The sequence below is a fragment of the Antechinus flavipes genome, chromosome 3 (assembly GCF_016432865.1).
Source record: "Antechinus flavipes isolate AdamAnt ecotype Samford, QLD, Australia chromosome 3, AdamAnt_v2, whole genome shotgun sequence".
In the NCBI taxonomy this organism is placed as follows: Eukaryota; Metazoa; Chordata; class Mammalia; order Dasyuromorphia; family Dasyuridae; genus Antechinus; species Antechinus flavipes.
The window spans coordinates 623760462-623822455 of NC_067400.1; the positions used below are offsets into that span (position 1 = coordinate 623760462).

The 61994-nt window shown below is 61.3% G+C and overlaps 12 protein-coding genes across 15 annotated transcripts in view; 6 read left to right on the forward strand and 6 right to left on the reverse strand.

The window, feature by feature from the left end:
• LOC127557617 (leukocyte immunoglobulin-like receptor subfamily A member 6) overlaps positions 1-10334 on the forward strand; it is an 18910-nt gene extending 8576 nt beyond the window's left edge. The window contains 13 exon segments of the mRNA XM_051990927.1: positions 295-570; positions 746-901; positions 904-1038; positions 2230-2395; positions 6718-6878; positions 7138-7173; positions 7348-7623; positions 7798-8091; positions 9156-9278; positions 9354-9396; positions 9541-9578; positions 9676-9728; positions 9832-10334. Coding sequence (XP_051846887.1) covers positions 295-570; positions 746-901; positions 904-1038; positions 2230-2395; positions 6718-6878; positions 7138-7173; positions 7348-7623; positions 7798-8091; positions 9156-9278; positions 9354-9396; positions 9541-9578; positions 9676-9728; positions 9832-10020 — 1946 coding nt within the window. The 3' untranslated portion in view covers positions 10021-10334.
• Positions 10335-10700: 366 nt separating this feature from the next.
• On the reverse strand, positions 10701-12250 carry RPS9 (ribosomal protein S9). Its single transcript, XM_051989708.1, has 5 exons — positions 12139-12250; positions 11777-11902; positions 11542-11664; positions 11194-11380; positions 10701-10938 (listed from the first exon to the last, which is right to left on the reverse strand). The coding sequence occupies exons 2-5, from the start codon at positions 11871-11873 to the stop codon at positions 10761-10763; spliced, it is 585 nt and encodes a 194-aa protein (XP_051845668.1). The 5' UTR covers positions 11874-11902; positions 12139-12250; the 3' UTR covers positions 10701-10760.
• A 4295-nt stretch (positions 12251-16545) lies between these two features.
• Positions 16546-19499, reverse strand: TSEN34 (tRNA splicing endonuclease subunit 34). The gene is given in 4 exon segments (XM_051989695.1): positions 16546-17527; positions 18229-18439; positions 18442-18708; positions 19081-19499. Coding segments are annotated over 4 exon segments (909 nt in total). The 5' UTR covers positions 19324-19499; the 3' UTR covers positions 16546-17339.
• Positions 19500-20113: 614 nt separating this feature from the next.
• On the forward strand, positions 20114-23653 carry MBOAT7 (membrane bound O-acyltransferase domain containing 7). 2 transcript variants are annotated; one of them, XM_051989691.1, is made up of 8 exons: positions 20114-20228; positions 20597-20676; positions 20787-20916; positions 21016-21142; positions 21319-21466; positions 21859-22216; positions 22542-22718; positions 22960-23653. In XM_051989691.1, exons 2-8 carry the CDS (start codon positions 20601-20603, stop codon positions 23369-23371), a joined length of 1428 nt encoding a protein of 475 aa, XP_051845651.1. In that variant the 5' UTR covers positions 20114-20228; positions 20597-20600; the 3' UTR covers positions 23372-23653. The 2 variants fall into 2 exon arrangements, with proteins under 2 accessions (XP_051845651.1, XP_051845652.1); XM_051989692.1 differs by lacking the exon at positions 20114-20228 and having other exon boundaries at positions 20448-20676.
• An 87-nt stretch (positions 23654-23740) lies between these two features.
• On the forward strand, positions 23741-29301 carry TMC4 (transmembrane channel like 4). The gene is made up of 15 exons (XM_051989690.1): positions 23741-23969; positions 24535-24748; positions 24889-25034; positions 25117-25349; positions 25706-25842; positions 26256-26403; positions 26680-26847; positions 26955-27118; positions 27226-27352; positions 27567-27664; positions 27882-28065; positions 28177-28307; positions 28553-28708; positions 28779-28857; positions 28950-29301. The coding sequence occupies exons 1-15, from the start codon at positions 23909-23911 to the stop codon at positions 29016-29018; spliced, it is 2115 nt and encodes a 704-aa protein (XP_051845650.1). The 5' UTR covers positions 23741-23908; the 3' UTR covers positions 29019-29301.
• A 92-nt stretch (positions 29302-29393) lies between these two features.
• On the forward strand, positions 29394-31031 carry LENG1 (leukocyte receptor cluster member 1). Its single transcript, XM_051989707.1, has 4 exons — positions 29394-29764; positions 30104-30274; positions 30360-30613; positions 30773-31031. Exons 1-4 carry the CDS (start codon positions 29633-29635, stop codon positions 30963-30965), a joined length of 750 nt encoding a protein of 249 aa, XP_051845667.1. The 5' UTR covers positions 29394-29632; the 3' UTR covers positions 30966-31031.
• CNOT3 (CCR4-NOT transcription complex subunit 3) lies at positions 30989-38639 on the reverse strand. Of its 2 annotated transcripts, XM_051989689.1 has the most exons (18): positions 38376-38637; positions 37372-37444; positions 37229-37296; positions 37021-37095; positions 36697-36786; positions 36473-36601; positions 36286-36381; positions 34573-34792; positions 34348-34481; positions 34098-34154; positions 33714-34014; positions 33506-33626; positions 33062-33260; positions 32813-32912; positions 32530-32728; positions 32235-32367; positions 31991-32116; positions 30989-31248 (listed from the first exon to the last, which is right to left on the reverse strand). In XM_051989689.1, exons 2-18 carry the CDS (start codon positions 37394-37396, stop codon positions 31150-31152), a joined length of 2172 nt encoding a protein of 723 aa, XP_051845649.1. In that variant the 5' UTR covers positions 37397-37444; positions 38376-38637; the 3' UTR covers positions 30989-31149. The 2 variants fall into 2 exon arrangements, with proteins under 2 accessions (XP_051845649.1, XP_051845648.1); XM_051989688.1 differs by having other exon boundaries at positions 33506-34014; positions 38376-38639.
• Positions 37784-39308, forward strand: LOC127557618 (translation initiation factor IF-2-like). Its single transcript, XM_051990928.1, has 2 exons — positions 37784-37890; positions 38339-39308. The coding sequence occupies exons 1-2, from the start codon at positions 37784-37786 to the stop codon at positions 39306-39308; spliced, it is 1077 nt and encodes a 358-aa protein (XP_051846888.1).
• A 278-nt stretch (positions 39309-39586) lies between these two features.
• On the reverse strand, positions 39587-45859 carry PRPF31 (pre-mRNA processing factor 31). The gene is made up of 14 exons (XM_051989694.1): positions 45753-45859; positions 43426-43610; positions 43284-43344; positions 42909-42992; positions 42709-42806; positions 42216-42322; positions 41760-41929; positions 41521-41678; positions 40956-41045; positions 40580-40707; positions 40424-40496; positions 40211-40339; positions 40002-40100; positions 39587-39818 (listed from the first exon to the last, which is right to left on the reverse strand). The coding sequence occupies exons 2-14, from the start codon at positions 43600-43602 to the stop codon at positions 39693-39695; spliced, it is 1500 nt and encodes a 499-aa protein (XP_051845654.1). The 5' UTR covers positions 43603-43610; positions 45753-45859; the 3' UTR covers positions 39587-39692.
• Positions 45860-45924: 65 nt separating this feature from the next.
• TFPT (TCF3 fusion partner) lies at positions 45925-48403 on the forward strand. Of its 2 annotated transcripts, none has more exons than XM_051989704.1 (6): positions 45925-46021; positions 46638-46896; positions 47043-47113; positions 47811-47880; positions 47964-48176; positions 48254-48403. In XM_051989704.1, exons 2-6 carry the CDS (start codon positions 46642-46644, stop codon positions 48383-48385), a joined length of 741 nt encoding a protein of 246 aa, XP_051845664.1. In that variant the 5' UTR covers positions 45925-46021; positions 46638-46641; the 3' UTR covers positions 48386-48403. The 2 variants fall into 2 exon arrangements, with proteins under 2 accessions (XP_051845664.1, XP_051845663.1); XM_051989703.1 differs by lacking the exon at positions 45925-46021 and adding an exon at positions 46242-46388.
• Positions 48404-48435: 32 nt separating this feature from the next.
• Positions 48436-49972, reverse strand: NDUFA3 (NADH:ubiquinone oxidoreductase subunit A3). The gene is made up of 4 exons (XM_051989709.1): positions 49879-49972; positions 49575-49649; positions 48673-48750; positions 48436-48572 (listed from the first exon to the last, which is right to left on the reverse strand). Exons 1-4 carry the CDS (start codon positions 49886-49888, stop codon positions 48481-48483), a joined length of 255 nt encoding a protein of 84 aa, XP_051845669.1. The 5' UTR covers positions 49889-49972; the 3' UTR covers positions 48436-48480.
• Positions 49973-56886: 6914 nt separating this feature from the next.
• LOC127557619 (translation initiation factor IF-2-like) lies at positions 56887-58681 on the reverse strand. Its single transcript, XM_051990930.1, has 4 exons — positions 58648-58681; positions 58058-58469; positions 57615-57896; positions 56887-57403 (listed from the first exon to the last, which is right to left on the reverse strand). The coding sequence occupies exons 1-4, from the start codon at positions 58679-58681 to the stop codon at positions 56887-56889; spliced, it is 1245 nt and encodes a 414-aa protein (XP_051846890.1).
• Positions 58682-61994: the final 3313 nt, after the last annotated feature.

Below are 61994 nucleotides of genomic sequence, written 5' to 3' on the forward strand. Positions count from 1 at the left end.
CTCAGCCCCCCCATCCCTGCCCCTTGGGTGTGGTGACAAACATGTGGCTTCCGGGAGCCGAGGCTAACGAGAGTCTGTCCTACAGGGCTGTGTCTGTGCTGGGAGACCTGGGCACAACAGGGTGAGTCCCTGCCCCAAAGCTTCCTGCCCCTCCTGCCTGCTCAGCACTGAGATCTGGGGGGAAGGAGGAGTAATGGAGGGGATGCAGGGGGGGGTTCTGTGCTGATGGATGATTCTGGGAGGGAGCCTTGGGGGAGGGGCTGAGAGGGGATCTCGGGGCTGATTCTCTTCCAGGTGCATTGCCCAGACCCTCCCTCAGGGCTGAGCCGGGCTCGGTGGTCCCCCAAGGGCAGCCCGTGCACCTCTGGTGTAAAGGGCCCCCTGGGGCTGGGGTGTACTGCCTATGGAAGAAAGAAATCAATAGTATTGTGGAGGATTTTCCAATTGGGCGGGAAGCCCTGTTCATCATCCCTAACATGGCAGCAAGCTCTGCTGGGAGCTACCAGTGTCTCTACCAAAGCCAGTCAGGGTGGTCAGAGCCCAGTGAGCCCCTGGAGCTGACAGTGACAGGTGAGGAGGCTCCGGAGCCCCTGGCACCCCCCCCCAGCGGTCCCTGAGGAAGCCAGGAGAGGGAGAGGGGGGAGGACCGGCTGCTGCTCTGCCCCTGGCCCTGTCCCGGCTCCAGCCTGGGCACAGAGAGGGGAGGCTCCTCCTGTTCTCAGTCCCGGCTCTCCTGCTCCTCCAGGGCTTTTCCTGCCACCCTCCCTCTCGGCCTGGCCCAGCTCCACAGTGGCCGAAGGACAGGCCGTGACCCTCCAGTGCCATTCCCAGCTGTCCCATGACCGGTCTGTCCTGTACAAGGACGGAGCACAGGTCACCCAGGCCCCGGCCCAGACCCATGCAAGGGCTCTCAGGCCAATTTCTCCATCCCTGCCGTGACTTCTGCCCACGGAGGGACGTACCGATGCTACAGCTTTCAGAGTCGCTCCCCCCATCAGTGGTCAGCCCCCAGTGACCCCCTGGAGCTCAGGGTCACAGGTGAGAGACCCCGGCCCTCCCCCTCCCTCCCAGCCCTCTTAAACTCCCTCCCTGGTCCTGGACACCACACTGCCTGCTCAGGGCTCTGCCCCAGGGGTCCCCAGGGGCCAGGGGGCTGGGGGAGGAGGAGGGGGTTCAGAGGGGGAGAGTCTGAGCAATGGGTGGGGCTCAGAGAATGTAGACCCTGGGGCCTCTGCCCCTTGGCCCCTCTAGACTCCCTCGCCATCTGCCACTGCCCAGTTATGCTGGTCCCACATAGGACAATATGTCTCCTAGTTTCCAGGAAAGGGGTTCAGAAGAGAGGAGCAGAACTGGGGTATGGCCAGAGGGTAAATACCCGCAAGCCCCTCACCCTTTCCCTCTCCCTGTACCAGACACTTGCAGCACCCTCACCTCCCACAACACCCTGGGAATCCCCCAGCTCTGACCCCCTCCCCACCCAGTGAGTAACAGGCATCCTCAGCACAGGGACAGTCTCTGTTCCTCTCCTGCTCCTGCAGCCTAAGCCAGGGCTGGGTCCCCCCTGTCTCGGAGCGTGAGGAGGGATGGAGGCCTGGGACACAGGCAGGAGGAACTCCAAGCTGGGAAGGAGGAACATGGCTGCCAGGAAGGGGCTGGGGACGTAAGAGCAGAGATGGAGGAGGCAGCCCCAAGCCTGCTCCCTTCTCTCTCTGCCCCATCAGTCCCCGGGGGCCTCCCCCCCCTCACCCACGCAGCCACAGCAGGAACTATGGGGAGGGGGCTCTGCTTCTGCCATCCCTGGCATGGCCAGGCTCACACAGAGAGGAAGTGGCTGAGGTGGGATCTGAACTCGGCTCTTCCTCCCCACAAGCTTCATGCTCTGCCCACTCCCCGAGCTGGTCCCAACATGGTGGGAGATGAAGAAGGAGGGGGAGGAGAGGAAGTGAGGGCAAGGGGAAGAGGGACCTGGGCCTGACTTGGGGGCCTGCAGAGGAAGCCCTGAGGGGGACGAGGAAGGGGGCAGGCTGCCTCAGCCCCTCCCTCAGGCTTCTCTCTCAGGGCCCCGCCCCCAGCCCCTTCCCCAGCCTCCCAGCCAGGGAGTGACCAGGACTCCCAGCCCAGGGACAGGGGCTGGGACCAGGCCTGGGGTGGGAGGAATCCTGCCCCCCTGATGGGGGCCCGAGATCGGGGGGCATTGTCCCCCTCCCAGTGACTTCTCTCCCCTCCCAGGTCCTGCAGCCCAGGATTACACGGTGGGCAACGTCATCCGCCTCAGTCTGGCCGGGCTGGTGCTCGTCCTCCTGGGGGTCCTGCTGGCTGAAGCCTGGAATAGCTCCAGGGGACGCCCAGGGGGAGCTCCCGCATCTTCTGACAGAAGGGAAGGCGGGGCTGGGGGGCCCTGAAGGCGCGGATCCCAAAGACTCCCGGAGTCCTGCCCACACCCAGACAGAGGCATTGGGGGGGGGGGGTCTACACCAATCTCATCATTGGGTGGCGAGTGTCCACACCATCCCCATCAAGGGTACGGCAGGAGCCATCCACCTGAGCCTCCTCCCGCACGCCTTTGGCCATCATGGCTCTGGGGGCCCTAGGCCCACCCTGACCAGCAGCAGGACCCCTGCTTCCCCCCCCCCCCCCACCTCTCCCAAATCAGATTCCCCACGCCCGGGACAAGCCTGCCCTCCGCTGGCCCCGCCCACAAACGCTCTCTGCCTGAGCTCTCCTCACGTCGCTGCCTGGAGTTGCAGACCCGGCTCCTGACATTCACAAGAAGGCATTTGCACCCTAGGGTTGCCTTAACTGATAAGACCCAAACACAAAAACAGAGGAAACATATTAATTTCACTCAAAAAATTGCCTAACAGACTCCATTTTTAACTAGGTTGATAGTATCCTCAGTATACACTCTGACACCCCCAAGGCCAAATATTTAATGGTTTCAGGAAATACAGTTCAACCTATGCCTTTAAAAAAAATTCCCGGTAGAAATAAAAACATTATTTGGGATTATACATTTTTATATATTTCCTTTTGAATCATGTTAGGAGAGAAAAATCAGAACAAAAAAAAATGGAAGTAAAAGACAAAAAGTGAATATAACATGTGTTGATTCAGACTCCACAGTTCTTTCTCTGTGCCTGAATGGCATTTTCCATCCAAAGTTTACTGGGATTGCCTTAAATGTAACACTGAGAACCAAGTCTTTCATACTTGATCGTCACACAGTTACTGTTATGGTGTACAATGTATTCCTGGTTCTGCTTGTTTTGCTCAGCATCAGTTCATGTAACTCTTTCCAGGCTGTTCTAAAATCAACAATTCATCATTTTTTATAGAACCACAATATTCCATTACATTCACATGCCAAAACTTATTCAGCCATTCCCCAATGAATGGGCATTCCCTCCATTTCCAATTTTTTGCCTCCACAAAAAGAGCTACTACAAATATTTTTACACAGGGGGCTCTTTTTCCCTCCTTTATCATTTCCTTGGGATACAGACCTAGTAATGATACTGCTGGATCAAGGGGATGCAAAGTCAGATAGTCTTTGGGCATAATTCCAAACTGCTCTCCAGAATGGTTGCATCCGTTCACAGTTCCACCAACAATGTATTGCTGTCCCAGTTTTCCCACATCCCCTCCAACATTCTTCCCGATCTCTTCTTGTCATATTAGCCAATCTGAAAAGTGTGAGATTGTAGCTCAGAGGCATTTTGAGTTGCATCTCTCTAATCAATAATGATTTAGAACATTTTTTTCATATGACTATACATGATTTTAATTTCTTCATCTGAAAATTGTCTGTTCATACTTTAACTGTTTATCAACTGGAGAATGACCTAAATTTGATTCAATTCTTTATATATATTTAAAAACAAGGTCTTGATCAGAAACATTGGGTGTAAAATTTTTTCCCAGTTTTCTGCTTCCCTTCTAATCTTGGCTGGATTGGTTTTGTTTGTTCAAAAACTTTCTTAATTTAATGTAATCAGAGTTGTCCATTTTGATTTCATAATGTTCTTTACTACTTCTTTGACCATAAATTCCTCCTTTCTCCAAAGATCTGATAGGTAAATTATCCTTTGCTCTTCTAACTTGTTTATGGTATCATTTTTATGCCCAAATCATGTACACATTTTGACCTTATTTTGGTATAAGATATGAGAAATACCTCTATGCTGAGTTTATGACATTATTTTCCAGTTTTCCCAGCAATTTTTGTAAAATCATGAGTTCCTCTTTCAGAAACTGGAGTTTGGGGTTTATCAAATACTAGATTGCTATAGTCATTGATTACTGTGTCATGTGCATCTCATCTAATTCCGTTGATCCTCCATTCTCTCTTAGCCAATACCAAATGGTTTGGATGATTCCTGCATTATAATAGCGTTATGGATCTGGTACTATTAGGGAACTGTCCCTTAATTCCCTTAGTAATTTTTTTTCTTTTCTTCTTCCAGATGAATTGTTACTATTTTTCCTAGCTCTGTAATTTTTGGGGAGTTTGATTGCTATGGCACTGAACAAGCAGACTAACTTGGGTACAATTGTCATTTTAATTATATTAGTTCAGCCTACCCATGAACAATTTCTATTTTTCCAATTGTTTAGATCTGACTTTATTTGTGTGAAAAGTGTTTTCTGATTGTGTTCATATAGTTCCTAGGTTTCTCCTGGCAGGGAGACACCCAAATTTTTTATTTTGTCTACAGTTATTTTACATGAATTTTCTCTTTCTCTTGATGCTGGAATTTGGTAATAAAATACAGAAATGTTGACGATTTGTGTGGGTTTATTTTATATCCTGCAACTCAACTAAAGCTGTCAATTGTGTTAAGTAGGTTTTTGGATGATTTTCTAGAATTCTTTAAGCATACCATCATATATATGCAAAGAGTGATAGTTTTATCTCCTCATTGTCTACTCTAATTCCTTTAATTTCTTTTTTTTCCTTATTGCTAAAGCAAATATTTCTACTACATTATTGAATAATAGTAATAATGGGCATCCTTGTTTCAGCTCTGATCTTTCTGGGAATACATCTACTTTCTCCCCACTACAAATAATGCTTGTTGGTGGTTGAAGGTAGATGTTGTTATTTTAAGGAGAACTCTATTTATTCTTATACTCTCTAGTGTTTTTAATAGGGTGCTGTATTTTGTCAAAAGCTTTTTCTGAACCTATTGAGATCATCATATGGTTTCTGTTCATTTTCTTATTGATATTGTCTATTACACCAATAAGGAAACCAGCCCTGCATTCCTTGAATAAATCCCCCTTGGTCAGTGAATTATCTTCCTGATAAGTTCTTGTAATCTCTTTGCTAACATTTTATTTAAAATGTTTGCATCAGTATTCATGAGGGAGATTGGTCTGTAATTTTCTTTCTCTGTGCTGGCTCTTCCTGGTTTAGCTACCAGCATTATATTTGTATCATAGAAGGAATTTGGCAATCCTCTTTGACTTTTTTTTTTTTCAAATAGTTTACGCAATAATTGGAATTAGTTCTTCTTTAGATGTTTGAGAAAATTGACTTATAAATCCATCTGGCCCTGGAGTTTTTTCCTTAGGGCGTTCATTAATAGCTTATTTCTTTTTTCTAAAATGGGACTATTTAAGCAATTTATTTCCTCAGCTATTAATCTGGACAATCTATATTTTTGTAAGCATTCATCCATTGCACTTAGATTATAAGATTTGTTAGCATACAATTGGACAAAATAGTTCCTAATTTTTGCTTTAACTTCCTTTTTTGTAAACTTTTCTTAGCAAAGGCTCTTCAGTTGCCCCCACCTCCCAAAGAGAAGCCTAAAGCCCATTTCCAGTGGAAAAGCTTTATATGTATATTTATATTAAAAAAAAAAAAGGAAGCTTTGTTTTCTGCTTGAATGTGTAATTTGTTGGTTATATCAATCACCCCAATTTACAGAAAAGGAAATGGAAGCCCAGAGAAATAACGTTTCTTATCCAGAGTCACACACAAGTACTGCATGGCAAGGGCGAGATCTGAATCCATGTCCTCCCATTCCAAAAACAGCCTCCATTCTGCTGTACCACATGCAGGTCCTCTTCTATCCTGAAACTCTGGGAAACTTCCCAAGACTTCACAGCTCGTCCTTTTGAAGGAAAGGAGAGATTGGAACAAGATATTCCAAAAGGCAAAAGATTGAGGTTTCCAAGCTGCGTGACTGCTGAAGTCTGCTCAAGAGAGCTGAGCCCTGAGATTTAAGGTGCCATGTGAGTGGATGCTTGTATACTTAAATGTATACATATGTGTGTGTATAAAACTATACATTATTAATCCGAAATTAAACACGCAAAAGGGCATCTCGTGATCCTCTGCCTAATCACTACTGAATGACTTTACTTGACACAAGAGGGATAAAAGGCTCCATTCCCCAGACCTTGCTGTTGTGAAGCATGTGATCACTTGCTCATTCTGTGTGTGTCTGCCTTCCTGTCCTGTTTGTCGGCCCTTCCTCCACAACTTCTTCCTCTTCTCTCCTGGGCTTTCAAATGCAGCAGCCCGTGTAGAGATGGGTCCGCGGTGCTGCCCTCCACTCCATCCAGGTCTCCGGAATCATCGCTTTCTTACTGCTACTGGGACCATCCGCTTCCTTGCCCACAGGCCCATGGCCGTGTTCTCCGCCATTCCCCGGGGGACAGCCATCTCCTGAGACCCTGGTGCCTTTGACTCATCCCTGCAGCCCGATGAAGGAGAACGTCTCCTTCCACATTCATCACTGGGCGGGAGCAGGGCATGACCTTGGAGAAGGCCACTCTGACCACATCCTGTGGCAGGGAAGCTCCGCTAAGAGCCCAGCACTGGTCCTCGGGCACAATGGCCCCCACGCTCGCTGCCCTGCTCGGCTTCGGTAAGTCCTGGGAAGTGGGAGAGCCGTGACTTCCAGAGGCAGACTCAAAGCTCCAGGGAGCCTTGAGATCACTGCCTGGACCCTGCAACCCATCCCGCAGAGCAGGAAACACAGGGCCAGTGAGAAGGGGCCCAGCCAGCACACGAGCCGGGGTCCCCTGCTGTCTGGCTGCCCCTCTGCCCCCCCATCCCTGCCCCTTGGGTGTGGTGACAAACATGTGGCTTCCGGGAGCCGAGGCTAACGAGAGTCTGTCCTACAGGGCTTTGTCTGTGCTGGGAGACCTGGGCACAACAGGGTGAGTCCCTGCCCCAAAGCTTCCTCTGCCCCTCCTGCCTGCTCAGCACTGCGATCTGGGGGGAAGGAGGAGTAATGGAGGGGATGAGGGGGGGGTTCTGTGCTGATAGATGATTCTGGGAGGGAGCCTTGGGGGAGGGGCTGAGAGGGGATCTCGGGGCTGATTCTCTTCCAGGTGCGTTGCCCAGACCCTCCCTCAGGGCTGAGCCGGGCTCGGTGGTCCCCCAAGGGCAGCCCGTGCACCTCTGGTGTAAAGGGCCCCCTGGGGCTGGGGTGTACCACCTGTGGAAGAAAGAAATCAATAGTTTTGTGGAGAATTTTCCAACTGGACGGGAAGCCCTGTTCATCATCTATAACATGGCAGCAAGCTCTGCTGGGAGCTACCAGTGTCTCTACCAAAGCCAGTCAGGGTGGTCAGAGCCCAGTGAGCCCCTGGAGCTGACAGTGACAGGTGAGGAGGCTCCGGAGCCCCTGCACCCCCCCCCAGCGGTCCCTGAGGAAGCCAGGAGAGGGAGAGGGGGGAGGACCGGCTGCTGCTCTGCCCCTGGCCCTGTCCCGGCTCCAGCCTGGGCACAGAGAGGGGAGGCTCCTCCTGTTCTCAGTCCCGGCTCTCCTGCTCCTCCAGGGCTTTTCCTGCCACCCTCCCTCTCGGCCTGGCCCAGCTCCCCAGTGGCCGAAGGACAGGCCGTGACCCTCCAGTGCCATTCGCAGCTGTCCCATGACCGGTCTGTCCTGTACAAGGACGGAGCACAGGTCACCCAGGCCCCGGCCCAGCTCCTTGCTCAGGGCTCTCAGGCCAATTTCTCCATCCTTGCTGAGAACTCCACCCACGGAGGGACGTACCGATGCTACAGCTTTCACAGTCACTCCCCCCATGAGTGGTCAGCCCCCAGTGACCCCCTGGAGCTCAGGGTCACAGGTGAGAGGCCCCGGCCCCCTCCTTCCAGCCCTCCCCGGTCCTGAGGCCTCCAGAGCAATGGGTGGGGCTCAGAGAATGCAGACCCTGGCGCCTCTGCTCCCTGGCCCACTCCGCATTCCGCATGTCCAGTGACATTCTCCTGGGCGCAGACCGTTTGCTGGGACCCAGGACACATCCTGGAGGGCCTGGGGCACCGGGAGGACTGAGGGTGGGCTGGGGCTCGGCAGTGCAGAGGGAGGGGGCAGGAGTCTGCTTCCCTCTAACCGTTCCCACCTCGTGTTCATACTCCCATTGTACAGATGGTAAAGTGCGGGCCAGAGCGGGGAGGGACTTGCCCAGCACCCACAGAGGGCGAGCCAGGCAGAGCTGGGGGTCACCCCCTCCTGCTGAGCTTCCCCTGGGAAGGTGATCCTCAGAGGTCACCGAAGGGCTCCCCTGGTAGGGGAGGCTCTGGCTTTTCCCTCTTCCCTGACCTCATTCTTCTCCCCCTTCTCCCCCCTCTGGACCTTTGCCCAAGCTGTGTTCAACACTTGGCACATTTTCCTGATAAAAAATGTCTTTCCTGAAATCCCCTTTAATCCCTCATCATGTGACACAGGCGCTGCTGTTATATCCATTTTACAGATGAGTAAACTGAGGCAAAGGGGGTAGAGGGCCTTGCCAGGGTCCCACAGCTAGCAAGTGTCTGAGGCTGGACTGGACCTGGCTCCAGGTTCAGGGCTCTGTGGGCTGAGCCAGCCCAGTCCTCCCCAAGGCGCCTCCGTTTGGGGAAGGGTCCAGGCTGGGCCTGCGTTCCCCTCCTTGGCCTTCTCGGCTGGCCTTCCCCACGGCCCCCCCACCCTGGGCGCCGGGGGAGCCCTTCAGTGCTCGCCTCCTGTCTGCCGGCCTGCGCGGAGGGGCGGGGAGGGGAGACGCGGAGGGAAAGCCGGCGGGCACGGCAGGCCAGAACTCCTGGGGTTGGGCCCCGCCAGCACCAGGCCAGGCCCTCGAGCCTGCAGGGCTGGGTACCCAGCTCTGAGCCTCCCAGGGACCGCCGGCCTTAACATGGGCCCCACCCCCTCCAGCTTCAGCCCCAGCTTCCTCGGGTCTCACGGCAAACATCCTGCTGGGCGCCTCTGCGCTGCTCATCCTGCTCTTCCTCCTCTTCCTCTTCCTCCTCTGCTACCGCTGTCATCGCGCCAGAATCAGTGAGTTCTTGGGGCTGGGGGCGGCGGGCGCGGGGCCTGAGCCCCAGGGAAGGCTGACCCCGACTCTCCCCACAGGCAGTGGGAGCAGCGGGGCAGAGGGCAAGAAGACCCCCAAGAGGTAGGAGCCCCAGATAGACCCTCCCCCACCGTACCCGCCCCCCTTCCCCGACCCTCCCCCACCGCACCCGCCCCCCTTCCCAGCCCCTCCCCCACCGCACCTTCCCCCCCTACCCCCCTCACTCTGTGCCTTCTGGTTCCCCAGCTCAGACCCAGCTGCAACCCCCATGGAGGAGACGCTGTGTGAGTGAGGGGCGGGGCGGGAGGGGGAGGGGCTGGGAGAGGGAAAGGCCTGGCCCTGGGCAGAGCCGGGTCCTGAGCCCCTGCTTCTCTGCCTCAGACGATGCTGTGGAGGATGGCGGGCAGACAGAGGCGGCGCGGGAGGACACAGCCGTGAGTCTCTGAGCTGGGCGGGGGGAGGAGGTTCACGTGCTCACACCCTGCGGGAGGTGGGCTCAGGGCCCTCCCCCGCTCAGCCCCTCCTCTCCTCCCGCAGGCTCCCCCCGGGGAAGACCCTCAGCAAGTGACGTACGCCCGGCTGAAGCTCAAGGCCGGGGCTCAGGACCTTCCCCGCTCGGGCCCAGGGGCTTCCTGCCTGTACGCCGCCCTGCCCCGAGCCGAGCCCGGGAACCAGGAGGGAGCAGCCTGGGGCGTGCCCAGTGCGGCCCAGCGGCCCGGCATCTAACCGGCCTCCAAGGGCCGCCGGCAAGCCCCGGTCCCCGCTTTCCTTTGTACCCCAGCGCTTAACCAGGGGCTGGGCAGTCAGAGGGATGTAAGGGGGAAGCCCCTTCGCGCCCAGCACTGCACAGATGGGAAGGCCCCCGGGGTCTCCCGGAGGAAATGATCCCAGACCGACTCGGAGCCGGAACCCCGCCGCCCCCCCGGGACTGGAGCGGGAGGAGGCCTCGGAGGCCAGCTGGCGGGACGCTGGACAAGCGCAGCCCAGGGTGAGGGGGGCGCGCTGAGGGGCACCGCATGAATAAACGCGCCTCAGCTCCACGTCTCCCGCGATTGATCCGCAGCGAGGGCGGCCGTTCCCAAGGCTCGGCCGGTCTCCCCGCCTCGGCGCTCCCTCCCCCCGCCCCGCTGAGTGCTCCCCATCCTCCAAGCCGCCACGAGCGCCTCTCCGGCAGCCCCGGCCCCTCCTCACCGCGCGGAGCCCGCCGCCATCCCAATCTTCCCCCGCCCGTTTCCTCGACTGAGGCCCGAGGGTCAATGGGGTCCGGGTGGGGGAGGTGGCAGGAGCGCCCACCCTCCCCAGGAGAGACCACTGCCGGGGTCTCCCGCCAGACTCCTTCCCCCGGGCTCCAGGGGAGTGTGGGGATCTGCCCTGCCCCGCCCTCTGCCCTCCAAGACTGCAGGCGCTTCCTTAATCAAAGAGCTTTATTCCACTCCGAGGTACTTTGGGGAGGGGAGGGATAACACTTAATCTTCCTCTTCGTCGTCCCCGGTGCCCGCCCCTCCCTGGCCCTTCTTGGCGTTCTTCCTCTTGACCCGGCCGGCTCGGCCGCCGCCGTAGGGCGAGCGCAGCGAGAAGTCGATGTGCTTCTGGGAGTCCAGGCGCACGATAAAGGAGGGGATGTTCACCACCTGCTTGCGGACCCTGCCGGGGAAGGAGAGGGAGGCGTTCGGGGGCGGGTCTTGGGCGGGGCGGGGGGAGGGAAGGGGGACGTGCTGCGGCCCCGGGCACCACCCTCGCCCCCACCCCCACGCCCCCTCACCTGCCGGCCCGGCCCGAGAGCGCCTTCACAAGGTGTACGGCGGAGCCGCAGTGAGCCTTGCGCAGGGGGGGAAGGTAAGGCCCCCACGTGATCACCTGCAGGGAGCTGGGGGGGCGGGGGAGGGGGCTCGGCCGCACCTGATGTGCCTCTGGCGGATCAGGACCCGCGCGTGGTGGATGGACTTGGCCAGGCCCAGCTTGAAGACCTGCGTCTGCAGGCGCCGCTCCAGGAAGTCCTCGATCTTCAGGCCCAGGATGTAATCCAGCTTCATCTTGCCCTCGTCCAGGACGCCGATCCGCACCAGCCTCCGCAGGAGAGCATTACCTGGGGGGCGGGTCGGCCAAGTTATTGGACGGGGCCGCCCCTCCCCCGCGGGGGTCAACGGGGCACAGCGCGAGGCGGCCCTTACCCAGCTGCGGAGAGGCCGTCAATTTGGCACCGGGGGCCTCCCCCTCCCCCAGCATGGGCGTCCCCCGCCCGCTCACCCTCAAAGAGGCGCCGCTGGTCCTTCTCGTCCAGCGTGAGCAGCTCCCGCGCAGCCTTGCGGATCTTAGCCAGTGTGAACTTGACCCGCCACACCTCGCGCTTGTTACGGAGCCCGTACTCACCTGGGGGGGAGTGAGTAGAGCACGTGGGTGGAGGAGCCCCGCCGTGCCCCGCGCCCTCCCGGCCGCCGTAGAGCCCCCCTTTCCCCGCCCCCCTCCCCGGCGGGCCGCTGACCGATCAGCTTCAGCTCCTGGTCCAGGCGCGACTTCTCGAAGGGCCGCCGCGGCGTCACGTACGTTTTCCGACATACCCAGCTCCTGGCGACCGGCATCTTGGCCTAGCAGAACGGTCTGACGGCGCCTGTGCGTGGGGAGAGACACGCGGCTCAGCGTAGGCGCTACGGCGCCTGCGCGCGGGGCGGGGGAGGGGAGAACTCGGAGACCCTGACAAGCACTAGCGGACGGGAAGGAGGCCGAAAGTGCGCTCGTCGGGCTTTCGGGGAAGGGGAGGGTGGTGGGGGAACCTCCGCGGGGAGCTCCGAGTGCCGGCTCCCGCGCTCTCCCATGCTCCCGAGTGCCCGGCCACCACGCGCTCACCTACGGCAAGATCCCGAGCCGACCGGGAAAGGACTCGGCCCAAGGGCGTGCGGCCCTTAAAACTCCGGGGGCGGTGCTATTGGCGTCATCGCGCCGGCGCAGTGCTGGCCAACAGGAAGCGAGCGTCCCGCAGAGGCGTGGCCAGACGCGGAGCTGAGTCCAACCCCCTCCTCGGCGCTGCCCCGCCCCTCCCCCCGCCCCCAGGCTCGGTTCTAGGGAATGACCGATGATAACATATGTTTTAGAAATTTATATAAAAATAAATAGGTGATGGGGGAGGGGCCGGGCAGGAGCTGTTGAGTGGACCGAGAAAGGACTCAGGTAGAAAGGAACCTCTGAATTGGTTCAGAAGAACTCCTCCCTCCTCCCGCCCCCCCAGGCAAAGGTGAAGAGGTCGCGCTCTGCAAGCAGGTCAGCACACGCCGGGGACCCCCGCACGCCAAGCCGCCAAAGCTCGCGACGGCGTCCCCCGTGCCTCGCGAGCAGAGCTCAACTTTAAAAGCCGGGAGATGTTGGGGTTCGCGGCGTCATCTGCAGGGGGTCTCAGAATTTGTAGGGCAGAGGTTTTGTCGGGCGGCCAAGAGTGGGCTGAACGGCGCGGGAAGTTGGCGATTGTTGCTTAGCAGGCTGACTGACCCCAAAAGCAGTGCCATGGACTGGGGGGCCGAATTCCTCGAAAAGCTGGGGGGTTGGGGAGGCTCAGATAAATCCTTTTATAAGGGAATAGAGGAGGGGTTTGTGATGGGACACAGGGAAGTGGGAAGAAGAGGCCCCTGAGGCCCAGCTGATCCCATCAGTGCTCCTCCCTGCGTGCCTGGGTGTATCTGCAGCGACCAAGCTTCCCCTGCCCATCTGGGCTACCGGGACACGAGAAAGCAAAGGGAGGGGGCGGGAGGAAGCGGGAACAAAACCAGGACCACACAAAGTTACTGTGCTGGCCGGGATGTTCTAAACGCCCCTGGGCGCAATCTCCAAGCGGGTGGGAACTGGGCTCCAGCCCGGAGAGCCTTCTTGGAAGCCCTAAAAAGGATTTAAAAACTCAAGTAAGAGAGGGAGAAAACTTGGGAAAAGAAACGAGAGCCAGCTTAGTAAAGGAAGGACCTTTAAAAGTAGAATTAGCCCCGTGAGAAAGGGGGTACAAGAGCGAACTGAAACATTACAAACCAGAACTGGGCAAATGGAAGCTAATGGCTCTGAGACAGCAAGAATTAAACTAAAAAATAAACTAGAGAAATTTAAAATAACTTATGGAAAAACTACCGAGTAAGAAAATAGACCCAGGAGAGGTCATTTTAAGTATTGGACTACCTGAAAGCCATCATCAAAAAAAGAACCTAGAAAACATCTTACAAAGAAATCATCAGAGAGAGGATCCATCATAAATGTGGAAATAATGTTTAGAAGGATGGCACATGTTTAACCTATATTGGATTACTTGCTGTTGAGGGCAGAAAGGAGGGATAAAAATTTGGAATACAAGGTTTTGCAAGGGTGAATGTCGAAAACTATCTTTACATGTATTTTGAAAAATAAAAAGCTATTATGTGTGTGTGTGTATATATATATATTTTTTAAAGCAGGGGCAAAATAGTCATTGAAAGAATCAATCCCCCCTGAAAGACATCCCACAAGGAAAATTCCAAGAAATAATGTAGCTTAATTCCAGAACTATAAGGTTAAGGAGAAAATACTACGATCTGCAAGAAAGAAACAATTCAAACATCAAAAACCATAGTTGGATTACCCAAGACTTAGCAGCATCTACAATAAGGATTAGAGAGCCTGGAATACCATATTCTAGAAAGCAAAGGAGCTTGAATTATAATCAAACAATGAATTATCCGGCATAATCTTTCAGAGAAAGAGTTGGCTCTTCGATGAAATGGGGGACTTTCAATCATTTGTCATAAACTAAACACAAAATGTAATCTTCAAATATAAGACTCAAAGAAGCATAAAAAAGGTAAAAGGAAAGAGAAAAATGTTATTTAAAGGTTAAAACTTTTACATACCTACATAGGAAGATGATACTTGTAATTCTTGAGAACAGTTATTGGGACAATTAGAAGGGGTATACATAAGAGCGTTTGAGTATAAATTGACTGATGTGATGATATAAGACAAAAAAGAGTGGAAAAAAGGATTGTTCTCTGAGAAGACAAAAGGGGAGGTCAAATGGGACAAATTAGATTACATGAAGAGGCACAAAAGACCTATTATAATTAGAGGGAAAAGAAGAGAAAGGGATAAACGTTGTCTAAAGCTTAATCTCATCAATGTTAGCTCAGAGGTAATAACATTCATATTCGATTTTCAAATTTTATCTCACTATATAGGGAAGTAGGAAAAAGGGGAAAGAAAAGGGAGGGGCTGAAAAGAAATAGGAGACAGAAAGGGATGGGAAAAGGAAGGAAAGAAATAGCAGAAAGAGGTAAGAGAAGGGAGGAGGGCTGATAAAAGAGAGGGGCTGGTCAGAAACAAAACCCTGGTGAGGAGGGACAGGGTGGAAAGAGACAAAAGTATAATCAGGAGAAAATAGGATGAAGGGAAATACACAGTTGATCATAACTGAATGCAATTTGGATGAACTCTCCCATAAAATGGAAGCAGAGAGCTTAGAATGGATTAAAAACCAAAACCCTAAAATATGTTGTTTACAAGAAACATTTTTGAAACAGATATAGAGAGTAAAGGTAAAAGGCTAGAGCAGAACATATTAGGCTGCAGTTTTAAAAAAAAAAAAAAAAAAGGGAAGGGGGTAGCAATCCTGATCTCAAAGGAAAAGCAAAAATCTAATTAAAAGAGATAAGGAAACATCTAGATAAAAGATAGCATAGACAAATGAAGTTATATCAATACTAAACATGTATGCACCAAGAGGTACAGTGTCCAAACTCTTAGGAGAAGCAAAATCAAAGGAAGAAATAGAGAGTAAAATTATACTAGTGAGGGACCTCAGCTACTACACAAAAGCTGACCGTGTACTCAGACAGTATATTTATCTGGTAGAATTGACTTGTAAATTCAAAAAATCTCCAAGGCCAGCTGGATTTAGAAGTCGATTCTACCAATTATTTAAAGAAAAGATCCAATACTATATAAGCTATTCGAAAGATCAAAGGATATGAACGGAGAATTTTTAGATGATGAAATTAAAGTCATCCATAATCATATGAAAAAAATACTCTAAGTCAGTATTATTTAGAGAACATGCAAATTAAAACAACTCTGAGGTTCCACCTCATACCGCTCAGATTAGCAAAGACGATAGGAAAAGATAATGATCAATATTGGAGGGGATGCGGGAAAAATGGGACACATACATTGTTAGTGGATTTGTAAATAGAACCAACCATTCTAGAGAAAGAGATAGCAAACTGTGCATCCCCTTTGACCCAGTAGTATCTCTACTGGGCTTATATTCCAAAGAGATCTTAAAGGAGGGAAAGGGACCCACATGTGCAAAACTGTGACAGCTCTTCTTATGGTGGCAAAAAATTGGACATTGAGGGGATGCCCATCAGTTGGAGAATGGCTGAATAAATTATGATATATGGAGGTTATGGAATATTATTGTTCTATAAGAAGTGATGAAAAAGCTGGTTACAGAAAAGCCTGGGAAGACTTAAATGAACTGATGCTGATATGAGCATCATTGAACACAGTAAGACCGAGATTGTGTGATAATCAACCGGGAAAGACTTAGCTCTTCTCAGCAACGCAGTGATCCAAGGCAATTCCAAGAGACTTGGGATGGAAAATGCCATCTGCATTCAGAGAAAGAATTGTGGAGACTGAGTGTAGATCGAAGCATACTGTTTTCCCCTCTCTTTTTTGTTTTTTCTTGTTTTTTTTTTTTTGTTCTGATTTTTTCCCCCAATGTGACTCCTATGGAAATATGTTTAAAAGGACTGCAAATGCTTACCCTCTATCAGATTGCTTGCTGTTGGGAGGAGGGGAAGGTGGGGAACGGAGGGAGAAGAGAAAATGGAACTCAAAATCTTACCAAAATGAATGTTGGATTGTACCAGTAACGAGATTATGGGACGATCAGCTGTGACGGATTTAGCTCTTCTCAGCAAAGCACTGATTCAAGGCAATTCCAATAGACTTGGAATAGAAAATGTCAATCACCTCCAGAGGGAGAACTGTGGCGACGGGATGCGGATCAGAGCACAGGATTTTTCCCTTTTGCTCTTTATTTCTCACGGGTTTGTTTTTTCCTTTTTGGTCGATTCTCCGCGCACAACACGACAAATAATATGGAAATGTTTAAAAGGATGGCAACTATTTGACCTACACCAGATTGCTCACTGCCTCGGGGAGGAGGAGGGGAGGGAGAGAGGAAGAAAAGAGGAAGAAAAACTTAGAACACAAAAGTTTGACCAAAATGTATGTTGAAAACTATTTGGGAAAACAAAGCACTATTAAAAGTTTAATGAAAAAAAAAAAGAATCTGCGACAACCACGACAACAAGAGAATGTGATTGGAAAAATAATGTAGTATTAAAATAAAGTTTAAAAACAAAACAAACAATGGGGCAACGTCGTGTTCAGCAGATTGTCTCTGGACTCAGCAAGGGCTCTGGGGCTAGGCTGCTCCCAGGGTCCCAGAGAGGGACAAACAGGAGGGAGAAGGGCCCAGAATGTCCACACGTGAAGACAAGAACGGCTAAATGCCACCATTTCTACCACACCTACTGCGTGCCAGTCACTGCCGGAAGTGCTTTCCAGTAATGATCTCAGCTCTTCTCTACAGCAACCCTGGGAAATAGGGATTAGCCCCTTTTCCTGGCTCAGAACAAAGGGAAATGACTTGCCCGGGACCACACAGCCAGAACGGGTCTGAGGGCACAGTAGAACTCAGGTCTTCAGGATCCCTCCCAGCAAGGCAACATTTAGCTGTCTGTCTCAGGATTAATGTAACAGGGGAAGAGAAGGCCCAGGCCTCTTCCTGCAGTCCCCATTTTAAGGGTGAGGGGACTGAGGCCAGAGGGAAGCTCTAGGGAAGGCTGGAGCTGACTCAGCCTCCTGGAAGGGCCCAGCCCCCAGGGTCAGCGCCCATCGGGAGGTTTTAATTCGGGTTAAGCAGTAAAAGGTGGCTCCCCCTCTCCTTGCGCAGTCCAAGGAGCACATCTGGGTTCATTTGGCACCAGGAGCCGGTCCAAAGGCTGGGGCCAGGCCTCCGGCCCCCTCCCCAATCACGGCAGGCCAGCCCAGTGCAGGGAGGTGTAGGCCACAGAGCCGTCCGGCTGGGGGGAGCACAGGAGCAGGGTCTTGCGCACGTTGGTCCCAAGACGTCCGGCACAGACGAGATCCGGCAGCGGGAGGGGGTCCCCGGGGGCACAGCACTGGGCCACAAAGTGGGCGTGGTAGCGAAGGGGGTCTCCTGGAGTGCAGAGGGAGGGAGGCAGGGCTGATTAAACCTCCCACAGCCATGTAGGACAGGAGCACAGAGGTGGGGGCGGCCGAGGCTCACTAGGAACAGCTGAGGAAACCGAGGGCCAGGAGGGCAAAAGGCAAAGGGGACAGAATCAGAGCTGACAGGGGGGCTCCAGCCTGACCCTAATTTTTTTGGGTGGAGGCAGTTTGGGTTAAGTGACTTGGCCAGGGTCTCAAAGCCTGTACGTGCTAAATGTCTGAGAGTGGATTTGAACTCAGGGCCTCCTGATTTGGGAGTCAGTGCTCTCTCTCTCCACGTCAGCAGCACAGCAGAGGGATGAGCTCAGGGTCCAGAACCCACACGGTCTTAGACAGTGGTCATCTAGCTCTCGCCTGGAGCCCCCCAGTGAGAACAGGCCCTTCCTCTTTGCAGCAGCTCCCTAACCCAAACCTGCTTTTCTGCAACTCCTCCCCCAAATCCCATCGCCCCCATTTTACACAGAAGTAAACTGAGGCCCAGAGGTCAGGGCCTCCCTTAGGGTAAAGCTGCCAGACCTATGGGGGTTTGTCTGCAATTCAAGATTAAGGAGAAGCCCGGAGAGAAGCAGTGACGTGCCCTGTCCCCGGCTCTCTCTGTGTTATCGGAGCTCCAGGACAGACGGCTCACACATGAAGGGGCCACAGAGAAGGGGACAAGAACCAGCTCACCTGGATAGACCAGAAAGTCGCCCCCAAACTTGCCCCCGGAGGTGAGGAAGTAGCCCCTTTCCCACAGGTCCTTGTAGACTCGGTACCGAAGCTCATGAGCCGGGTTTCCAGCATGGGGCCAATCTGGGGACGGGTGGTGCCAGTCCAGGGGCCTGGCCCAGGCTGGTCGGGGGCGCGCCGTGGGCAGTTGGACTAGCATGGCAGTCTCTGGGAAAGGGGGCTGCAGGCCTGCTGGGGGAAGGGGAAGAGCAAGGCGGGAGAGGTGGAACGGCTGCAGGGACCCCGCCCCCTCCCCCAAAGGCCCTCCACCTCACCTGCCTCCTCTCCTTGCCCCGACTCCGCAGGCCCCCGCTGTTTCTTGGCCCGGCCCTGGGCAATGTGCTCCGCCAGGTCCTGCAGGCGCTTCTGCCGGGCCTCGGCCGCCAGGGCCCGCTGCTCCCGGAACCCAGCCTCCTGCTCCTGCCGGTAAACAGCCGCAGCCTGGGGAGGAGGAGGCTTTCAGCTGAGACCAGGCCCCCAGGCCCTGCCCCTCCTCCCTACAAGTCCTAGGCTCCCCTGTCCCGTCCCCAGTCCTTCGCCCCCTCCCGGATCCGAAGCTCCCCGGCCTCTCCCGCCCCCTCCGGGCTTCTGGGCTCCCCTGTCCCCTGCTCCCTCCCCAGGAGCGCTAAGCTCCCCTGCCCTGAGCTACACTCTCTCTTGCCCCTCCCTGGGGTCTCTCCTCTCCCTCGCCCCCTCCGCCGGAGTCCCAGGTTCCCCGGCCTCTCCCGTCCTCCTCCGGGGTTCTAGGCTCCCTGGCCCCTCCCCCGGGCTCCTCCGCTCCCGGGCTCCCTGCCTGCGCTCCCCACCGGGCACCTGGGCTTGCCGGCCGGATTCTCGGCGCGGTGCGGTGACGAGCGTGGCGGCGCCGATCTCGGCCAGCAGGCGGGCCTCCTCCGGCAGCAGCAGCAGCGGGAGGCCGAGCCGCGCGTTCTGCCGGGGTCCCCGAGCCAGGCTCCCCACGGGCCGGCCCCCCACGCCCAGCCGTTCCCGCAGCGCCTGGGCAGCCTCGGCGCTCCACACCAGGGCCTGGCCCGCCTTCACCTCCACCACCAGCATGGAGTCGGGCTCCAGAGCCGCTCGGGGGCCGGGCTCCCCGAGCCTGCCGGCGCCCACGTGTCCAGTAGCTCCTCCAGCCGTCACAGCGAGCCCGGTCCCAGCCCCGCCCCTTCCGAGCTCTTGCAGCCAGAGCCACGCCCCCTTCAAAATATTTCGCCCAAAATATGACTGGAGGAAAATATTCAACCCCGCCCCGTTGCCAAATCTCCCCCCTTCCCCCAGATTCGTCGTCAGACTCCACCCCTGTGCGTAGCTCATCCCCTGGGCTCCACCCCTTTAGAAGTCCTCACCTTCAGCTCCGCCCCTTGCCCAAACGCCCCGCCTTCGTTCCCTGCCTCTTTCAGGCACCCTTGCAGGTCGACACCACCCCCTTCTTTCCAAAGTCCGGGCTTCAGCTCCGCCCCTTTCCGAATGCCCGGTCCTCGGACTCCGTCCCTTTCCCTAATTCATTCCCCTATTCCATTGCGAGCCCTCGGACTTCAGCCACGCCCCACCGGAACCCTCACCCTGCCGGTCCCCACTTTTGCCCATGCCCCGCCCCTTCCCGATGCCTTGTGGCCAGGCTCCGCCCCTGGTAGTAGCCCTTCCCTCGGCCCCACCCCTTTGGAAAGTCTGAGCCCATGGCCCCGCCCTCTACTTAAATTATGGCCTCGGCCCCCCTCCCTTCCACAGGCCAGGTCCTCCGATAGGCCCCGCCCCCTTTCCTCACTCGACCCAGAGCCCTGCCCCTCTCTGCCTGGGCCCTCTGAGTCGGGGCTCCCATTCGGGTGCCTGCGGCTCCGCCCCGGATCCGGAAGGGAAGGCGGCCGCAGGAGGGGGCGGGCTGGGCCCAAGTTGCAGGGGGTGGAGCCGGGAGGCTGCCTCCGCTGCTCCGACGGGGTCCCAGCCTGGCCTCTGGGCTGCAGGTGGGAGGGGGCTCCGGGGGCCTCATCTCGAGCCCGATGGGACTGAGGGAGGCTCGGACACCCTGGGGAGCGGCGGGGAAGGGAGAAGGGGCACGCTCGGGACCTTGCGGGGCGCGGGGAGGGGGGAGGGAGGGAGGCGGGGGAGGGAGGGAGGCGGGGGAGGAGGGAAGGGAGGAGGGGATGGGGGGTGCAGGGCGCAGGAGAGGCGTCTGCTCCAGATCAGGGAGGAGTGTCCGGGCCGTCCAAGGGATGGAGAAGATTACGGGGGTGGGGGGGGGGGCCTGAGGACTCGGGAGAGGACTCATCCCGAGGCTTCAGCAGCTGGGGAGGGGGATGCGTGGGTCACTCAGGCCCCACCCCCACCCCAGAAACATGACTCCCGAGGAGTGGCAGTATCTTGCGATCCTCCTTATCTCCATCCCCGTGGGCTTCCTCTTTAAGAAAGCGGGTGAGTGTGTTCCCCTTCCTGTGGCCGGGGCTCTGGGCGGAGGGGGGAAGGGAGGAGGGCGGAGGGCCTCCTCTCCCACTGCCTCCGGCTCACCTCCCGCTCGCCTCCAGGGCCCGGGCTGAAGCAATGGGGAGCGGCGGGGGTGGGTGTGGCACTGACCCTGCTCACCTGCGGACCCCACATCCTCCACTCGCTGGTCACCGTGCTGGGCACCTGGATCATCATGGAGACCTGGCCCAGGTAACTGGCCGCGGCAGCGCCCCTCCCCCGGCCTCCGGGCTGGGCAGAGCCGGGCCTGACGGGCTGTGTCTGTCTCTCCCTCCCCCTTCCTCTGGGCAGGTCCTGCCACGCCCTGGCCCTGGCCTGGACCTTCCTCTACCTGCTCTTCTTCCGAATGGTCACTGTATTGGGGCTCCCCGCCCCCACGCCCTTCACCAACGCCGTGCAGCTGCTGCTCACACTCAAGGTGAGGTCTGGGACCGGGAGCAGCTCTCAGCGCCCCAAGGGGAGCCCCCAACTCTGAGCCCCGAGTTCCAGGTCTTAGCTCCCGAGGCAAGGGTCCGGGCGCCGGGAGCGCAGGAAGGATTGGGGGAGGGGGCCCTGGGGGAGATGGGCCCAGCCCTGACCCGCGCCCGTTCCCAGCTGGTGAGCCTGGCCAGCGAGGTGCAGGAGCTCCGGGCGCAGAAGGAAACAGACCCCCAGAAGCGGCCGACCGTGGGGCAGCTCCTGGCCGTGCCCTCCCTGCCCCAGGTGCTCAGCTACAGCTACTGCTACGTGGGGCTCCTGACGGGTGAGCAGCCCCTGCCCGGGCCCTGTCCCCCAGGCCTCCGGCTGGGCGGGGAAGCGGGCTCCGTCCCACCTGGGACCCTTAGCAGCCCTTTAACCTCCCTGGCCCGACTGGTAACGTGAGGGGCCTCCAGACCCGCCACTTCCCGCCTGTGTGTCCCAAGTGGGCCCGGCCGTGGGCAGTGTGACGGTGGCTCCTGCCCGTGTGAATGGAAGCGCCATTTCCTTCTCGGTGGAATGGGAAGTCCGAGGAGCTTCTCCCTGGGGGGAAGGAGGGGGGGCGACTCATGAGGCAGACCTTGGGCCCTGGTCTGCTGTGCTCCCTCCCGTGTGTCTCCCCCAGCGCCCGGCCTCCCCTCCCCCAGCGCCCGCCTCTGCCCCGGCCTCTCCCGACAGGCCCCTTCTACCGCTACCGCACGTTCCACGACTGGGTGCACCAAGGCCCGGCGCGGGTGCCCAGCTGGGAGCCGCTGCTGCTGCGAGCCCGGCCGGCCCCCCTCTTTGGCCTGCTCTTCCTGCTGTCCTCCTGGCTCTTCCCGCTGGAGGCCGTGCGGGAGGACGCCTTCTACGAGCGGCCCTTCGCGTTCCGCCTCTTCTACATGGTGCCCGTCTTCTTCGCCTTCCGGATGCGCTTCTACGTGGCCTGGATCGCGGCCGAGTGTGACTGCATAGCCGCCGGATTCGGGGCCTACCCCGTGGGGGCCAAGTCAAGGGCCGGGGGCGGCCCCACCCAGCCCTATCCTGCCCCGGACAGGTCAGCGCCCACCACGGGTCGGGTGGCTGGGACCCAGGGATGCCCCTTCCCCCGCGGGCCTCCGGGCGCTCCCCTGGTCGGTGGGACCACCCAGGCCATCCTATAGTGGAGAGGGTGCTCTCCCCCACCCGTGGCCCCTGGTGGCCTGAGATGCAGGGGTGAGGGGCGAGGGACCCCCCAGGCTAAGCTGGGCCCTGCCCTGAGGGTGGGCCTGCAAGCCTCGGGCGAAGGTTCTGGAGGCAGAGCTGGTCACCCCGGTGGGCCCAGGCCCGTCCCCTTCGGCTGGGGCGTCGGGGCCCCTTCTGACCTCCAGCCGTCCCTCCAGCCCAGAAGCCGGAGCAGCCACCAAATACGACTACGAGACCATCCGCAACATCGACTGCCAGCAGACCGACTTCTGTGTGCGTGTCCGCGATGGGATGCGGTACTGGAACATGACGGTGCAGTGGTGGCTCGCCCAGTACGTCTACAAGAGCGCGCCGGCCCGCTCTTACGTGCTGAGGTGAGCCCCCGGGAGCGGGGATGGCAGCGGAGGGCCCCGTGCCCTTGACTCCCGCCATCCCCCCAACTCCCACCATCCCCCCGACCCCCACCATCCCCCTCACCCCTACCGACCCCCGCCATCCCCCCAACTCCCACCATCCCAACTCCCACCATCCCCCTCACCCCCACCATCCCCCTCACCCCCACCGACCCCCAACGTCCCCCTGACTCTCGCTGTCCCGTCTCCCACCTCCCCACAGGAGCGCCTGGACCATGCTGCTTAGCGCCTACTGGCACGGCATCCACCCCGGCTACTATCTGAGCTTCCTGACCATCCCCTTGTGCCTGGCCGCCGAGGGCTGCCTGGAGTCCGGCCTGCGCAGCCGCCTGGGCCCCAAGGCCCAGCAGGCCTGGGACTGGGCCCACTGGTTCCTGAAGATGCGGGCCTACGACTACATGTGCATGGGCTTCGTCCTGCTCTCGCTGAGGGACACCCTTCGCTACTGGGCCTCCATCTATTTCTGCATCCACCTTCTGGCCCTGGGGGGCCTGCTGCTCGGGCTGGCCCTGGGGGGGGGAGGCCCTGGCCGCAGGGGCGGGGGTGCCCGCTCCGAAGCCAAGACCCTCCCGAACAAGCATCCCACGCCCCCGGACAAACTGCGGGAGGAGTGAGGAACCCCTGGGGCCGGGCAGGGCAGGGCTGGGCACTGAGTTCCCCACAGATCTGAGGGGACACCAGAATCCCTGGGGGTGCCAAGGCTGAGGGGGCTGGAGACCCTGAAGCCTGGATCCCAGAGGGGCAGGAGGATCGGGACCCCGAGGCCCTGCGGGCTGGGGCAGGATGAGCCTTATTCCCGGGGCTGACAGGGCTGGGAATCCTGAAGCCGGCGCCCCCCGGGCTGGCTCCTTGGGGGGTGCAATTTTAATTTTCTCAATAAAGAGCCTTGGACAAAAGCTTTGGTGGTGATTGTCTGGAAGGGAGCCCCCCCCTTGGAGATTTCCTGTGTGGGAACGGGGAGGACAGAGCTTCTGCCAGGGGGGGGGGGGGGGGGGGCCGCAGACTACAGCCCCCGCCAGGCCTTGCGCCAGGTGCCAGGGCAGCCATGGGAACGCTGCTGGGAGACCAGGTGTGGGAGGGGCCAGCCCCGCCCCGGCCTTACCTGAGCGCTCAGGTTTCCAGCCCTGCAATAGCCGCAGGGACCCAAGAGAATGGAGGCCGGAGCGGTGGGGGAGGACTGGATCCCCAGGGGGCCTGGCCGAGGAGGAGGAGGTCGGTAGGGGTTGGGGAGAGAGGGAAAGGATCCCCAAAAAGGAGAGAGGAGGAAGGTGTGAGCTCCGACCGGGCCCCTAGGCCCTCTTGAAGGAAGGAGGAAGTGGCCCCAGGCCAAAGTCCTGGTGGGGGTGGGAGGGAACGCTAAGGTCCTCCGGGCTCGGAAGCGCGGGGCAGCTTAGGGGGCTGGGCTGGGGGGGAAGGGGGGATGCTGGGCTCCCTGAGAGCCTGGGGGAGGAGATGTGAGTTCCTACGGAGAATAAGCTGCTAGAGGAAAGTCCCTGGAGGAAGCTGATGCTCAGAACCCGAAGAGGACTGGGCAGGGGCATCCCTGGGTCCCCCCGGGGGAGGGAGCTAAGTATCTGAGTGAACAGAGCTGGGGGCAGGGGCACAGCTTAGGGGCCCAAAGGAAAGGGAGCCCTGAGGGGGCGGGGTAACAGGAGGGGGGCCTGCTGGGGAAGGCGAGGCTCAGGCTGGAACCAGGCGCCCCCTCCCCTGTCAGGGTGGGGAAAGGCGTCCTGGATCCCCTTAAGCTTTGCCATCCTTTCTCTTCCCGGCACCGCAGGCCCATCGCTGTCCACCTTACTTAGCCAGCTCCCGAGCTCGGCCACAGTGAGGTACAGAGGTCCCGGGGTTCCTCCCTGGGGAGAGCCAGAGGCGCCTCTGGAGCAGAGCGAGCATGAGGACCGGCTGCACGAGGCGTCTCCCCCCGCGACGCCCCCAGAATCCCAGGCCCTTCGAGAGCTGCCCTGGCCCCTGGAGGCCAAACGGCTGCGGTGGTGAGAGGCCGCCCCTGCCCCAGCTCCTGCCTTGCCTCCTCCCTTACCCCGGGCGCTAGTGAGGGGCAGAACCCCCCCCCCCGTTTTCTCTCCTCTCCCTTTCATTTTCGCCAGTCTGTGCCTCTGCCCCCTCTCCCCAGGAAGCGCCAAGCTGGCAGCCCAGCGAGGCCAGCGTCGGGCACCCGGGGATCCAAGGGGACCCTGCTACTGGGCCGAGCTCGGGCTCGCTTGGCTGGAGCCCCAAAGATACTGGTTCCCTGGAGGACCACACTGACAAGGATCGGGGGTGAGTGGGGTCTGTGGACACCAGGGTCCCCCGGGACGCAGCCGCCGGGCCAGGGGACCCCTAACATCTCTTCTCCGTCCAGGCCAGTACGGGGCAGGCACCGAGTCCTACTTCACACTACTTCGCTTTCTGCTGGGTTTGAACATTCTGGGGGCCTTGTTCCAAGGAGCTCTGACCCTGCTGCCCCTCCTCCTGCTGGGGCCCATCCCGGGGCCCCCCTCGCACGGGGTCCATCAGCCCTGCGGCCCCTATGACCCGCTCCCCCAGGGCCTTGTGGACTATCCCACGCACCTCATCAACCTGCTCTCTGGAGAGGTAAGGATCCGGTCCCCAAGAGTCAGGCCCCGCCCCCTGTGCCCTAGTGTCAGGCCCCGCCCCCTGTGCCCATCAGTCCCCACCCCCTGTACCCTAGTGTCAGGCCCCGCCCCCGTGCTCAAGAGTCAGGCCCCACCCCCTGTGCCCGAGTCAGGCCCCGCCCCCTGTGCCCTAGCGTTAGGCCCCAGAGCTTAGGAGCACAAACCCAGCCTGCAACCAATGGCACCGGACAGGAAGAAGCGGAGGCTTCCCAGTCCCCCCAGGGGCATGTTGTCCATCCCGGCCTCCCCTTGGGTCCACCCCGCTGCCCCCAGTTTTGCTTCCTCCTGCCCGCCTGCCTCTTGTCTCCCTCACAGGGTCATCTAGAGTGGTCTCCCCTCTTTTACGGTTTCTACCCTGCCCAGCTGACCGGCGGCACCTTCCGGCTGCCAGTGGCCTACTTGTTGTCCACATTCGTCTCCGGGCTCCTCTGCCTTCTCCTGATTCTCCACAGGTAGGAGTCCCCAAGGCACCCGGACCCGGACCTTCCTCAGCCCTTCCCGGGCCCTGCCCGAACTGCCCTCCCCACCCCAGCTGCCCTTCCCCTGAGCTGCCATTCCCCCCGGAGCTGCCCTCCCCCCAGCTGCCCTCCCCCCAGCTGCCCTCCCCCCAGCTGCCCTCTCCCCCCCCAGCTGCACTCCCTCCCGAGCTGCCCTCCCCCCAGCTGCCATCCCCCCCAGCTGCCCTCCCCCCGGAGCTGCCCTCCCCCCAGCTGCCCTCCCTCCCGAGCTGCCCTCCCCCCAGCTGCACTCCCTCCCGAGCTGCCCTCCCCCCAGCTGCACTCCCCCCCGGCGCTGCCCCCCCCAACTGCCCTCCCCCCCAAACCCCAGCCCCGCTGGCCGCACTGAGGACCCTCCCCCATCCCAGGTCGGTGTCCGGACTGAAGCAGACCCTGTTGAGCGAGTCTGGGGCCCTGACCAGCTACAGCCACCGCATCTTCTCGGCTTGGGACTTCGGGCTCCGGGGCACGGGCCCGGTGGAGCTCCGCAGGCGAGCGCTGCGCTACGAGCTGCAGGTGCTTCCCGGCAGCAGGAGCAGGACCATGGACAGGGCGCAGAAGTCCGGACCGGCCTGGGGGCGGGGCTTAGAGCTTCGAGGAGAGGGACGGGGCTGGGAAGGGGAGGGGGACCAGCCGACGGGGCGGCCCAGGATTTAGGCGGGAGATGCTTAGAACGGAGAGCTCGGGGAGCTGAGACGCAGGTAGAGCTGGGGGCGGGGGGCCCAGAAAGGTAAGGGTCGGCTGCCAGCCTTCCGGCCTCGGAGTCCGAGGTCTGCGCGCTTTCTTCCACAGGTGGAGCTGGAGGAGGCCTCGGAGAGGAAGCGCGCAGAGGCCCGGAGCCGGGCGCAGTGGGCCGGCCTGTGGGCGGCCAGGATACTGCTCAACCTGCTGGTGCTCGCCGTGCTGGGGGCGGCCTTTTACGGGATCTACTGGGCCGTGGACCCCAACAAGGTTTTGCAGGTGTGACCCAGGCGCTGAGGGGGGGCCAAGAATGGGGAAGGGGTGCTGGGCCGGGAGGCTGAGACCTTCAGGGCAGGTCTGTTCCTCCGCCCCATTCTCCGCCTCAGAACGACCCTGTGGTCCTGGAGACGCCCATCCTGAAGCTGCTGGTCGCCTATCTGCCGTCCATCTTTATATCTGCCGCTAACCTCGTCCTGCCTCCCGTCTTCGGCCTCATCACTGGCCTGGAGGGCTACACCCGCAGTCGCCAGCTCCAGCTCCTGCTTCTCAGGTGATCCGGCGGAGGGAGCGACTCTGGGGCTGGGCCTGGCGCCGCCCACACTCGGCTGGGGCTCCTCCCTCCCCGCCGCTCCACCGCCTGCCTTCCCCGCCCCCCAGGACCGTGTTTCTCCGCCTGGCCTCGCTGGTCGTCCTGCTGGCGTCCCTCTGGAACGAGATCACCTGCGGGGGCAAGCCCGAGGCTGAGGCCTGTGCCACCTGCGGCTACAACTACGCCGAACACCCGGTGATGGCAGGATCCCGGCAAAGGGGACAGGGCTGGGGACGCCTGGACTGGGGTGGGGGAGGGCCGGGGTCCTCAAGGCCTGGAGAGCAGGGCAGAACATCTGGAGCCTCAAGGGGGCAAGGACCGGGGATGCTGGGTCCCCGAGGGGTGGGGACAAGGAGACGGGGAGCGGTGCCTTGGGTTTTACTTGACGGACCCTCAACCCCATCCCCAGTGTTGGGAAACCCGGGTGGGACAGGAGATGTACAAGCTACTGCTGTTCGACCTGCTGACCTCCCTGGCCATCCCGCTGCTGGTCCAGTTCCCGCGCAAGTACGTCAAACTCCGCCCCCTCCTGGCTAGCCGAGAAGCCCTGGCCATCCTCCCTTCCCTAAGACTTCCCCCTCTTCTGCCCAGTCCCCATACTCAGGTCCAGAAAACCGACTGCCCACCAGCAAGTAGAGTGCTGGCTGCTCGGTGGGTACCCGAGGCTGGGAGCTGACGGGAGAACGCAAGCCTTGAGCCGGCTCGCTCCTCCTTCCTCCTCTAGACTCTTGGGCACTATGTGCTGCGGCCGCCTGGGTCGTCTGCTGGGGACCATGGAGTTCCAGGTCCCGGAGGAGGTGCTGGGGCTCGTGTATGGGCAGACGCTGGTCTGGATAGGGGCCTTCTACTGCCCGCTCCTAGCGGGGCTCAACACAATCAAATTCCTGATCGTCTTCTACCTGAAGAGGGTGAGGGGCGCGGCCTGGAGGGGGAGGGGAAAGGGGCAGGAGGGAGGGAGGGTGTCCCTGCCGAGTCTCCCCCGGCGCCTCCGGGGCCCTGACGAGTCTCCCCCGCTGCAGTTCACGCTCTTCTTCTTCTGTTCTCCGGCCTCTCGCACGTTCCGGGCCTCCACCGCGAACTTCTTCTTCCCGCTGGTGCTGCTCCTGGGCTTGGCCATCTCGGCCGTCGCCGTGCTCTACGGCATCTTCGTGTGAGTGTTCAGGGCGTCCGGCCCCTCCCCCCGACCCTCCCGCGAAAGCTCGGGGCTGTCAGGGGGCGCTGCAGAGAGGCGGGCGTGCGCCGAGCCCTCCCGAGCCCGGTCTTAGGGACCGGGGGCAGAAGCAGAGCCACAACTCCTCCCCCCTTACCGAGAGGCCGGGGACGGAGCGCGGACGCCCGCTCCCGATGCCCGAGTCTGGGTCCCGTCCGTGCGCTCACCCCGATTCCCGTTTCTAGGATCCCACCGTCCAAGCTGTGTGGCCCCTTCCGGGGCCAAGTGACCATCTGGGCGGCTATACCTCACGCCATCCAGGGCCTGCCCCGGACTGCCCGAGATTTCCTTTTCTTCCTGGGGACCCTAAGCTTCGCTGTCCCTCTGATGCTCGTGTCAAGGTGGGTCAGGGACGCCCGGGGGGAGGGGGCTCCAAAGGGAAAGGGTCTTCACGTCCTTCCTCTCCCCTAGCGTCCTGATGGTCTACACCTTGACACTGGCCAGTTCCTACGGCCGCCAGATCTCCAAGCTGAAGGGGCACATTCAGATGGTGAGGACCGGGCGGGGGCGGGGACGGGACCGGGACCGGACGGGGACGGGGGCCGCTTCTCTTTTCATTCGCTTCTCTCTCCTCGTCCTCAGGAAAGCGAAAGTAAAGTACTCTTGGCCCAGAGGATTGTGGCGCTCAGCGGGGAGGAGCGGGACCTCTGATGCCGAGAAGCCACCGGAGCGGGCTCGGGGGTCGGCGGGGAGGGGAGGGACATCTTCCAACTCTCGCCCGCCAGGAGTGGGAGGCACGGAGACTACAAGTCCCATGAGATCTCGCGGCAGAAGTGCCCTTGGGGATTCTGGGAGACTGAGGGCCTCCTGGCCAATCCGCCGGCCGGTGGGGTAGGTTGTAAAGGTCGCCTGAAATCCTAGCCCCGAGTTCCCATCGGAAGCCCAGGCGTCGCAGTGCCAAAACCCTCTTAATAAACGTAACCTCGTCCCATCAGCGTTTTTCTCATTCTCTCGGCTCCACCCCTTGAGCTGCGCTCGATCGGAGAAAGACGATAGGGCAAGGCGGGATATGGACTAGCCAATCAACTATCAGCATTCCAAATGGGGCGGGGCCATCAGGAAAGAGGCACGACTATGCACCATTTTTCTGGGACGCTAGGTCCCTTCGACCAATCAGCGCCTGAGGGGGGAGGCGAGGCGCGTCCTCAAGGTGGGGCGAATCACAGGGCAGACAGTTTCTACCAATGAAAAGCGGGAAGCCGGGCTAAGAGGACGAGCCGGGGGCGGGGCCAATAACTCCGGAGGAAGTATCGACGCGCGGGACCATGAATATCCTCCCGAAGAAGAGCTGGCATGTTCGAAATAAGGACAACGTAGCCCGGGTACGGCAGGACGAAGCCCAGGCCCGGGAGGAGCAGCGGGAGCGGGAACGACGGGCGCTGCTGGCCCAACAGGAGGTACGGGGCTCGGCGGCGATAGGGCGCAGGCGCCATCGAGGCGGGGTAGCCGCCATTGCGCACGCGCGGGGAGGTGGGGGCGGGGCGGGGCGGGGCGGGTGGAGCTTGCCTGTACCTGGGGCAGCGCGCTAAGAATGATGTCCCCAGCACGGACAGCCCCTGTTCTGTGGGCCTCACTCCCGGGTGCCCCGGAGTGCCCCCGGATAGGTGCCCCTGCGCCCCCCGCCCTGCTGCCCGGGATGCCGGCGCCCCCCCCAGGCCCCCCTTTCAGCTTCCCTATCTGTGAGTTTCTCCCGGTGCGTGCCCCCTGGCCAGGGTCCTAACGAGCTCCTTCCCCAGGCCCGCACCGACCTCCTCCGGAAACGAGCCCGAGCCAGCGTTCCCGGGCCAAGCGCGCCAGCGGCCGGCGCGGGCGCCAGGCCCGTGGACCTGTTTCGGGAGCTGGTGGAAGAAGGCAAGGGCAAGACCTGTGGCAACAAGGAGTACGAGGAAGAAAAGCGGCGGACCAAGGTGAGAGGGGGCAGGGCTCGGCTTTGCCGCCCCCAGCGGGCCCTGGCAGCGGCCCCTGACCCCTCGCCTGCCCTCTTCTCCCAAGGAACAACAGGAAAAGGCCCTGGGGATCCTGACCTACCTGGGCCAGAGCGCAGCCGAGGCCCAGACTCAGCCCCCGTGGTACCAGCTGCCCCCCGAGCCCAGGGGAAAGGACGGCCCCGTGCCCAATGAGAAAGCCAAGAGCCAGCTGGACCCGCTTCAGGAGCTGAAGAGGCAGCTGGGCAAGAAGAAGGGGGACAAAGGCACTGGCGAAGGGGGCGTCCGCCGCAAGGAGCCGGAGCAGCTGCGCCTCAAGAGGTAAGGGGCAGGGCCGGCCAAGCGAGCCGTTGGGAAGCCGGAAGGCTGAGAACCAGGGCCTGCCCAGGCACCCCCCCCCCCCCATGGCACCTATGGGTAAGTGAAGTCGAAACCGGGCCGGGCTGCTCAGAGCCTCTCTCCCTTCCCTGTCCCCCCCAGCTCTGGCGGAAGCTCCTTGGAGCAGCTGCGGGCCGAGCGTCTGAGGAGGGAGGCGGCCGAGCGGGCCCGGACCGAGGCCCTGATGGCCGCCCTGCGAGGAGAGCAGCCGCAGGAGGAGGAGGAGGCCGACGAACGCAAGAGGCGCTACAACTCGCAGTTCCACCCCCAGCTGGCCCGGCCCCCGCGCCGCTAGAACCCAGCGCAGGACTGCGGACGTCATATAAAACTATTTATTCATAAATATCTTCAAAAATGAAAATAGGTTTACGAAAAACAAGTCCTTCCCCATCTGGGGAGGGGCGGGGAAAGGAGAGTCCTTGGCCCCAAGTGCTGGGGGCAGGCAGGAAGGGGAGGGGGAAAGGGTCAGCGGGCAGGGGTCACTGCAGGTCCCGGTCCTCCAGGTAGCGGTACTCGAAGGTGAACCCCTCCTTCTTCCGCTGGCCCCACTTCTCGTAGTCAAAGTAGATGTAGGTGCCCTAGGAAGACAGACCAGGAAAGTCAGGGCCTTGGAAGGCCAGAGGGTGCCACGGGCCCTTCCGCGTTTGGGGGAGGGAGGACACCAGGGCCCTGTGGCAGGCCACGAAGTGAATGCTCTTAGCCCAGGGAGGGTGGGACTTCAGCCCCATGTTCTCCAAGAGCCCTTTGTCTGCAGGTAAGAGACGTGAGTAGAAGCCCCCCACCCAGCACCACCCTCGATTCTCAGTGGTGCCACAAAGACCACAAAGGACGGATCCTGGGAAGTCCGGGAAGACGTGCAATGCCATCAAACAAATGCCAGACCCAGGCTGCGGGTTTAGACAAAAGCCAATTCAGATCTGGTTTTCTCTGCCAACCGATCCTTATACAGTCCGTTTATGTTTCTTCCCCCCAGACAATATCCACTTTTAAAAATTAAATTTAAATTTTAAAAAAGTGTGGAGGAGATGGATAAGCTAACGTCCGCCCCCAGGGTCGGGAAGTAGCCGGCCCGATGCCAGTCGTCTGAGAGTCTGGAATAGAGGCCTTAGCATCGAAGAGCTTCCTCACAGGACCATCCTCACGGCCCCTCCCCGCCGTAGGGCCCCTCCAGTGTTTGGAGAAGGGGGCTTCCCCTTTGCATCCAGGCCCTTCTCAGAATCTTGCAGAAAATCCACAGGACAACAGAGGGAATCCATCTTGAAATCTGGCCAAGTCACCAGTCCCCGGGGTGCAGAGGCTGGGGGGCCTGGGGTCCCTCACCTGCTCAAACTCGTCTGTGATGGTCTTGGGCTCCTCGTGCCGCTGAAACCACATCATGTATTTGGTGTGAAATCGCCATGATTGCTTCTTGAGGGCCTTGGCAGCTAGGTACTGAGCCTTGGTGCCCTGGTGGGGGTCAAAGGGCAGGGGTTGAAGGACAGCTTGGTCCAGTCTTCCAAGGGGTGAGAATGGGCTCTGCCTGGGCCGGGACTCCCGAAGGGTGGCCCTTCCCCCGGCCCCCTACCTCCAGATAGTAGAAGATGAAAAACAGGGTCTCCGTGGAGAGGCGCTGATAGAATTCTACTGTGTCCGAGTGGGGAGGTGGCATCTGATGGTGGTACAGCGGGGTCGGGCACGGGTTCCGAGGCAGGTACTGCCTGTGGAGGGGGAGGGAACGGCCGGTCAAGACCCAAGCCTGTGCTGCCACCACAGGGGGCTGGCCTTGTCCCCACAGGGACCAACCTACCCCCCAGGGCCCAGGATGCCCAGCCCCCCCCATTGTCCCCCACCGGCTCCCTGTGGTGCCCCCGGGCACTCGCCTGATGCGCTCGGAGTCGGAAGGATGGGGCATGTGGTGCCAGGCAGCCTCCTCCATGGCCTGCTGATAGAGCTGCTCCTTGGTGAGGGCCACGGGCCCCAGGGGGCAGACGCCCAGTGACAGGGGGATGTTGACCTCGGACAGCTGCAGGGGCGGCTGGGCTGAGGCCGGAGGGGCCGAACTGCTGCCCAGGAGCATGTCTGTGGGGGAAGGACAGGAGGCGTCTGGAGGAGAGCCCCCTGCAGGAACCCCCTCGCGGCCCGGCTCCCGGGGCTCCCACTCACCACGCTCGGCCAGGTGCAGGGCAGGGACGGGGTCCTCGATGCCGGAGCTGATGGCCGCCCGCTCTGCCATGGACTTCAGGGAACTCAGGGGCTCAGGAGCCTGCGGGCGGAGGGAGGCACCATGGGCCAGAGGGTCGGGGAGCAGGGCACTTGGGGAGCCAAGGTCCCCGTCGTCCTCTCCCCGCACTGCCCCCCGAGGGCCGGCCAGGGGCCGGAAGGAGCTGTGGCACGGCGCTGTGAGGCTCTCACCTTGATCTCCGGGGCTGTGCTGAACTGGGGGGGGCCGTTGAGCAGGGCCCCAGCTGCCTTGGGCTCACTGAAGCTGGGTGTTGGGGAGCTGGGGGGGTTCACGGGCAGGGGCACCAGGAGGCTGGGTCCTCCAGCACCACTCCCTGCACCCGCGCCCACGCCCCCTGCCCCTGCCGGCGCTGCCCCAGATGCCTCCTTCCTGGGTGTGGGAGAAACAACAATTCCAGGAAGTCAGGGCTCACTGGGGGAGGGGGATCTCCCTGCCTTGGGGACGACAAGACACCGGGATTCTTGGGAGGGTCCCCGAGGAAGGAGAGGAAGCCGGGGCCCTCGGGACCTTTTGGAGCACCCTCAGAGCCAAACTCTGGCAGGACCCGCCTATCCCCAGCCCACTCCCCTTTGTGGGCTGTTCGGGGCAGGGGGAGGCCTGAGACTGTGACTCACGTGGCGGTGGGGGGCGGGTTGTGGGGACCCGGGGGGGGCCCCAGGGCTTGGCTGCTTCCCCCGCTGCTGCTGCCACTCAGGCTCAGCTCTGAAGAGTTATCGGCCACCACGGAGCTGTAGCCTGCAGGCGAGGAGGGAGCGTCACGAGGGAAAGCTCTCCGACCCCGCTTCCCGGACACGTCCCGCGTCTCCCCGACCCCCCACTCACTGGTGGCCCCGTTCTGTTTGCCGCCACTCCCGCCGGGCTGGACACTGGGTGGCCTGGGCTGGGCGGAGCCGGCGCTCGGCGCGGGAGGGGCCACGGCCTGGGCGTATGGGGTGGGGGTGCTGGCGTTGTGGCCCGGGGCGGGGTTGGCTTTGGGAGGCGCCACGGGAGCCCCATTGCTGCCAGGCCCGTTGCCCAGTGCGGGGGGCGCAGGGGCGGGGCCGGCCGGGTAGCTGGACGGCACAGCAGGGGACTGTGGGTGGTGGTTGCTGTGGACAGGCTTGGAACCGTTCTTGGCCGGAGACTGAGGGAGGAAGGAGAGAGACCGGTCAGGGCGCGGGAGGGCCGGGGGCGGCCGGGTTCAAACAAGGGGAGGCAGGGGCCCACCTGGCTCACTTCGCTGTCGGTCGACCGTCCTCTCTTTTTGTCGTCTTCAGAGTTTTCCTAGGGTTCAGAAGATAGGATCAGGGGCCAGAAGAGACTGGCTCCCAGACCCCACCCACTCAGGGACCTCTCGAGGATGAGCCGGGGTCCCGGGACCTCACAAAGCTCTCCTGGTCGTCCCTGAGGGGGCTCGAGGTCAGAGGGGCTTCCAGGATCCCCGTCCGCTCTGGGCTGCCCCAGGGGTTCAGCTCACCGTAGTGCAGTTGGCTGGGCTGGGCGGGATGGGGGAGCTGGAGGTGGTGGAGGTGGGCGTGCTGCTGGACTGATTAAAGATCTCATCCTCCATGTGGCTGTGGGTCGGGGGGGAGGTGGCGACCAGCGCCTGCGCTGTGGTGGAAAAGAACGTGGCCAGGCTCCCGAGCCCCCGCCTCGGACCCAGGCCCCCCGAGCCCGTCTTGCGCGCCCCCCGGCTCCTTACGAATGTCCTCGAGATCAAGGTCGTCGTAGAGGAACTCGTTCTCCTCAAAGTCGGGGTCCTGCGAGGAGTCCACGTAATATTCCACATCGTCCTTGATCTTCCGAATCGAGTCCACCAGGATGGAGTCGTTGTCCAGCATGCGCAGGATGGTTTCCAACATGCGCACGTGGTAGCGGTGTTTCTCGATGTGCCGTTTCAAGCCCTCGATCCGATCCTGCTTCTGTGGGCAGCGTGGGAGAGCCGACTCAAAACCCCGGGAGACCCCAGGAGCCAGACCCCACAGGCCCCGGAGACCCCGGGAACCAGGCCCCAGGCAGCCCCGTCCTGGATCCCAGGCGCTACACGACAGACGGCGTCCGGCTGTCCAGACCCTCGGACATCCCCAAGCCAGAATTACTCACGGGGCGGGAGCACAGCATCACACACGGCCAAAGGGAAGGGGGCAGAGGGAGCGGCGCGGGTAACTGAGCCCCCCGGCCACACACACAGGCTGCCTGCCCTCCCAAACCCCAGAAGCCAAGCTCCCCGTCTCCTAGAACCCAGCCCCGTCCCCCCAAACCTAAAGCTTCCAGGTTTACAGCAGCCGGACCGTAGCCAGCCGGGCCCGCTCGCACACCAGCATCCAGGGCCCAGAGACCCAGGGACAGGAACACCCGGGATCCCAGCTTCTAGTCTAGCTCGGACCTACAGACGTCACCTCCCAAGTCCCCTGCCCTCCCCCAACAAGCCCCGAAAGCCTCTACAGGTGGTGCCCCTATTGTCGCCGGCTCTGATTTATTCTGCTCCTTTAACCTTGGCATCCCAGCCTCTCACTCCCATGGGCCTTTGCGTCCCAGCTTCTCGTTCCCATAGGCCTTTGCGTCCCAGCTTCTCGTTCCCATAGGCCTTTGCGTCCCAGCCCCTCGCTCCCATAGGCCTTTGCATCCCAGCCCCTCACTCCCATAGGCCTTTGCATCCCAGCCCCTCACTCCCATAGGCCTTTGCATCCCAGCCCCTCACTCCCATAGGCCTTTGCATCCCAGCCCCTCACTCCCATAGGCCTTTGCGTCCCAGCCCCTCACTCCTAGGCCCTTGTGTCCCAGCCTCCAGGCCGCCAGCTCTGAGACCCCCCAAGTCAGCCGGTCGGCACCCGTTACCTGCCCCTCTACAGCAAACGCTGTCCTGGGCTCGGGGAATGCAGAGGGCACAGGGTCCAGCCAGACCCACGCACCCGCCTGCCAGTGTCCGGGGCCCTTGGCCTTCACGGCGTAAAGGAGGCCTCGTCCGCTGAGAGCTAACAGATGCGCCCTCCAAGGGCCCCAGAACCTTGCCTTGACCCAAGCTTGTGGGTCCCAACCCCCGGACTGCAGGGAGCGGGCCGCTAGCGCCCACAGAGCCCGGCTTCCGGGGCCCCAGCGTTCCCAGGCACCGGAGCTCTGGAGCCCTGAAGCGGCAGCACCCGGACGGCTGTGGGGCCTTCCAGCCTCTACAAGCAGCACCTGGCTCAGGACCCCGGTTTCCAGGTCCCAAGTGGAGGCCTTTACTCCCCAGATCCCGGGGCCCCCAGATCCTGCCCGACTTCTACCTGGCCTACAGACCCCAGCACCCAGACCCTGAGGCCGCCAGGGCCCCAGAGCAGGCCTACGGACCCTCGCTGTCCCCAGGAGGACCCCGAATTCTCCTCTCCGGGCCCCTAGAGGCGGCGCCCCCCTCAGCGCCCTCCCCCCCACTCACATCCTTATCCCCCTTCTTCTTGCGGGTCTGCACCGACAGCGACTCCACTTCGCTCTCAAACTGGTCCACCTGCATGTTGAGGGTGTCGATGGTATTCTGGGCAGGGGAGGAAGCGAGGCAGCCATGAGCCCCGGGCCAGCGCCCGAACCGTGGGCCCCCCATCCTGGCCCGGAGCCCCGGCGCTCACCGTGAGCCACTGGCCGACCTCCTCCTTCTCCTTCTGGGCCGGGTCCACCTTCTGGGCCAGGCCGAGCCCCTCCTTGCTGTACGCTTTGGTCTTCGTTTCCCGTTCCACAACCTTGAACCGCTCCATTTGCTGCGGTGGGACAGAGAGGGGCGGGCTCTGAGGGCTGCAGGTCCCAGGGTCAGGCCCTGCCCCCGGCCGGTCTCCCGAGATCACCCTCCTCCTACCGTCTCGATGAGCTTGCGGTTGTCGATGAGCTGCCGTTTGTCTTTGATTTCGTTGGAAGCTACCCATGTCTTGATCTGGTCCCTCAGCCGCTGAAAGAGAGCGGGGAGTGGGGTGAGGGCGCGCCCCCGCGGCAAGCTGATGGCCCCCCCCCACTGAGAGCTGACCCCCACCCCTGCGCCTCATCAGGCCCGCCGCCCCGGGGCGCCTCAGAAAAGGGGCTGAGCAGGACGGGGTCGGGGCCGCTGCAGGCTGAGGGGGACAAGCAGGCGCTCTGCTGCGAACGACCCGCCTGCGGCCCCCCCGTCGCCCCCCCACGCCCCTACCTGTAGCTTCTTAATCTCCTTCTTCAGGTCGGCCTCGTACTTCTCCTTCTGGTTGGCGTTGGCCGCGTTGTGGAGCTGCCGGAGGGAGCGGACGGAGGCTTGGCGGGAGCCGGGCAGGGAGAAGGCGCCCCCGCCCTCGCGGCCGCCGCCTGCCTCCCCCCGGCCCCGGGCCCAGCCCTCCCCCTCCCGGCCTCGCCCGCCTGGGCACCTTCTGCCAAATGTCCTCAAACTGCTCCACTCCCTCGGACACCTTCTTGAGGCAGCGGTCAATCTCGCCTGGGGAGTGAGGAGAGAGTCATGGGGCCGGCCGGCCTGGGGGAGGGGGCGCGCGGGGGGAGGGGGAGCCGGTACCTTGCAGTTTTCGCTTGTCTGCCATCTTTCCTGCCCTAGGGACACCTGCTCTTCATGCTCCCAGAGTCAGACACTGCGGGGGAGGACAAGGGGACGCGTCAGGGCAGCGGCCCCCCCCGGAGAGCGGGGTCAGAGCAGCCCCTCCCCACCAGATGAGTGGGGTCAAGGAAGCCCCCCCCCAGGGAAATGACAGTGCCCCCCACGGGAGGAGAAGGGTCACAGCAGCGTCCCACCCGGGAGGGACACGGGGCGGGGGGACCCCCAGGGCTTGTGAAGGGGCAAGGGGCTCTCCGGAGCCGGCCTGCACAGCCAAAGCTAGCCTGGGGATGCCCACCCCCCGCAGGCCCAGCAGGCACCACACGAGAGGCCAGACAGATGGGACCCCGGCCCCGGGAGGCTCTGCAGCAGGGGCATGGCTGCCTTGGGGCTCCCCAGCCCAGGGCTCCCCCAGGCAGGGCCGGACAAAGGGGCCGGGGCACGGAGCTGGGGGGAGGGGGCACGACCCCTTCGGGAGCGGAGGTGGCTCCGCAGCAGGGGCAGGAGCTCTGGGCCCCGACCCCTTTGCTCCATCAGAGGCAGGAGTCTCAGGGACGAAGCTCCGGGGGCATAACCCCCCAGGGAGGCTGACTCTGACGTCAAGGCATGACCCTTTTGGGGGAGGGGTGGCCGGCTCTGCCCACGGAGCGAGATGCTCTTGGAGGGCACGAACCCCTCGCAGGCGGCTCTACAACAGGGGCATGACTCCGGGGATGGCGAGGCTGGTGCTCCTTGGGGGCACGACACCCAAAGGGGAGGGCCGGCTCTGAGGCCAGGACGTGACCCCTTTGGGGGGCCGACTGCCTGCAAGTCTTGGTCTGGCTCTTTCGGGGGCACGACCCCCTGAGGGCAGGGGGGGTGAAGGCTCTGCGGCAGGAGCATGATGCTTTTGGGGGACCCGGCTGAAACGGGAATACGGTCCCCCCAAAAGGCAGGACCCCTCGGCCAGGGCAGGGCGGCGCTCTCACCACACAGGCCCGGCGGCTCCTGGCTCCTCGGCGGCTCCTCGGCGGCCTCGGGGACCGGGCCTGGGCCGGGGCCGGCCTCGGGCTCCCGGTGGCGGGCGGGCGGGCAGAGGGGGCGGCGCCTGGGAGGGCGCCTGTCGCGACAGGCCCGGGCGCTCTCGTGACAGCGGCGCAGGCCGGGCTCGGGCTCCCGGGGGGCCGGGGAGGGCTCCCGGGGCTCTGGGGCCAGATGCGGCGGTTCCGCTCGCTCACTGCTCCGCGGAAGCGGCCCTGGCCGGCTCCAAGATGGCGGCGGCGGCGGCGGCGGCGGCAGCGGCGGCGGCCTCGTCTGCGCCCCCGGCCCGGCCCCGCCCCGCCCGCGCGCCCCGGCCGCGCCCGCCCATTGGCCGCGCCGCGCCGCTGCGCTCGGATTCCATTGGCCGCCCCGCTGGCAGCAGCCGCCGATTGGGCGACATCGAGCCCGGCCCGCCTCCCACCCCCTCCCTTCAGACTCCCACCCCCTCCAGGCACAACACGCCGGCGCGAGGACAGACGCGTCAGTCAAGCAGCCGTCGCGGCGCCATAGGCTGGCGTTGTTCCTCCCCGCCCCACCTTCGCCCTATTGGTCGGGGAGGCAGAGCCGGAGGCTGCAGCATCAGTCAGAGCCTGGGCCAAGTTTCACGGGCTCTAGGTAGCGCCTACCCGCCTGCCATTGGTCAAGGAAGGAAGCCTAGGCAGGGCTTCATTGGTCCCAACCATACCCCCCGTGGACAACAACACGGCAGTGTGAGGCTCGACGTGTCCGTCAGACGGGAACAGCCTCGCCGTTGGCCAACCCCCACTTCCGCCCCGCCTCCAGCGGCCCAGGGGTGTTCCCAAGCTTGTGAGACCCTCCGTACCTCCGCAGGGCCGTGTTCACATCGTTCGCTCCGCTATGGGCCGAGCGATTCTGCCTGAGCTCTCCCACCCCGCTTAGTGCAGAAGGCCGGGCCTCGCTCCGCAGCCCAGAGCCCCCGCGGCAGCAGCCACGGCTCGGCGTCCATTGGACGGGCAGAGGGCCGGCCCCAAGCACACGATTTCCCTGCGCACTATTGGCTGCTGCAGCCGCCACTTATCCCAGAGCCACCAATGAAGGGGCGGGGCCACAAGCAGAGAGATCTGATTGGACCAACGGCCGAGACGGGTCCTCTGCTACCCAGAGGGAAACTGAGGCTTACGGGCCAGGATGCCATGACTTACAGCCCCTTCAATAAACATTTTTATTTGGTTTTCCACTTTTTCTTTAAAAACTGCAAGAGAAAACTAAAAGGGGAAAGGGTAGTGGACCTTGGGGAGGCTCCATCACGTGGACAGCACCCCACTCTTCTCCCCCTTGACCTTGAGGAACTCGGCCATGCTGGAAAAGTACTTCTGGTTGGCCTCAGCCACCTTCTTCTCGGCGGCCTGCGGGTTCACGATCTCCAGACCCTGGGGAGGGGGTGGGAGGGGCGCTGAAGGGGCTGGGGGGCAGCCCCCACCCTTAGGTTGTTCTCCTCGGGCCACCTCTAGGCCAACCCCTCCCCCCCAAGTATCACACACACGCCCCTCCCCCAGGCCTCCATTCCCCTGCTGACCCCGCAGCTTGGTCACCCCAGGGGCCTGAGGCAGTACCTGCAAGGGCGTGAAGGCCACGCTGGACGCAGTCCCTGAGGACCGGTCTCGAATGGTAGACTTGCCCCCGTAGACCACACTCTGCTTCTGCAAGGTCCGCTGCAAGGTGCAAGAGAATAAGATGGACCCCGGCTCCCCCTGGGCAGGGTCTGTTTCGGGGTCCCCAGGGGGGCCACAGTCCCAGCCCCGCCCATCCCCCGCCCCAGCACCTGGAGGGTCTTGGAGATCCGGGCCTTGGTGGCTTCGTTGACTTGGGTCTGGCGCACGCGCCCGCTGCCCGACTTGCCCAAGTGGCCCAGGCTGAAGCCCAAGTCCTCCTGGTAAGCATCCTCCTCAATCTAGGGGGACAGGAAGGCGCCATGAGAGCCCAGCCGTCGCAGGAGGGGGAGGGCAGGTTCCCCGGGGGCCCCAGAAGGCCTCACCTCCCCAAAGCTCATACGGTTGGCCTGTTTGCGGATCTCCGTGAGCCCCAGACGCTCCTTCATCTTCCGGTACCTGGGAAGGGGCAGAGGGAAGTAGGATGAAGAGGGGGAGCCCCAGAGGCAGGACCCTCCCAGGGCAGGGCCCGGGGTCCTCACCTGCGGCCACCGCGCTTCTTCCTCTGTCCGTCCAGTGGAGCGGGCAGCGGCTTCACCTGCTTCACGGGGGGCGGCTCCTGCCACTTGTCGAATTTTCGCTCGATCTCATCCTTGAGGTCATAGCCCACCTGGGGGGAGGAGCTTGAGGAAGTGCCGCAGAGCCGGGGAGGGGAAAGGGCGCTCCCAGAGGCAGGGTTATTGGGGCACCCATGGGGGCACCCATGGGCACACTCGCCAGTCCGAGCCTTCATTTCCCAAGGTGTAAAATGTCACCAGCGAACCCCAACCCTCCAGGAGTTCCCGGCAGGTACAGGGCCCACCCCCGGATGCCCCAAGGAAAGGAAGAGCGGCAGCAGCTCCTCCATGGCCTCCCTACCTTTCCCTCGGGGCTCTCGTGGAAACTGTCCACTCGCGCAGCCAGGGTGCACTTGGCAGCCACCAAGCGAGCCGCCTTCCGCCGCAGGTCCTGGCGGGGGGGGGGAGGGAGACACTGTCACGGGGCCAGGGACCTTGCCCCCACCCCTCCCGGCCCATCCTCTGCCCAGGACAGAGGCTCAGGCGGACAAGCCCGAGCCCCGGGAGGGACGCCGGACCTCGGACTCGGCCCCCACATCTCACACGAGTGCGTGCCTTTGGCATCGCGGAAGATGGGCTCCTTCTGCCCGGGGGCTGGGCCCCAGGCTTGGGCAGAGCGAGCGTCCAGGGGCCACAGGGGCCGAGAGTCCGCCAGTGGACGGACCACCAGCTTCGGGGTGCCTCAGCCTGCCTGGGCGTGGGCATCGGGACATGGGGGGGAGCAAGGACAAGGACCAGCGGCCCTCGGCTCCCCAGGAGATGTGGGGACGGCCTCACGGCACGAGCCCAGACGGCTCCGCCCACCCGCGTGCAGACACGTGCACACGCTCACTCGCGGGGCACTGGGGCCGAGCAGGGGCTCTCACCGGGGGCAGCGACTGCACGATGTCGCTGTGGTAGATGTAGCCGGTGTGCGGGAGCACCGAGGTGGACGAGAAGCCCGAGAGGGTCTTGCGCTGGGCCCCCAGCAGCATGATGTTGCAGGCCGGCATCTTGGAGAGGTTGGTCAGGCCGCCAGCCACGCCTGGAGGGGCAGGAAGGTCGTCAGAGGCGGCCCCTCCCCTCAGCGACCCCTTTCTCCCCTCCCCGGGGGCCCCAGCCTCACCCATGATCTTGGCGGCGGCCGAGGCCCCGATGATGAGGGAGAGGTTGGGCGCGATGAAGGACATCCGAGACTCCACGTACTCGTAGATGCGGTGCTTGGAGGCGTTCAGCTCCAGGGCCATGTCACAGGCCTCCTCCAGGCGCTCCAGCTCCTCCTCCGACAGCTGCTGCCTGCGGGGCCGGGGCGTCAGGGGCCGGCCCTCCCAGGGCTCTGGCGGTCAAAGCCCCCCTCCCAGCTCCAGCCGGACCGGATGAGCGTGGGGCTCTCGCCGGCCAGGGGGCCAGAGGCCGCAGGCTGCCCCTAAACTCTGTCTCGGGAACGTGGGCGTCCACCCCACGTCCCGACCTCCCAGGCTCTCCAGGAGGGAAGCAAGCAGCGGAGCAATCGCCCCCCAACTATGCTTAGGGAAACCGAGGCCGAGAGCGGGAGACGGCCTGGGCCGGCCCCCCCACGTACCCCTGCGTAGTCGAGGCCGTCACGCTGACCACCATGATGGTGGCGTTGGTCAGGATCTGCTGCAAGGTCTCATTGTTCTTACACTTGTCCAGGCTGTTGCCGAGTTCCTGCGAGGTAAAGGGGAGGACTCCAAGGGTCAGGGGGCGGGTCGCTCTGCCTGAGCCAGTCCACGGTCCAAGCCCTGCTGGACCTTAAGGTCTCTCGGACAAAGAGCTTGGAAAAGCCCGCTCCAGCCTCGGCTCCTGCCTCCCTCAGACTGGGCACCCCTTAGGACAGACCTGTCTCCCCGCTTCCATCTCCCGCAGCGCCACGTCCCTCCCTCCCTCCTGCCCTCTCACGTCCCTCCCTCCCTCCTGCCCTCTCACGACCCCCCCTCCCTCCTACATCCCCTCTCCCTCCTGTCCTCCTACGTCCCCCCCTCCCTCCTGCCCTCCCACATCCCCCCTCCCTCCTGCCCTCCCACGTACCCCCCCTCCCTCCCTGGCCTGCTCACCTTGACCGTCCGGATATAATCCAAGGCATTTGGAACGAGAGACTCAAGTTCTGGGAAGCGCTTTGAGTATTTGTCCCGGATAAATTTGTGAATGATATCTTCAAAGAGGGGAGATGGCCATGGGTGGTCTCCCCCGGGAGTCCCCTCCCCCTCCGGCTGCTCCTCTCCGCCCTTCCTCCCTTCTTCCCTCACTCACTCACTCAGCTCATTCTCAATCTCCACAGTCAGGTTGTTGGCATCCACGATCACCCGGTACTCGGGGGCGGCCTCCACCGGCCCGGTCACTGTCCGGAGAGCCCAGGTCAGCCGGCACCGCACTCCCCCCCACCCACCCAGGGCAGAGGAGAATCCCCAGGAAACAGAGCGGGCAGCTCGGAGGAGCTGATGAAGAGGCCCAGCCACACGCCCGCCCCAGAAAGCGTCTCCGAGCCGGGAAACGAGCAGGCCGGAGCCCTGCCCCCGTTTTCAGCACGTGGTCAGCGGGACCGCAGGTTGTCCCGAAGGCTTTCTTTGTGGGTCTGCGGGTTCTGGCCGTCCCACCCCGGGGCCCCGCCACGGCGCCGCGGCCCCGGTACCTTCGGAAGCCTTGGCCTGCTTGCTGACGTACTCTTCAATCTTCACCATGATCTCGGCAAACTGAGGAGAAGAAGGTCCCGGTCAGAGCCGCGGGCCCGGCCCCTCCCCAGGCCCCCCTCGGGCCCCCGGTTCCCCCCTCACCATCTTGCTGTCCCACAGCTTGGCGATGCTCTTCACCGAGTCCCCCGACAGGTCCAGCTGCATCTCCTCCTGCACATCTTCGATGGGCGGCTCCTCCTCCTCCTCCCCAAAGCTCCCGCCCTCCTCCTCCTCGGCCGCCTCCTCCAGGTCAGCCAGGAGCTCGTCCGCCAGCGACATTCTGGGGCCTCGAAGCAGAGAGGGAGCCCTAAGAGCCCCGCGGACACCTCCAACACCCCCAGCTTTGTAGGACTCCTGCGCAGCCGAGGTCAAAGCCCATGCTTGTGTCCCAGGGCAGGCAGGGGGCGGGGACGCTGACAGAGAGGAGCATCGGGCAGGCCCGGAGGAGGGAGGGGGAGCCGGAGGGCAGCCTCTCGGCCACAGGGGCACACGGGGAGGAGGCAGAGCTAGAACTCGGGGCCAGTCCTCCCCCGCAGCACAGAGGCCGAGCAGGAAGGAAGCAGCCCCGAGAGACAGGGAGTCAGGGAGGCGGCCTCAGGCAGCAGAGACAGGGAGGCCCGGCCTCAGGCAGCAGAGATTAGACAAATTCTGGGGCAAAGTTGTGAAAAACAGACAAAGAAAGCTAAGGACCGCTAGGGAGAGAGAAACCAGGAGAGGGAGCCTGAGGGGCAGACAAAGGCCTGGGCAGGACAGAATGGGGATGGGGGATGGGGGATGGAGGCCAAGCCAGGGGAGGGCACCCAAGAGGGGCTGCCCACCCCCGTGTCACCATCTGAAGGACCAACCTCTCGGAAGCCAGGAGCACTCACATACAGGCTCCAAATTTGGGCTGGGGTCAGGATGGAGCCCAAGACCTAGGTGCTCCCGAGTGAGCTGGGGTGGCCAGGCCTCTGGCCAGCCGGCCAGAAGAAAGGCATCCAGGCACACCGCCCAGACCTCCACTGCCCACACTCCTAATCCTCCCTTCCATCTCAGCCTTCCCCTCGGGCCTCATCCCCTGGACATGCTCCTCCCCGGCCTTGCCCCTCCTCTGCCACTCGCTGTCCTCCTGGAGAAAGGACGCCCTTTCACCTCTCCCTGTTCCTCCAGGACACTGTCCCTGGCCCCCTCAGAGCCAGGAACCTCGATGGAGGGGGCTTCCCAGCTGCGCTCTCCCCACAGCTCTTGGGACCCTTTCTCTCCTCTCTACAGAGATCTCTTCAGCCCCCATCCCTATGACCTGCGACCCAGGCTCTCTGCTGAGATGCAACCCCAAACCACCATCTCGGGGCAGTTCCCCGGGGGTCCCAGGGACCTCCCACTGGTCACCATCACCCGAGGGGCAGCTCCCCCCGGAGTCTCAGGGACCTCCCACTGGTCACCATCGCCGGTGGGGCAGCTCCCTGGGGGTCTCAGGGCCCTCCCACTGGTCACCATCGCCCGAGGGGCAGCTCCCCGGGGGTCTCAGGGACCTCCCACTGGTCACCATCGCCGGTGGGGCAGCTCCGCCAGGGTCCCAGGGACCTCCCACTGGTCACCATCGCCCGAGGGGCAGCTCCCCCCGGGTCTCAGGGACCTCCCACTGGTCACCATCGCCCGAGGGGCAGCTCCCCCGGGGTCTCAGGGACCTCCCACTGGTCACCATCACCCATGGGGCAGCTCCCTGGGGGTCTCAGGGCCCTCCCACTGGTCACCATCGCCCGTGGGGCAGCTCCCCCCGGGTCTCAGGGACCTCCCACTGGTCACCATCGCCCGAGGGGCAGCTTCCCCGGGGTCTCAAGGCACAAACTCGACACACCCCAAGCCGAGCGACGACCCCCCCTCCAGGCCCCCCAGAATCCACTGCCCGTGGCGTGGCCCCTGGGAGAAGCTGCCCCGGAACGAGCCGCCTCTGTCTCCGTGCCTGTCAGACGAGGGCCCTTCCCCTGAGCGGCGTGATCCTGCCCGCCCACCCTTCCCGCAAACTTCCCGCAGGGTCCCCCCCCCCAGGGGCCCCTCCTCATTTTCCCCAGGGCCCCGCCCCCCCCAGGTCCCCGCGAAGCGTCAGAGGAGGACGGGGAGCCTAGTCCGCCTGGAAGCCCCTTTCCCCCGCGGGCCGAGGAAAGTCACCCTCCCCACCCCGCGACAAGGCTGCAGGCCCGGAGCCCCCGACCCTGGCCCCGAGGCCGCCCCGCTGGGCACACCTCGGCCCTCCGCCTCCCGCCCCCGCGCACTTGCCCGGGGCCCGGGGCCCTGTCCCATGCAAAACGGTTGGGACTTGCTCCCGCGCTGGGCGCGCCCTGCGAATTATCTCCGGTTTGCTTAAATGTGAACACGTCGAGCCCCCACGGAGTGTAAGGTGCCGGGGGGAGGGGACGTAGGCCGCCCCCCGACCCCCAACCGCCACTCACCTACTACCTCCTCACAAGCCGGTGCGAGATCTCTGGAAAAGACGTCGCGGGAAAGTGACGTCCTGGCTACCCGGCTCCTCCTCGCGCATGCTCCAGACCCTCAAGCGGAGAAGGAAAAGAGGAGGCGCACAGCTATGACGACAACAGCAAGCGCTAATTGGTTCCCCGGAAGAACCAATAAAAATCGGCGGCGGCGGCTGCACCAAGACGTGGGGGTCGAGTCCAGCCGAGGGATAGCTGCGGGGCGCTCCGGCCCCTCTGCAGGCCGAGTAAGTTGGAAGCCCTGGATGTCTCTGAGAGGGATGACGACCCGGACCGCCGGGCCTCTGGCTCGTTGGATCCCCGCTGGGAGGCGAAGGATTCAGCGTCTTGGACCTTGGGGCCAACAGGGCCGGGGAGAACTGCAACTCCCAGGAGAAGCCGGGGCCCAGGCCTGGGCTGTGCAAGGGCCGGCTGCCCCAGAGCCTCCTGGGACTTGTAGTTCCCAGAGCGCTCCAGCCAAGATTTGGGGCTGTAGGTGCCGGATTTGAAGAGGTTGCGCCGGGTCCCCAGAGGAGGGGACGTTAGGGTCCGCAGAGGAGGGGAGTGAAAGATCATGGAAGAGACGCCAGGGTCCCGAGAGGAGAGTGAGGGAAGGTTGGCAGAGAAAGCCCTGGGCCCCTAGAGGAGGGAGGCAGAAAAGGGTTCCGAGAGGAAAGGGGGGGGGCCCGAGGGAGACAAGGCCAGGAAGGAGCTCCGGGGGCTCCGAGGGGGGAACGCCGAGGCTCCCCGGGAAAAGGAGAACGGCATGGGGGTCCGCAGAGAAAAAGCGGGTCGAGGGGAAGAAACCGGGGAGGAGGCGATGGGGTCCCCAAAACCGCAGCCCTGACCCTCTGCTCCCCGCAGCGCCATGGCGGGCGTGGGCTTCGAGGAGTTCTCGGCGCCGCCGGGCTCCGAGCTGGCGCTGCCCCCGCTCTTCGGCGGCCACATCCTGGAGTCGGAGCTGGAGACCGAGGTGGAGTTCGTGGGCGGAGCCCTGGGGGGGCCCGGGCTCCGGGAGCGGGAGGAAGAGGAGGAGGCCGCCCGGGGCAGGCGGCGCCGCCAGCGCGAGCTGAGCCGCCGCAAGTACCAGGCGCTGGGCCGGCGCTGCCGGGAAATCGAGCAGGTCAGAGCCCCTGGGCGCTCCCCCACTGCTTCCCGTTGTCGGAGAAAGCCCTGTTGGAGCCCGTTTCTGGGACGGAAATGTTGTCACGTGACGGGGTGGGTGGCCCAGGAGGGGGCGGGACCCTCTGACCCTTTCTGTCCCCTCAGGTGAACGAGCGGGTCCTGAACAGGCTTCACCAGGTGCAGAGAATCACAAGGAGGCTCAGGCAGGAGCGGAGGTAAAGGGGCGCCGGGCCTTGGGGCACAGGTAGGGTAAAGCCTCTGCTTTCAGAGCCGCGGCTCCCTGCCAGGAGGCTGGGCCCACCGAGGGACCGAGGTCAGTGGTTCCCGAGCAGCTCTGCCAGGCAGATCCCCGCTGGGAAACCTTAAAGGGCTCCCCGGGGCCATCGGCCCCAGATGGGCCCCCAGCTGCTTCCCCCCGGTTCCAGTCCCAGGCCTGGAGACCCTCGGCTCCCGGGGACTCTCCCCCTCCTCCCTCTAACGGCCCTTCCCTTCCTTGGGAAAGCCCCGGTGCCAGCCCCCCTGCCCTCCAGGTTCTGCACCCCCCAGTGCACGCAGTAAGCACCGGACACGGTCTAACAGGAGACTGTTAACGAGCAGATGGAGCTTCACGTGGCGGGGACTAGGGGCACCACGGCTGCTCTCCTAGGACCAACGGGGAGCTGGGGCTGAAGGCGGGACCAGGGGACCGATGGGAGGGGATTCAGGGAGGACTCTAGGGCTTCCATCTTCAGAGAACGGGTCCTCCGACAGCCGGAGCAGACCGAGGTTGTAGAGGGAAGGTGGGGGTAAGGAGGGCAGAGCCACGAGTCCCACCCACAGCGCAGGGGTCGAGTGACACAACAGTGACAGGAGCTGGTTTTAAGACCCCTGAAAAAGCAGAGGGAGAACCAGCTTCTCCTGTCCCGGCCTCAGGTTTCTGATGCGAGTCCTGGACTCCTATGGAGACGATTACCGGAAGAGCCAGTTCACTATCGTCCTGGAGGTGAGGCCTTGGGGCCCGGGGGGTGGGGGGCCTCTGGTCCTAGAAGGGGAGGACACCGGCTCCTTGCCTTGATCCCACTGCAGGACGAGGGCAGCCAAGGCCCCGACGCCCCCACCCCAGGAAATGCAGAGAACGAGCCACCAGAAAAGGAAAGCCTGTCCCCTCCCCCTCGGCGGCCCCCCGAGCCTGGCAGTCCCCCACCGGGGGAAGGCCCCAGCGGAAAGAAAAGGCGGAGGGCGCCCCGGGATGGGCGCCGAGGTGGGGTACTGCTAACCCCAGAGCTGGACCCGGGCCAGGTAAGCACCTAGAGACACGGGATGGGGAGGGGGGCGAGCCCAGGACTCGCGGCCTCACCTTGTTCCTCATCCCTCAGATCAAAGTGGAGGATGACTTTGGCTTCGAGCCAGAAGAGGCGCTCACCCCAGGATGGGTAGCCCGAGGCCCGGACAAGCTGCTGTCCTACCCCACTTTGGCCAGCCCTCCCTTTGACATCACCCCCCAATAAAGCTTTGTCTCCCCTCCACTGCCGCACACGGCCCGGCTGAGACTCGAAGATAAGACGAGGATATTTATTAGGGGGATGGGGGGCAGAGGGAGGCTTCACAGATTCTTGAGCCACTGGAGCGAAGGGCCCTCGGGTTCCTGAGGATGGCTGGGGATGTCATGCATCTTGCCATTATCTCGAACAGGAACTAGGGGTGGGAAAGAAGGAAGAAAGCTCACTGGCCTGGTCCCTCTTTCCACCCCCCGCCCCCCACGCCAAGGCCCATTTTCCAGGCAGGTACTACTCACCAGGGTAGTTGTAAGGGGTCGCCTGGTTGATCATGCCTGAGTACTTGGTATAGGGGCTTAAAACAGGGAGGATCAGAGCTGCCGGGGAGAAGGGCAGAGTTAGAGTCTGGGGGCCTCCAGGGAACGGCAAAGCAAAGGGGAAGCGGCCCTGCCCCCACCTCCAAGAGCTCCCTTCTAGCTGGGGGAGAGGTGGGAAGTGCATCCAGAGCACCGGGTGTCCAGGGAGGGGCTACAAGGGGGCTGAGCTCAGTGGCACCCTTCCCACCCTTCTAGCTGGGGGCAAGGGGGGGTTGAGCTCAGTGACACCCTTCCCCCCCTTCTAGCTGGGGGCGAGGGGGGCTGAGGTCAGTGGCACCCCCTTTCTCTTCTAGCTGGGGGCGAGGGGGGCTGAGCTCAGTGACACCCTTCCCACCCTTCTAGCTGGGGGCGAGGGGGCTGAGGTCAGTGACACCCTTCCCACCCTTCTAGCTGGGGGCGAGGGGGCTGAGGTCAGTGACACCCTTCCCACCCTTCTAGCTGGGGGCGAGGGGGCTGAGGTCAGTGACACCCTTCCCACCCTTCTAGCTGGGGGCGAGAGGGCTGAGGTCAGTGGCACCCTTCCCACCCTTCTAGCTGGGGGCGAGGGGGCTGAGGTCAGTGGCACCCTTCCCACCCTTCTAGCTGGGGGCGAGGGGGCTGAGGTCAGTGACACCCCCTTTCTCTTCTAGCTGGGGGCGAGGGGGCTGAGCTCAGTGACACCCCCTTTCTCTTCTAGCAGAGGGTGGAGGGGGCCAGGAGGCATCCAGATCTCGGGGTACACAGGGAGGCTCTAGAAGGGGGGCTGAGGTCAGTGACACACTCACTCACGCCCTGTTCTGCGACCTTGACCCTGCCCCTCCCCAAACCCGGGACCCAGGGCTCACCCGTGGTGCCGATGGCGAAGGACGCGACCAACACGGGCTCCTTGGCCCAGGCATCCTTCAGGAACCGTCCCAGTTCTAGCGGGGTAAAGACAAGATCTTTTCACTTTAAACTCAGACCCAGCCACACGTCCCGACCCCCGACCCCTCCATTCGCGATCTTGACCCGAACCACCTCACTGGGGTGGCCACAGACCCTCTCCCCGCGCGCGACCTCGGGCCCCATCTGCTCGGAGCTGTGCGCGCCGCCCGCAGACGCCCCCGTCCCCAGCCCAAACCCTTCCCGGCCCCAGACGCCCGGACTCACTGCCCGCCATGTTAGCTAGTTTCCCTTCACTGCAGGGGCGGCTGGGATTTGTGTCTGTAGGAGCCAAGGCGCATGCGTGTTTGTCCCTCCGCCTCCCCTTCTGCAATGCGCATGTGCGCACCAGATTAGTTCTCGGCCCACTTCCCTCCGGAGCAGGTCCAACAAGAGCATGCGCACTTGAAGTCCGCGTTCCTGGGTCGCCCGTTAGTGGAGGAGACCCTTGTGCGCATGCGCTCGAAGTTCCCTGGCGCTCAGTTCCTCTCCTGCAGTGACTCCCGTCCATTTGACGCCGGCCGGATCTCTCCTCAGCGGCTCCGCAGCGCAGGGTGAGGGCAGGGTGGCCGAGGGCGCCGCTCCGAAGCCGGGAAATGGATGCGGGGAGGTCTCGGAGGCATGACAGGCCGCCCCTCCCCACATCTCTCCAGCCCGTCACGTTGGAAAAGCGGCTCGCGTCGTCATTCCCATTTTACTGAGTCGGAAACTGAGGCTCAGTTTCTTTTTTTTTTTTTTTTTAATAACTTTTTATTGACAGAACCCATGCCGGGGTCATTTTTTACAGCATTATCCCTTGCATTCACTTTTTCGATTTTCCCTCTCCCTCCTTCCACCCCCTCCCCCAGATGGCAAGCAGTCCTTTACATGGTAAACATGTCACAGTATATCCCAGATACAACATATTTGTGCAGAACCGAGCAGTTCTCTTGTTGCACAGGGAGAATTGGATTCAGAAGGTATAAGCAACCTGGGAAGAAGAACAAAAATGCAAGCAGTTTATATTCATCTCCCAGTGTTCTTTCTTTGGGTGTAGCTGCTTCTGTCCATCTTTGATCCATTAAGGTTCTCTTTATCGAAGAGATCCACTTCCATCAGAATACATCCTCAAACAGTATCGTTGCTGACGTATATAATGATCTCCTGGTGCTGCTCATTTCACTCGGCATCAGTTCATGTCAGTCTCGCCAGTTGAGGCTCAGTTTCTTTGCAGCGTCCCCAAGGTCGCACAGGCCTAACCCGGGTGGAGCCCGGCTCGCGGGACTCCAATGTTGGCGAGTCGGAAAGAATAAAAGCGGACTTCACCCCCACCCCCACCACTCCTCCCCCCCCCCGCCTATTTTGCAAATGAGGGAAGACAGGAGAAACGAGCTAGAGGGGCGCCTCTGCGGCTGCGCGCCCCGGGCAGGTGGAAGAGACAGCGGGCAGTGCCCGCACCAGGGAGGCACAAAACCCGGGCGGGAGCGTCCTGGGCGACCAGCTAGATCCGGCTCCTGATTGCGGACGCCCCCCCCCCCCAGCCGCCCTCTAGCGCCCCCTGGGGCGGGGAGGGGACTTTCAGGGCCTCCTGGCTATGGCCTGGCCTGAAGAAAGGACCCGGCAGAGCTGGCCCGAGCTCCGGAGGCAGCGGGAGTGCAGGGGGGGCGAGCTCTGCCCGCGGGGCGTCCGAGCAGCTTCTCCCCCGGAGAACCGGGACCGAGGCCTCCGCCTGTCTGTGTATCTACTGCCCCCCGCCCCCCGCCTCCAGCACAGAGCCTGGAGTAGGCGCTTATCATCCCTGCCTCATCCCCTGGAGAACCCGGGAAATGGGCACGTCCAGCCGCAGCTGGGGAGAGCCGGCCTAGAAGGCGGGCGTCTCCTTCCGGAAGGAGCCAGTGGCCGCAGAGCCGAGCACGTGGGGAGCGTGTGCCCCCCTGTGCCCGCCCCGCTGTGCCCGCCCCGCTGTGCCCGCGCCCCTGTGCCCGCCCCGCTGTGCCCGCGCCCCGCTGTGTCCGCCCCCTGTGCCTGCCCCCCTGTGCCTGCCCCCCTGTGTCCGCCCCCTGTGCCCGCCCCCTGTGCCCGCCCCCTTGTGCCGCGCCCTGCTGTGTCCGCCCCCTGTGCCTGCCCCCCTGTGTCTGCCCCCTGTGCCTGCCCCCCTGTGTCCGCCCCCTGTGCCCGCCCCCTGTGCCCGCGCCCCTGTGCCCGCCCCGCTGTGCCCGCCCCCCTGTGCCCACCCCGCTGTGCCCGCGCCCCTGTGCCCGCGCCCCTCGCAGACGTGTTCGTTGGCAGAAGAGCCTGTGGCCTGGGACGTTTTGGTCCTTCCCGAATTTGCCTCTTATTGAGTAAGCGGTGACTTGTTTATTGGGGTTATCACCGCCCGGGCCTCACTGGTCTATGCCGCGTTAATGGCGCCGGGCACCGAGACGCACAGTGGGGGGCAGGGGCGGACCCCACTCCCGGGGAATTTCGCTGAGTTCCGGGTCGGGACCACAGCCGACGAAGGGTCCTGCTGAGTGGGAGGGGAGGGCTGAAAAGTTGTTCATGGAAGAGCCCGTGGCTCAGGACTCAAAATGAGCCACCGGGAGCCCGGCAGGGGAGGATGCGCCGGCCAGCCAGGGGGTGAGAACGGCGCAGGGCGCACTGTGGGCTACACAGGCGGTCATCTGGGCGTGGTCCCAGTTTCTCTTCATTAACACACATTTTTATTTACAAAACACACGCAGGGGTAATTTCTCCCCATTGACCTCTGCACAACCTTCTGAGCCAAACTTTTCCCTCCTTTCCCCCACCCCCTCCCCAGAGGGCAGGAGGTCCAATCCGTCTTAAATATGTTGAAATATATGTATACATGGATACATACTTACGCAGTTATCTTGCTGCACCAAAAAAAATCAGATCTAGAAAGAAAAGAAAAAAAAACCTGAGAAGGAAAACAAAATGCAAGCAAATATCCCCAGAAAGTGTGAAAATGCTGGTTTCCGCTCTCACAGGCCTCTGTATGTGGCTTTCTTCCTCACTACACGGCTCCATTTTCTGAGAAAAGTTTGTGGCTGTGGGCAACGAGCCAGTACTCTGCCCTTGACCAGATGTAACCAAGGGAGCCGGCTCCCCATCTTTAATTCTTTTCCAATTGACTGCTGGACTTTGTACCAGGGACATTGCTAGGTGGCACAGCAGATAAGGCACCAAATCTGGACTCAGGGAGACCTCAGCTCAAATCCAGCCTTAGTAGCTGCTTGATCCTGGACAAATCACTTAACCCCGTGTGCCTCAGTTTCCTCATCTGTGAAATGATCTAAGAAAGAAAATGGCAAAACCGTTCCAGGATCTTTGCCAATCTTGTCCCCAAAGGGGCCACAAAGAGTCAGTAGGACTGAACAATCAACACATTTAGTTGTATTTTTTAATTCCATGGTTTTTAGAATAAATATTACTCCTAGGAAATGTGCAAAAGTTGCAGCTGTTAAAGAGTATACATCAATCGATGATGGTTAGAAATATTGCAAATGGCCGTTGGTATGGAAAAGTTGAGCATTTCAAAGATTATTCAAACAGGATCAATTGTCCTAAAACACAAATGAAAGCAGTTGATTAAAAAAAAATTTTTTTTACAAGAACTGGCCAACTATAGAAGCAGGAAAATGAAAGGATGCCCATCCATTGGAGAATGGCTGGGTAAATTGTGGTATATGAACGTTATGGAATATTATTGTTCTGTAAGGAACGACCAGCAGGATGAATACAGAGAGGACTGGCAAGACTTACATGAACTGATGCTGAGTGAGATGAGCAAAACCAGGAGATCACTTTACATTTCGACAACGATATTGTATGAGGACGTATTCTGATGGAAGTGGATCTCTTCGATAAAGAGAGCTAATTCAGTTTCAATGGATCAAGGATGGACAGAAGCAGCTACACCCAAAGAAAGAACACTGGGAAATGAATGTAAACTGCTTGCATTTTTGTTTTTCTTCCCGGGTTATTTCTACCTTCTGAATCCCATTCTCCCTGTGCAACAAGAGAACTGTTAGGTTCTGCAAACATATACTGTATCTAAGATATACTGCAACCTATCTAACATGTAAAGGACTGCTTGCCATCTGGGGGAGGGGGGGGAGGGAGAGAGGGAAAAAATCAGAACAGAAGTGAATGCAAGGGATAATGCTGTAAATAATTACCCTGGCATGGGTTCTGTCAATAAAAAGTTTTAAAAAATAAAAAAAATAAAATAAAAAAAATACATTAAAAAAAAAAAAAAAAAGAACTGGCCAACTAGTTTCCTGCAAAGTAGCCTAACTAATCCTCAGGAAACAAAAGGGACCTGCTGGAGAGGATGTTATAGGTCCGTCCACAGGCAAACTTCCAGAAGTTGCCAGAACAATACAAAGGTCGGGGAGAAGGGGACAACTGCTAGTCACTGCTGTGAAGAAACTACACTTGTGGGCAATTTCATAAAAGGTCATCTTGATTGACAAAAGTTTCTTGTTTTATCCAAAACTATTGTCAGAAGTCCAGGAAAACCTGAAAAATCCCCACATTCCTACTCACCATGACCACCAACACCCCAAAAATATGAGTTAGGGTTTGTTTTGTTTTGTTTTTCCGGCTCTAAGGAAAAGTCTTGTCCCCACTGAGGGAATGAATTCAGAAAAATACATTAAAAAGCAAAGTTGTCCCAAGATGACAGAAATTGTCCAATGTGGAAACCTCAACACAGCCGTGCCCTATGGCACAAGTTAAGAAATGTGCCCAATAGGTGACTGTTATGGAATATTATTGTTCTGTAAGAAACGACCAGCGGGATAATTTCAGAGAGGCCTGGAGAGACTGGCAGGAACTGATGCTGGTAAAAGGACACGGTACACAGCAACAAGATTATGTGACGATCAACTGATGGACGTGGCTCTGTTCGAGGGGATTCGGGCCAAGTCCAATAGACTTGTGATGAGCGAGCCTTCAGCAGCCAGAGAGAGACTGTGGGGACGGAGTGTGGAGCCCAACAGCATTTTCACTTGTTTGCTGTTGTTTGCTTGCTTTTTTCTTTGTCATTTTTTTCCTTTTTGATTGGATTTTTCTTGTGCAGCATGATACATGTGGAAATATGTTTAGAAGAATTACACAAGTTTAACCTATATCGGATTATTCGTTGTCTAGAGGAGGCAGTTGGGGGGAACGGAGGGAGAAAGTTTTGAAACACAAGATTTAATGTTGAAAGCTATCTTCACATGTATTTTGAAAATAAAAAGCTAGGGAAAAGCTAGGTAGCACGATGCATAGAGCACCAGCCCCGAAGTCTGGAGGACCTGAGTTTAAATCTGACCTTAGACACTTGACACTTCCTAGCTGCGTGACCCTGGGCAAGTCACTTAACCCCAATTGGCTCAGCAAAAAAAAAAAAGAAAAAGAAGAAAGAAAAGAAAAAAGCTATTATTAAAGATTTTTAAAACATACCCAAGAAGTGAGGGTAAACATATTTCCATGGCCTGGAAACTCATTTGATTCAGATCCATTGTTTTCTAGTGTTGTCATCCTGTGTCCTCTTCTTGATCCCATTTGTTTTTTTGGTTTTTTTGTTTTGTTTTTTGGCAAAGATGCTGCAGCAGTTTGCCATTTTCTTCTTTAGCTTATTTTACAGATGAGGAAACTGAGCTAAAGAGAATTAGTGCCTTGCCTAGGACCCCGCCACTAGTGTCTGAGATCAAATCTGAATTCACCCAGCAGCCCAAATCCCATTTGGCTTTGTCCACACCATGAGTCCAAGCCCTCTCTTACACTGGTGGCCATCTTTGGCCATTGTTCAGTACAACAAATAAAGATGTATTCGATTCCTACTGTGTTCCAGGCACTAAGCGCCAGGGATCCAAAAAGAAGCAAAGGCGGTCCCCGCCGTCGTGACTCAATTCCCAGGTTGTTCGAAGTTGCTCATCTTTGTGGTGTTGCTGTCATTGCACAAATGCTCCTCCTGGGCTGTTCGGGACGTCTGCCCAGGTCCCTCTAAAACCTCCTTCTGGGCCATTTCTTGGGGTGCGAGAGCATCGTTTTGCATCGGTTTGTGGTTTTCTTCAGGCGCCCGGCCCAGCCACCCATGACCTTCCTCATCTTCCTTCAAGTCCCAGCTAAACTCATACCTCCCACAACCACCCTGTGGATTCTCTCTGGTTTATCCTACTGACACAAAGTTGTTTGCAGGCTGTCTCCTTCATTAGAGTGGGAGCTCCTCGAGGACAGGGACAGTCTTTAACCTTTCCTTGTATCCCTGGTGCTGAACCCAGTGCCTGGCACTTAGTAGGTGCTCAATAAATGCTTAGGCGCACACACACTGTCTAATTTCCAGTTCCTTGTCTCCTCAGAGAAGGCTCTGTGCTCTCCGAGCAGAGCAGAATTAAACGTAAGTTAGTCCAAACGTTCGCGTGGACTTGGGGTGTCCGACCTGTGGCGGGGCACCCCGAGCTCGCGCCGGCCCCATCAGCCAGACGGACACGCCATAACTCGACTCTACCGTGGCGACGCCATTGTGGTCCTCTTCCAGAACGAAGGACAACCGGCAGCGCTTTCCTGCGCTATCTTCCCCCCTTAGAAGCTGAGGGTCTCGAAGGCAGGGTCTTTCTCCCCTGCTGCTCCCATTTGTGTCTGGAGAATGAGCCCTCAGAGCTCCCTGGGAGTCCTTAAGACCCTTTCGGAAGGTCTGCAACGGCAAGACCATTTTCCTCATGATACTAAGACATTATTTACCTACGAGAACACGCTTCCCTTTTCCAGCTCCACGTCTGTGTGAGACTGGCAGAAGCAGAAGCAGATATGAGAACCCAACTGCCCTTCTGGGAGCCAGGCATTAGAGAGATTTGTACCGACCTATAGCACAATGAGCGCTCTTCGGCCTGGGTTTTTTTTTTAATTTGGAAGTTATAGTGGTTTTTTTTACTCAACATGTAATAGATTGATTATTATTTTATGCAAATCAATATAATTATTAAATCCACTGTGTATATTATATATTAAATGTTAATTATTAAAAATATATCAGTTTCTATTTCTAATAGAAACTATTACTTATTATTTACTATTTTACTATTCACTATTATTTCCGTATTTCTAATATGGTAAGAGATAAAACCCCCGTTAGCCAGAAAGCTTGTGATTTTTCTGAGAGTGTAAAGGGTCCTGAGATGGAAAAGTTTGCAAGCCCCTGACCTAGAGCCTAACATGATGTTCTAAGGTAGTGAGCATGTGGGGTCCACTCTCCCGTTCATTCATTTACACCAAGAGGTTGAGCCTTGCCCAGGGCCACGAGGGGAACGTCTGAGGTGAGTCCCGACCGCCCTCTGGGCACTGGGCCCCTGCTGCCAGGCGGGCAGAGGGAGGGCCGAGAGGAGCCCGGGATGGACAGCCGAGAGGACCCTGGGGGGCGGAGAACGCGAAGGGAAGCCGAGGATGCAGAGAAATGTGGACAGATGGACGGAGCCCGAGGTGTGGCCTGCGGGACTTGGAGGAAGGCAGCACCCGGCTCCCCCGCCCCCTCCCCCCTACCCCACCACAAACACAGCCCACTCCGGCCGGTCTTGACCTTTTATTCCACAAGCCAGAAGCAGGGCTGGGACCCCGGGGGCTCACGCCGGGGCCTCCCCAGGCCGGGGCTGCTTCCTCCTGCTCCACCACCTGACCAGGGTCTTGGTCCCCCACCTTCCGAAGAAGAGCAGACTCAGCCCCGCCAGGCTCAGCTGGGCCAGGTTGAAGAAGAAGGCAGGAGAGACAACGTGGCGCGCGGCTCTCACTTCGGAGTGGGGGGACAAAGGATTCAGAGCTGGGGGTGCTCCCCACACACAGAAGTGACGCCCTGAGGGGCTCAACCCCTCTCCGAGCCCGCGTCAAGGCCAGGAAAGGCCGGGCCGGGCTCGGGCCACTGCTGAGTGCGGACCCCAGCGTCTGGGAGCTCTGAGGCCGGGGTCCCGTTCTCCCCCTCCCTGGGGCGGAGGGGCTCTCACCTGTCATCTCCAGCATCAGCGCCTTGCTGGGGTGAGACCAGAGGTATGGGGAGAAGGGGGAGTGCCCGTAGCAGTAGTAGGGACCCACATGGTCCTGGGTCATTGCCTGGATCCGGAAGCTGATCACAGAGCGACTGCTGTTCATCCTCAGGAGGGGCCTGCGCTCCCGGGCCACGGCAAAGTGGGGGAGACCCAGGTGGGACTGGCAGAGCAAGGCCACGCTCCTCCCCCCGGCCACCGCCCGGCCCAGCTCGGCCCAGAAGGCAGGCGGGGGGTACAGCCCTGCGGAGAGACAAAGCCGGGAGCTGGGCCGCCAGGGGGCTGGCTGCTCTCAGATGGGGCTCCGGGGAAGGGGCTGGGGGAGCCGGCCTTGGGGAGGGGCTCGGGGGAAGGGGCTGGGGGGCCATCAGGGAGCCCACCTTGGGGAGGGGCTCGGGGCTCACCCGTCACCACCAGCTCCACGGGCAGACTGGGTCTGGACCAGGAGGCCTTGTACAGGTAGCGGCAGGTGTAGAGGCCCCCGGAGGCCTCTGAGATGTGGCCGATGAAAAAGGAGACCTGGTTCCAGAAGAAGAAGCTGTTTGGCGCCTTTTCGCCCAGACTGGTGAGGACGCCTTCCTTCTGCAGCCGGAAGCGGCTGGCCTAGACTGGAGCCGAGCACTGCAGGGCCATGTAGGAGCCCCTCCGGACCAGCGGGGAGGGCTCCACAGAGAGGACCGGCCTGTGGGACCCTGGAGTGGAAGGGAGTCAGAGCTGGGGGCTCCGGGAGAGGCCCACCCCCATCCCCACACAGCCCCCCTGGGAGGTGGAGGAGAACCACGCCAGGGCCGAGGGAGCTGCTGCTGGGGCTGAGGACTCACCCTCCGGGGACCTCTGGTTCTGGCCCAGACACAGCCCTGCAGGAGAGGCCCCCAAGAGTCGGCTAGTTCCCCTCGTGCCCCCGCCCGAGCGCCCCGCGCCCCCCACCCCAGCTCCCCTCCCAGGGCCCGGGCCAGTACTGCAGTGACCGCCCGGTGAGGGGCCCGGGTCTCACCAAGGCAGAGCAGGACGCAGAGCCCCGGCCCCATGCTCTTGGCCAAGCTGAAGCCCGGGGGGATGGGGAGCACCCGGGCCCGTGGGGGGGGGGGAGCACCCGGGCCCGTGGGGGAGGGGGAGCACCCGGGCCCGTGGGGGAGGGGGCACCAGGGCCCGTGGGGGGGGGGAGCACCGGGCCCGTGGGGGAGGGGGCACCAGGGCCCGTGGGGGGGGGGAGCACCGGGCCCGTGGGGGAGGGGGAGCACCCGGGCCCGTGGGGGGGGGAGCACCCGGGCCGTGGGGGGGGGGAGCACCCGGGCCCGTGGGGGAGGGGGAGCACCCGGGCCCGTGGGGGGGGGGAGCACCCGGGCCCGTGGGGGGGGGAGCACCCGGCCCGTGGGGGGGGGGAGCACCCGGGCCCGTGGGGGAGGGGGCACCAGGGCCCTGCCATTGGCCTTGACTTCCCCCACATGACCGGCCCCGCGCTACCACGACCAGCCACCCGGGGGCGCTGCGGGGCAAGTCCCGCCCTGCGCTGTTGGCGGAGTTGGGGACTGATCCCCGTCCCGGACGCAGGGGGGGCTCTGGGCAAGCGCCGTGGGGCCGCGTGTGCGAGGGGCCCCGCTGCCGGCTCTGCCTCCCTGAGAGACCAGAGGAAAGCGGGGCGCGCCCGCTCGCACGGAGACGGTGACAGCGGCGGCGCCCCCGGAGGCCGGGTCTCCGAACCGGAGAAAGGCAAAGGCTCCTCCCCAGCGGGTGCTCAGAGCCATCCCGCCCCCCGCCCCCCACTTCTCCCCCCCTTTCCCCACCCCCCCGTCACACCTTCTCATCTCCTTGGAGCCAGGGCTGGCTTCTGGAAAGGGCCAGAGGGATCACGGCCATGTTCCCCGGCCAGCCCCCGGGACCCTTCCCGGAAAGCGCGCTCAGGTTTCCCAGTGAACAAGAAGCTCTAGACCCCTGGTGCTGGGCTTGGCCCCCGGGTACCCGGCTGCTTCTGCTCCGCGCCCCCTCCTCTTCCCGCTGTCCCCCCAGACACGCCCACTCCTTTCCTCTGGCCCCTCGGAGGCCGCCCTCCTCACCGGATCCTGCTGGAGGGCGTCCGTCCCCCCGGGCCATCCTCTCCGCTCAGATGTCCCAGGGCCCTTCCCAAGGCCGGCTCTGACCCTTCGGGCACCTCCGGGAACAAGCGCAAAATCCTCTGCTTCCCGTTTGGAGCAAACGCGCGAGGCAGCCCCCCCCCAGGACCACCAGTGAGGCTGGCCTCCGACAAAGCCTCCCAGCTTCAGACGGTTTCTGACACCGGGCTCCATGTTGGGCACCCACCCACCTCCCTCTCCTGGTCTTCCTCTAGTCCCGTTAAACCCCCCAGGGACAGGAAGCCTCTTCTGATCTTTAATGCTAGTCCCTGCCCAAGCTGCAATGGCATTTTCTCCAGTCCTGAATATGTTCCTTTTTCATAACCCCCCAGCAGGCCGTGGGCTCCATGTGTAACCCCCAGCAGGCCACGGGCTCCATGTGTAATCCCCAGCAGGCCACAGGCTCCTTTGTAACCCCCAGCAAGCCACAGGCTCCTTTGTAACCCCCAGCAGGCCACAGGCTCTGTGTGTAACCCCCAACAGGCCGTGGGTTCCATGTGTAACCCCCAGCAGGCCACGGGCTCCATGTGTAACCCCCAGCAGGCCACAGGCTCCTTTGTAACCCCCAACAGGCTGCAGGCTCCATGTGTAACCCCCAGCAGGCCACGGGCTCCATGTGTAACCCCCAACAGGCTGCGGGCTCCATGTGGTAACCCCCAGCAGGCCATGGGCTCTGTGTGTAACCCCCAGCAGGCTTCAGGCTTCATGGGTAACCCCCAATAGGCCAGGTGTCCATGTGGTAACCCCCAGCAGGCCACAGGCTCCTTTGTAACCCCCAACAGGCCGTGGGTTCCATGTGTAACCCCCAGCAGGCCACAGGCTCCTTTGTAACCCCCAACAGGCCGCAGGCTCCGTGGGTAACCTCAGCAGGCTGTGGGCTCCATATATAACCCACAACAGGCCGGGGCTCCTTGAAGGTAGGGAGTGTTTGTTCAGAGGAGCTGCCTTTTTTTCTTTTTGAACATCTCCAGTGCTTGGGGCAGTGGTTTGGGGCTGAGGGCTGACAGGGGCCATAACCACGCTGGGGGGTTGGGGGAATCGGCCATCAGGAAGGATCTGGCCCCGTTCCCCCCCACTCCCCCACCCCGTATATTTACACCTTTTATTTCCTCGAAGAGCCCTCACCTCCCCCTCCCTCAGAGAGCCATCCCAGGAACAAATAAAAAGGCAGGGGGAGAGAGAGAGGAAGAGGGGGAGAGAGAGAGGAAGAGGGGGAGAGAGGAAGAGGGGGGGAGAGAGAGGAAGAGGGGGAGAGAGAGGAAGAGGGGGAGAGAGAGAGAGGAAGAGGGGGAGAGAAAGGAAGAGGGGGAGAGAGAGGAAGAGGGGGGGAGAGAGAGGAAGAGGGGGAGAGAGAGAGGAAGAGCGGGAGGGCGGGAAGAGATCGGCAGCTTATCAGAAGTCCCGAACGAGCCCCCAAATCTAAGAGTTTGCGCTCCCTTGGTGCCCCTCTCCAGGGAGGGAGGGCAGCGTTTTCTCGCTCCCTTTCCATTCTGCCCCCCCCCCCCATGATGACACGCGCTGGCTTCCGGCTGGGGCTTGGAGGTTTTCTTGTTCCTTCCTTTCGAGGTCACCGGCTAAGTCTCTTGTTCGGCTCGGCTTCCTCCGGGGTGCCTCAGTTTCCCGCGACGTCCTTATTCCCCACGTGACCCGTCGCCCCGAGACCAGAGGCGCGGAGTGGTCGCGGGCAGGCAGGGCTGGGGCGGGCTGGAGCACGCCGGGAGTTCCCTGCTGCCCGCTTCCCAGTCAGACCTCCTCCCGGAGGAGCTTCACACCCATGTCCGGGCAGAAACGGGCGCGTGTGCGCCGGAGACCTCCCGCGAAGCTTGGCGCAGACCGGCTCTCCCCGGCTCTTCCCGGCTCTCCCCGGTTCTCCCCGGTTCTTCCTGGCTCTCCCCGGGCTCCCTCCCGTTCTCCCCGGCTCTCCCCGGCCTCCTTCCGGTTCTCTCCGGTTCTCCCCGGCTCTTCCCGGCTCTCCCCGGTTCTCCTCGGTTCTCCCCGGCCTCCCTCCGGTTCTCTCCGGTTCTCCCCGGCTCTCCCCGGTTCTCCCCGGCCTCCCTCCGGTTCTCCCCGGTTCTCCCTGGCTCTCCCCGGGTTCCCTCCCGTTCTCCCCGGCTCTCCCCGGCTCTCCCCGGGCTCCCTCCGGTTCTCCTCGGTTCTCCCCGGCTCTCCCCGGCTCTCCCCGGCTCTCCCCGGCTCTCCCCGGCCTCCCTCCGGTTCTCCCCGGTTCTCC

What these genes read in the sequence shown, in the direction of transcription:
- MBOAT7 (XM_051989692.1), top strand. Translation starts at nt 20,562, where the DNA reads ATGCGTGGGTCACTCAGGCCCCACCCCCACCCCAGAAACATGACTCCC. An exon ending in CCCTATCCTGCCCCGGACAG is followed by an intron (nt 22,217 to 22,541) that starts GTCAGCGCCCAC and finishes CCGTCCCTCCAG; the next exon opens with CCCAGAAGCCGGAGCAGCCA. An exon ending in GCCCGCTCTTACGTGCTGAG is followed by an intron (nt 22,719 to 22,959) that starts GTGAGCCCCCGG and finishes ACCTCCCCACAG; the next exon opens with GAGCGCCTGGACCATGCTGC.
- LOC127557619 (XM_051990930.1), bottom strand. Translation starts at nt 58,681, where the DNA reads ATGGGGCCGGGGCTCTGCGTCCTGCTCTGCCTTG. An exon ending in CGTGGAGCTGGTGGTGACGG is followed by an intron (nt 57,897 to 58,057) that starts GTGAGCCCCGAG and finishes GTCTCTCCGCAG; the next exon opens with GGCTGTACCCCCCGCCTGCC. An exon ending in GCTGATGCTGGAGATGACAG is followed by an intron (nt 57,404 to 57,614) that starts GTGAGAGCCCCT and finishes CCCACTCCGAAG; the next exon opens with TGAGAGCCGCGCGCCACGTT.
- NDUFA3 (XM_051989709.1), bottom strand. An exon ending in CTTCGCCATCGGCACCACGG is followed by an intron (nt 48,751 to 49,574) that starts GTGAGCCCTGGG and finishes TCTCCCCGGCAG; the next exon opens with CTCTGATCCTCCCTGTTTTA. An exon ending in GACCCCTTACAACTACCCTG is followed by an intron (nt 48,573 to 48,672) that starts GTGAGTAGTACC and finishes TCCCACCCCTAG; the next exon opens with TTCCTGTTCGAGATAATGGC.
- TMC4 (XM_051989690.1), top strand. Translation starts at nt 23,909, where the DNA reads ATGGAGGCCGGAGCGGTGGGGGAGGACTGGATCCCCAGGGGGCCTGGC. An exon ending in CGCTGCGCTACGAGCTGCAG is followed by an intron (nt 26,404 to 26,679) that starts GTGCTTCCCGGC and finishes TTTCTTCCACAG; the next exon opens with GTGGAGCTGGAGGAGGCCTC. An exon ending in ACCCCAACAAGGTTTTGCAG is followed by an intron (nt 26,848 to 26,954) that starts GTGTGACCCAGG and finishes TCTCCGCCTCAG; the next exon opens with AACGACCCTGTGGTCCTGGA.
- PRPF31 (XM_051989694.1), bottom strand. Translation starts at nt 43,602, where the DNA reads ATGTCGCTGGCGGACGAGCTCCTGGCTGACCTGGAGGAGGCGGCCGAG. An exon ending in ACGGCCTCGACTACGCAGGG is followed by an intron (nt 41,930 to 42,215) that starts GTACGTGGGGGG and finishes CCGGCCCCGCAG; the next exon opens with GCAGCAGCTGTCGGAGGAGG. An exon ending in TCGTGCAGTCGCTGCCCCCG is followed by an intron (nt 41,046 to 41,520) that starts GTGAGAGCCCCT and finishes CCCCCCCGCCAG; the next exon opens with GACCTGCGGCGGAAGGCGGC.
- CNOT3 (XM_051989688.1), bottom strand. Translation starts at nt 37,396, where the DNA reads ATGGCAGACAAGCGAAAACTGCAAG. An exon ending in CCTGCACCTGGCCGAGCGTG is followed by an intron (nt 32,729 to 32,812) that starts GTGAGTGGGAGC and finishes CTTCCCCCACAG; the next exon opens with ACATGCTCCTGGGCAGCAGT. An exon ending in TCATCTTCTACTATCTGGAG is followed by an intron (nt 32,117 to 32,234) that starts GTAGGGGGCCGG and finishes GACCCCCACCAG; the next exon opens with GGCACCAAGGCTCAGTACCT.
- LENG1 (XM_051989707.1), top strand. Translation starts at nt 29,633, where the DNA reads ATGAATATCCTCCCGAAGAAGAGCTGGCATGTTCGAAATAAGGACAAC. An exon ending in CGCTGCTGGCCCAACAGGAG is followed by an intron (nt 29,765 to 30,103) that starts GTACGGGGCTCG and finishes CTCCTTCCCCAG; the next exon opens with GCCCGCACCGACCTCCTCCG. An exon ending in AAGAAAAGCGGCGGACCAAG is followed by an intron (nt 30,275 to 30,359) that starts GTGAGAGGGGGC and finishes TCTTCTCCCAAG; the next exon opens with GAACAACAGGAAAAGGCCCT.
- LOC127557618 (XM_051990928.1), top strand. Translation starts at nt 37,784, where the DNA reads ATGGCTGCCTTGGGGCTCCCCAGCCCAGGGCTCCCCCAGGCAGGGCCG. An exon ending in CGACCCCTTCGGGAGCGGAG is followed by an intron (nt 37,891 to 38,338) that starts GTGGCTCCGCAG and finishes TCCCCCCAAAAG; the next exon opens with GCAGGACCCCTCGGCCAGGG.
- TFPT (XM_051989703.1), top strand. Translation starts at nt 46,348, where the DNA reads ATGGAAGAGACGCCAGGGTCCCGAGAGGAGAGTGAGGGAAG. An exon ending in AGGCTCAGGCAGGAGCGGAG is followed by an intron (nt 47,114 to 47,810) that starts GTAAAGGGGCGC and finishes TCCCGGCCTCAG; the next exon opens with GTTTCTGATGCGAGTCCTGG. An exon ending in AGTTCACTATCGTCCTGGAG is followed by an intron (nt 47,881 to 47,963) that starts GTGAGGCCTTGG and finishes ATCCCACTGCAG; the next exon opens with GACGAGGGCAGCCAAGGCCC.
- RPS9 (XM_051989708.1), bottom strand. Translation starts at nt 11,873, where the DNA reads ATGCCGGTCGCCAGGAGCTGGGTATGTCGGAAAACGTACGTGACGCCG. An exon ending in CCAGGAGCTGAAGCTGATCG is followed by an intron (nt 11,665 to 11,776) that starts GTCAGCGGCCCG and finishes ACTCCCCCCCAG; the next exon opens with GTGAGTACGGGCTCCGTAAC. An exon ending in CCAGCGGCGCCTCTTTGAGG is followed by an intron (nt 11,381 to 11,541) that starts GTGAGCGGGCGG and finishes CCCGCCCCCCAG; the next exon opens with GTAATGCTCTCCTGCGGAGG.